At 33.2% G+C, this 72,089-nt stretch overlaps 4 protein-coding genes and 2 long non-coding RNA genes across 25 annotated transcripts; 2 read left to right on the top strand and 4 right to left on the bottom strand.

The window, feature by feature from the left end:
* The first annotated feature begins 24,310 nt into the window (after positions 1-24,310).
* LOC108336115 (phosphate transporter PHO1 homolog 1) lies at positions 24,311-31,623 on the top strand. 2 transcript variants are annotated; one of them, XM_052869218.1, is made up of 15 exons: positions 24,311-25,040; positions 25,347-25,894; positions 26,000-26,300; positions 27,033-27,444; positions 27,553-27,601; positions 27,701-27,772; positions 28,081-28,210; positions 28,859-28,979; positions 29,067-29,316; positions 29,424-29,528; positions 29,651-29,695; positions 29,789-29,941; positions 30,214-30,492; positions 30,911-31,047; positions 31,324-31,623. In XM_052869218.1, exons 2-15 carry the CDS (start codon positions 25,679-25,681, stop codon positions 31,412-31,414), a joined length of 2,361 nt encoding a protein of 786 aa, XP_052725178.1. In that variant the 5' UTR covers positions 24,311-25,040; positions 25,347-25,678; the 3' UTR covers positions 31,415-31,623. The 2 variants fall into 2 exon arrangements, with proteins under 2 accessions (XP_052725178.1, XP_017427944.1); XM_017572455.2 differs by having other exon boundaries at positions 24,311-25,894.
* Positions 31,624-34,382: 2,759 nt separating this feature from the next.
* Positions 34,383-35,428, bottom strand: LOC128194221 (uncharacterized). Its single transcript, XR_008245557.1, has 2 exons — positions 35,071-35,428; positions 34,383-34,957 (listed from the first exon to the last, which is right to left on the bottom strand). It is a non-coding gene; the product is annotated as an uncharacterized LOC128194221 (long non-coding RNA).
* A 149-nt stretch (positions 35,429-35,577) lies between these two features.
* On the top strand, positions 35,578-41,551 carry LOC108335804 (uncharacterized). 18 transcript variants are annotated; one of them, XR_001832791.2, is made up of 5 exons: positions 35,578-35,863; positions 35,930-36,050; positions 37,104-37,232; positions 38,719-38,802; positions 41,188-41,551. XR_001832791.2 is itself a non-coding variant. In XM_052869221.1 (5 exons), the coding sequence occupies exons 1-4, from the start codon at positions 35,745-35,747 to the stop codon at positions 40,186-40,188; spliced, it is 402 nt and encodes a 133-aa protein (XP_052725181.1). In that variant the 5' UTR covers positions 35,578-35,744; the 3' UTR covers positions 40,189-40,226; positions 40,329-40,882. The 18 variants fall into 18 exon arrangements, 11 of the variants coding, with proteins under 11 accessions (XP_052725181.1, XP_017427459.1, XP_017427456.1 ...); XR_001832790.2 differs by having other exon boundaries at positions 41,181-41,550; XR_008245555.1 differs by lacking the exons at positions 38,719-38,802; positions 41,188-41,551 and adding exons at positions 40,329-40,518; positions 40,614-40,882.
* A 577-nt stretch (positions 41,552-42,128) lies between these two features.
* On the bottom strand, positions 42,129-43,499 carry LOC108335654 (classical arabinogalactan protein 9). The gene is made up of 2 exons (XM_017571724.2): positions 42,732-43,499; positions 42,129-42,614 (listed from the first exon to the last, which is right to left on the bottom strand). The coding sequence occupies exons 1-2, from the start codon at positions 43,443-43,445 to the stop codon at positions 42,516-42,518; spliced, it is 813 nt and encodes a 270-aa protein (XP_017427213.1). The 5' UTR covers positions 43,446-43,499; the 3' UTR covers positions 42,129-42,515.
* A 665-nt stretch (positions 43,500-44,164) lies between these two features.
* LOC108335653 (tRNA(adenine(34)) deaminase, chloroplastic) lies at positions 44,165-51,723 on the bottom strand. Of its 2 annotated transcripts, none has more exons than XM_052869245.1 (5): positions 50,899-51,723; positions 46,973-50,612; positions 46,804-46,891; positions 45,685-45,812; positions 44,165-44,529 (listed from the first exon to the last, which is right to left on the bottom strand). In XM_052869245.1, the coding sequence occupies exons 2-5, from the start codon at positions 50,368-50,370 to the stop codon at positions 44,262-44,264; spliced, it is 3,882 nt and encodes a 1,293-aa protein (XP_052725205.1). In that variant the 5' UTR covers positions 50,371-50,612; positions 50,899-51,723; the 3' UTR covers positions 44,165-44,261. The 2 variants fall into 2 exon arrangements, with proteins under 2 accessions (XP_052725205.1, XP_017427212.1); XM_017571723.2 differs by having other exon boundaries at positions 51,473-51,723.
* A 2,017-nt stretch (positions 51,724-53,740) lies between these two features.
* Positions 53,741-56,487, bottom strand: LOC108335260 (uncharacterized). The gene is made up of 3 exons (XR_001832715.2): positions 56,297-56,487; positions 56,080-56,152; positions 53,741-54,092 (listed from the first exon to the last, which is right to left on the bottom strand). It is a non-coding gene; the product is annotated as an uncharacterized LOC108335260 (long non-coding RNA).
* Between the last annotated feature and the right edge of the window lie 15,602 nt (positions 56,488-72,089).

Raw genomic sequence — 72,089 nt, 5'->3', positions numbered from 1 at the left:
CAAAAGTTCATTCCTCACAACATAAAATGGCCATGAAAGAAGATGAAGAAACCAAGAGGGAAAAGGGAGTGTTCCCACGAGTCCTAGCAGCCTTCCAAGCTCTCCTCTAAGTGAGATGCATCTCCAAAGAACCAAAGACCGTAAGCCCTTCGTATTTCTGGATTAAATAGACACATCAGTTGCCCCCGTGAAAAAATCGACAACAGACGAGCGTTCACTGAAATTTGGACGAGCGTCCTATTCTCTGGCCTGGACGAACGTCCTAAATCTTGGACGAGCGCCCTCTTATCCCACTGGACGAGCGTCCTCTTCTACTGGCCGATCGTCCATTTCTGCCTGGACGATCGTCCTCTCTAAGAGTCCTGGACGAACGTCCTCTTCTCACGTCATCTGGACGAGCGTCTTCAAAACGAGCGTCCTCTTCTGCTTCAGGACGAGCGTCGTCTTCAAAACGAGCGTCCTCTTCTGCTCCAGGACGAGCGTCGTCTTCAAAACGAGCGTTCTCTTCTGCTCCAGGACGAGCGTCCATTTCTGCCTGGACGATCGTCCTCTCTAAGAGTCCTAGACGAACGTCCTCTTCTCACGTCATCTGGACGAGCGTCTTCAAAACAAGCGTCCTCTTCTGCTTCAGGACGAGCGTCGTCTTCAAAACGAGCGTCCTCTTTTGCTCCAGGACGAGCGTCCATTTCTGCCTGGACGATCGTCCTCTCTAAGAGTCCTGGACGAACGTCCTCTTCTCACGTCATCTGGACGAGCGTCTTCAAAACGAGCGTCCTCTTCTGCTTCAGGACGAGCGTCGTCTTCAAAACGAGCGTCCTCTTCTGCTCCAGGACGAGCGTCGTCTTCAAAACGAGCGTCCTCTTCTGTTCCAGGACGAGCGTCCATTTCTGCCTGGACGATCGTCCTCTCTAAGAGTCCTGGACGAACGTTCACTTGGCGTCACTCTTGCGCCGAGCGTTTCTGCATGTGTGACGAGCGTTTCTGCGTGCCTTGTTTCATCTCTATAATTTGTTGGAGACTCTTCCAAGCTCGTTTTTAGCTCCTACAATGATATATAATCTGCGATCTATGCTGCCAAGGGACACGCCATTTAACTTGTTCTTCGTTTAAACTTGCACAAAGTTGCGCCCATTCATTTGCTCCTTTCACATTCGGTTTACTCTGCAATAACTCGTCTGTGGGGTACGGCAAATTTAAGGCGTCTCGGGAAATGAACCACATATACAACACTGGTAGACAACATAACATCTTTCCCCCCTTAAGTTCGTAACAACGATTAAGGGTCCCATAAACTTCATCCAGGATGGCACTGACTGGATTCTCACAGCGCTCTTTATATCCCACAAATGCATTCGTAGCGGCATAATTGACGAGGTTTTTGACATTTAGGAGAAAGCATGACACCATAGAGGAGAAGAGCTAATACATCCGTAAACATCTCCCAATTTTCCTCTTAAGCCAAACGATGTACGTATTCCCATAAGTATCTTTGAGGAAGGCCCCTCACTTTGCCCTTGATTGTGAACTTGCTTTCCAACTTCATTGGGTATACTTTCCTGATCCTCGTTAACTGCAAGATAGGGATATACTGCTCAAGGTAGTTGTAGGGAATTTTTCCTTCAAGAGGTATATCTAAGATTTGCTCGAATTCTTATACCATAGGCACCAATTGGAAATCCCAGAAAGTGAAACATCTCAATGGTGGTTCATAAGACTGGGCTAAAAGAGTAATGGCCGGTGTTTGAACTTCCACCTCTAACAGGCTCAACAAATTCCCATACTCCTTCCTGAATGCATCCTTTTGGGTTGTCTCCATTTTCTTCAGCAGTTCTCTCAGGCCATCCATATTACCCTTCCTTACTTCAATGGCTATCCTTTCCTTTAAAATGTCTGAACTTGAACCCCCCTTGACTTCAGATCTCATGTTAATTTCCATTTTATCTCAAAGGCTTAGTCACAAATTTATAATTTCCTGACTAGAACCAGTGACAAGACTATAAAAATGCATGAGAAAAAGAAAGAAAGAAAAGAAAAAGGTGTATAAAAACGGTATAAAGATATGTACAAGGTGTTGGATTTTATTAAGAAACAATGAGGATTATAAGGCTGCACACATCTCCCTTTGTGCCCTAGATAAGGTTCAACGCTTCGGATTCGAGGTCAACCATATGCAATCTCACCAGGATGGTTCCCTAAACCTAAAGGTCGACGGTCACTAGAGCTATGGCCCCCTTCATAGCATCTCCACAACAGTCGAGTAATCAACTAGGTGTGAAGACACAAATGAAGAGAACAGACTCTAGTTGGAGTTCTCACGATAGCCAAACAGGAAGTACATCCCAGAGTGACACCGCTACACAACTCCTCTAATTCTAAGCTACGCTCAGACCCGGGTATAGGGCCCTACTCATGATATGCCGAAAGTGTGTGTGAAGGGAGAACATTATGCATACCCAAACCCTCACCTGCAAAACAACCAGAAAAAAAATTCCCAGGCAGATATAAACATATTGTCTACCCTAGGGTTCAATATCCAACAGTTATTGCAGTTATTCCAAATATCAAGCACAAATAGAGAAAAGGGAAAGAAAAACACATAAGCAAAACCACATCGAATTCGCGCATCTAATTAAATGGCTCGACTCTCTAGCAGTCCCCAGTGGAGTCGCCATCTGTCGCAACCGGAATCGCGACGGGACGACGATCCAAAAAAGAAACGGGTTTCGAAAAGAGATTTTGGAGTCGCCACCATAGTTTATTCTGGAAAACTACGGAAAAACCATAAAATAATAAGACACGGTCCACGAAAACCAGATTCTGGGTTCGGGAGTCGGTTACGCGTAGGGAAGGTATTAGCACCCTACAACGCCTGCCCGAAGGCAGTACCTTTAACTAAATGCACGAATATGATGTGGTTTTCAAAATGTTTAACTAGTCCCTAAAATAAAATTCTAAATAAACAAAATATATTTTTTAGTTTTTTGGGCCCGACAAGGATTGACCTTGCTCCTACGTATTCTCATTCAAAATGAGAAATCAGGGTTACGTAGTTCTTTCTGAGAGATTACTTGTAGCTGGGAATATTTTAGTATTTTTAATAAAGAAGGAAAAGGTTTTCTAGCACAAGGCATACGCGAGCGGTCGCACGTGTGCTTAAACCCTTTCAAATATTTTTATTTGATTTTTAACTTTTGTAAAAGAAAAGGAAAAGGTTTTTTAGCACAAGGCCTACGCGAGCGGTCGCACGTGTGCTTGAAACCTTTTCAAACTATTTTTATTTGACCTTTAACTTTTGTAAAAGAGAAGGAAAAGGTTTTTTAGCACAAGGCCTACGCGAGCGGTCGCACGTGTGCTTAAAACCTTTTCAAAATATTTTTATTTGATTTTTAACTTTTGTAAAAGAAAGGGAAAAGATTTTCAGCACAAGGCCTACGCGAGCGGTCGCACGTGTGCTTAAACCTTTTCAAAATATTTTTATTTGATTTTTAACTTTTGTAAAAGAAAGGGAAAAGATTTTCAGCACAAGGCCTACGCGAGCGGTCGCACGTGTGCTTAAACCTTTTCAAAATATTTTTATTTGATTTTAACTTTTGTAAAAGAAAGGGAAAAGATTTTCAGCACAAGGCCTACGCGAGCGGTCGCACGTGTGCTTAAACCTTTTCAAAATATTTTTTGTAATTTTTATGGAGAATAAAACAAACAAGTCTAACCGATATAAATAAAAACAAAAGCGCGTGGACTATCATAAAGGGGTTACATGCAATAAAAAACTAACTAATAAAAAGAAAACAAAAGCATAAAAATAAAGCAAGAGAAAAACCCAACATGAATAGGGGTACAGAAATAAAAACCAGTGTGGAGTGAAATTGAGGCTCTTTTGGTTTGGGTCAAAGTTCTTTTTCTCCAACTTTGAATCTGCCAAGGTGTAAAGATGAAAATGGTGGTGCATCCCGAAATAGTGTGCACAGGCCCAATTCTTCTTTTATTTTTGTTTGCAGAAACAGAATGGGTTTCAGCCCAAATGGAAGGGGGTGCGAATAGAATTGTGCATGTGGCAGGAGGAAAAGGGAAGCAAACCACACCAGGCCCAAAGCCTCTTGACCCCAATCAGAAACCCATTAGGGGTTCCCCAACTTCATCTCGTTTTTCATTCAGAGACCTTGCACACTTAGGGTTTTCCTCTTCCGCATAGGACCAAAGAGGCTCACAGGCGTCACCTCCGCAAGCACACTGCGGCCTCCACCAGACCGGTCGTCGCCAGCCGCAAATCGGGGTGCCACCTGTGCGCTGATCGCCGCCACAGACCCACTGGTTGTCGCGCCAAGCTTCTCCGAACCAGCCACCGCGTCACCTCTTGACTCCTCTCCCGGCCCAGAAATCCGATGAAGGGGCGTCTTCCTTGCGTGCCGCCAAACCGGCCACCACGCCACCACCTTCCACCAGTCTTATTCTCGCACGACCCAGATTCACTACCGGTGCACGCGACCCACACCGGCAACCGCCTCAGCTCCACCACCAAACAACCTAGGATGCCACCACTGCCAGCGCCGATGCTCCCTGCCGGAGGGATTGCTAGCCGCCGTATTGGGTCTTCCTCCCTGCTTCTCCCCTTTACGCGCGAGGAGATGATTATCTTCTTCCCTTCCACTGAAATCAAACACTGCAAGTTGTAGCCCAAGGTGTTGCGAGCGCAGCCGTCCACCGCCGAGACCATCACTAGCTCAACTGCCCACCGTCAAGACCATCGCCGGCCGTCACTGGAGCTCTTTCCCTCTTCATCATCTTTTTTCGTTTGATATTTTGTCTACTGGGAAACAATAAGCCCGTGGTGTGCGCATATGAGGGTGGGGAGGCTGGATTTGTTATGTGTATTGACTGGATGCTTGGATTGATTCTCTTTTCTTTGCAGGAAAAAGGTATTTGGGGGATTTTGGTATTAGAAGTCAGGATTGATGATGATAATGGGATTGGAGGTGATAAGGGGTTCTTTCGGTGTCGACAGAGTATGGAGAAGGGTAGAGAGAGATTTGAAATTAGGCCATGGTTGGGGAATTTCTTGTAGCCGTGAGTGATGAAAAATGAAGATGGATATGGGCTGTGAGCGTGAGTATGGAGGGTGGGTGTTTGGCCGTGGAAGTGTTGATGATGTTGGAGATGGTGTTTTAGATGAAAATGAAGAGGAAATGGATAAAAATGGTAGATTCTGATCCCCGGTGTCCCTATGGCTATGGTAATAGGTGTATATGAGTTGCCATCATTGACAAAGAATGGAGGAGGATTGAGTGTTGTGTGATGCGGAGAGCCCTCCCTGGAGTGAATGGCCTCCCCCTTGGAGGTAATGGAGTTGGGAGTGAAAAAGGAAAAGTTGTTGGGGTGGTTACGGGTGTGTGTGGAGCAGAGGGGTGGTGGAGAGCCAAAAGGGCAGTGCATGTGTCCGTGTGCGTGAGGGAGTAACCGTTTTTTCCTTTTCTCTTTTTTTTTCTTTTTGCTTTCTTTTTAAAATACTTATATGAAAAATCAAATGAAATAAAAAAACAAAATAAAATAATAAAATTCATAAAAAACATAAAATAAAATAAGATGCAATAAAAAAAAGAAAGACCTATATTATTTAGTCATCCGGACGAAATTGGGTGTTGACAATTACTATTTCTATTTTCCTAATAAAGCTATGTTAAAAGCTCTTCTTTAGATTTACACATTTTTTCAACTTATCCAATGTTTCTACAACTATTCCCTAACCCCATACAAATTCCTCTTAATTCTATTAATTTCTTCACTTACGTACGGCATCTTAAAAAGAGATAAGTAAAACAATAATAGGACTATAATAACTTATTTTATAAGTGTGATTCTACCACCAAAAGATAAAAACTTTCCTCTCCATTTAACAAATTTCTTCCTATTCTTATTTATCACACCATTTCTATTATTTTCTCCTACTTGCCTAAATATATGAATGGAATAGATATTTTGCTGTAATTTAATATAACTGATAATATTTTTAATATGTATCAATCTATCCAAACTCTCCCGAGTTTAATTTTGTAAAAGTTTACCTATTTTAATTATTTCAAAGAAACGAAAAATCTTAATATATAGTCATTATATTGAGTTTCAACCTGTCACATAAGCAAAGTATCATATGGGTAAACTTAGCATATTGAAGAGTAATGGCCAATTATAACGTAGGCCTAAAATATGTACATTCATTTTTGCTTAATTAAGCTTTATTTTCAATACATTTTGAGAATTTCCCTATTGGTCCTAAAAGAATTTCACTATTTTCAGAAATGCTCTGTGCCTAACTCTTTCAACATGTGAAGTAACAAATGGTGTGAAATAAAACAAAGAGTCGTGTTCAAAAAGATAAAGTGTAGCTTTTTCTTTTAACATGTTTTTGCTTGTGATCTCCTACTTTAGTTGAAACTAGTAAATACCTATAACTAGGAAAAGGCATACCTTAATTGTGTATCATCACAAAACCTATTTTGAACGTAAATGCAGAAAAACCAAAAAAGGTAAATCCACCAAATTCCTATCGGTATATCTATTTATTATTATTATTATTGATATATCAAAGTGTATCTATTATTATTATATTACTAGAGGAAAAATTCGTGTCTAGCATATTTTTTAATATATTCAAGATAATTCACTGTTAAGCCTAAAGGTGAGACTAAACATTAATGAATGATTCGATAATGGTCCAATAGCGGATGGAACAATATGTTCAATAAACAACTAGTATTACTAAGATAAGCTCTAACCATAGCTCTGATCTCATGTTAAGATGTGAATTTTAAGTTTAAGTCAACCCCACAAAATTGGCTTGTAATGTGAGGTTTACATCCACTTATATATTATAAACTGATAATTGATGTGGAACTTCTAACATTCATATTTGTTGAAAAAAGAATAATTGTTAATAGACTTTTTAGCAGTTTGATTTCAAGTATTTTTAGTCCCTTTGTATTGTTGTCACTCTAAAGTGTTTCTATAATAAGAATAAACTCTATGTAGTGTGTTGTGTATGTGTTTGGTTTAATCTTCATGAATTTGTAATTAATTTTTGTTTTTTACGGTTTATGTGATGATAAATGATTATGATCTTAATTAGAGTGTGAGCCTAATTGAAATAAACATTTTTTATAAGAGAAAAGAATGTAAAAAAAATTATTACTTACTTGACGGAGTATTGTCATGCCTTCGCTCTGAATATACCTTTAAAAGTGTGTTTTTCTTATATTTTTTTTATTTTAAAATTCTAAAAAATACTTTTGTTAAAGGTATATGTGAAAGATATTATAATTTCGTCAAAAACTAACAATGCAATTACAAAAAGAAGAATGATTATGAGAATTGAACTGTTTAGCCTTGAAACTGTCTAAATGTATTATATCATTCGAATAAATTATATCTAAATTTAAAATAAAATATATACAAATTCCAAGTGCTGTCAAAATAGGTTGTAACTCGCGAGCCAATCCGGTTCACCACGGGTTTGAGCCAGGTTGGGTTTGAAAAAAATGTAATTTTTTTATGCGGGCTAGTTTTCAACCCAGCTCACCTAGAACCCGGGGGTTGAACCCATGGTGAGTTGGGTTGATTCACCAACCCACCTAATTTAATTTAATTATTTATTATTTTATGTTTCAATATTATTAGTAAAAAAAATTTATTATATTGTAGATAGTGATAAAGAAGAAGATGTTTCAAGAGGAAAAAATATTATAGATTTATCTATTCAAGACTCTAATATTATAAATGGGCAAGTGATACAAAAATTATCAATATTAAAAACTTATTTGTTCGCCTTTTGTACATGTTTTTGAATTACGCTTGGATTGTATGATACTTTTTTTTTTGAATTGTTTTTGGAGTTTAACATCATTTTAGTCTAACATTTATTTAGATTTGAATTAAAAAAAATTGTAATTTTTTTATTTTAAAAAAAGCTTATAATTAAATGAGGCAGTGAGCCAACTCGTTTAACCCACCAAACTTTCAAGCATTCACTTATAAATTGATTAAGAAAACTTTCAAAATTGCTTAATCTAGAAAACTATCATATTACACAATTTGAAAGGAAATTAAAAACCAAATCAAACATCAAATAGAAAAGAATGAAAACAAAAATTAATGTTTTGTGAAGATTGGTTTAGAACAGTCTTGTCTAATTAATAGATGTCCTTCAACATAAATGAAGACGAAGACTTTTGAGAAAGTTTGATCATATCATTATCCTAACCTTGAACATGTAAGAATCTTTAGTTGTGTTGCCTATGCTTGCATGTGACAAGGAAAACTTGATGCACATGCAATTAACATGTTCTTGGGTTATCCAAAAGGTGTTAAAAGATATCATCTATGGTTTCTCAAGTCAAGATTCCATAAGTGTATCATTAACAAAGATGTCATCTTCAATGAGACTAAAATGGGTTATAAGTCAGAAGTCTCAAAATGTAAGCCAATAAGTTTCAATTTTGACAAAAAACAAAGCATAAAAAGGTGCGGTAGCATTTTTGTAATTCTCGTGAACTTATAAGCCTCGGTTATAAAAATATTGAGGTCATATACCCCTTTTAGCATTAGTTAACAAACAATCGAAGCCTAAAGGTGGGTCACATATGCACAAATTTAAACTTTTCACTTTAGTACACAGTGGTCAGGATCTATAGCCTTGGTTATTCTTAGAACCGACGCCATAGGGTCTTGACATTCCCCCTATAGAGAGATTATGTCAGAAAATGTTGTTTTCTGTTTTTTGGAAAAAAAAAAAATTCAAACTTTGCAAAAATATTTAAAATAGTTAAACTTTGAATTTTGAGCTGAAAATTTTGTGAGGGGTTTTCATGATTTTTTTGTCCTTCATAGAAATTTTAAAGCCATTTGGAGTTCATTTGACCATACTCTTAATTTTACTTATACCTATGGTATGCGAAGAACAAACAACCAAACGAAAACATTAAAAACCTAAAACGAAACTAACCTTGAAGGTGAGTTTGGTGCTAAAATGAAATGAAATAAACATCCAAAGAACACATGTGCACAAAATCAATTGGTAAAAACGAAAGAAAATGGTAGAGAAAATAATTAATCATTGAAAAATGAAAGAAAAATGGAAGTTGATGGTCTAAAAGACATAGAGAGAGCAGCAACGACGCAGCGGAAGGCTATGTTTCAAATGTGCAAGAGACTCTATGTTTGCGAATTTAACCCTAGCAACATGTTATTACCTCATATTTTTTATCTTATATAACATAGTTTTATTTTTAATTTACGAATATAGCATAATGTAGTTAATATTTACATGGATAGCACGGTTTTGTAAAAGCTTAAAATTCAGTTTCTGGAAAACCGAATTCTGACTTTTTATTTAAAAAATTTTCACAAAAAAATATATTAGAATTCGATTTATTAATTTTTTTATTTAAACAATATTAAAATAAATTAATTATTTATTAATTTTAAATTAAAAGCAAAATTTTAAAAATATGTTAAAAGTTAATATATCCTTCAACAGTTTTCAAAAACAATTTAAGTCTTCAAATATTTTCGAAAATAATTTAAGCTTTTAGTGGTTTTTGAAAACCATTAAAGCCTTAAACGATTTTCGAAAACCGTTAAAGATTTTCAATATATATTCTCGAAAGATTTGTTAAAAAACAAAATCAAAATTCGGTTTTTGGGAAACCGAATTCTAACATACTTTTTTGTGAAAATTTTTTAAATAAGAATTCGGAATTCAGTTTCTCAGGAACCGAATTTTAAGCATTTATAAAACCGTGAAAAATAAATTAATTATTTATTAATTTTAAATTAAAAGCAAAATTTTTAAAATATGTTAAAAGTTAATATATCCTTCAACGGTTTTCAAAAACAGTTTAAATCTTCAACAGTTTTCGAAAACCATTTAAGCTTTCAATGGTTTTTGAAAACCATTAAAGCCTTAAACGATTTTCGAAAACTGTTGAAGATTTTAAATATATACTCTCTAAAGATTTGTTAAAAAACAAAATCAAAATTCGGTTTTTGGGAAACCGAATTCTAATATACTTTTTTGTGAAAATTTTTTAAATAAGAAGTCGGAATTCGGTTTCTCAGGAACCAAATTTTGAGCTTTTATAAAATCGTGCTATCCATGTAAATATTAACTATAGTATGCCATCTTTGTAAATTAAAAATAAAATTGTTATATAAGAAAAAAATCTATTACCTCAATTATAATATTTGTGACATCCGGGCACTGACGAGGGCGGGGAGTGACGCCGGTGCAAGAGGCATGGTGCAGGGGGCACAGACAAGGAGCGGCTCCTGGCAGCTTCGGGTGGAAGGGGTACATGGACGAATCGAACATACACCGGAATGAGAGGGATCTGGAGACTGTGTAGGTATGGGACTATACAGTTGAAGGATAGCTTAAAAGAATTGATTTGACTATTCATATCACCAAAATGCATTTGCTTTTCGGTAGCCTGACTCATAAGAACTTCATGGTTAAGCGTGCTTGGCTTGGAGCAATTTGGGATGGGTGACCTTTTGGGAAGTTTTCCCAAAAAGTCTGATGGTGATCTGTGGGGGCAGTCGATGGTCCCTATGCTCCCTTAAAGCCTCTCAAAAATTTTTTAGAAAAAGCTCAACTATTTTATGTCTAAATTCACGGCATAAGCAAGGCATAAGTATTTTATGGCATCGATTCTCTAAAGAATAGAGGCCATAGACCCTTTAGGCTTCAATTCTTTATGAACCAAGGCATATATGTTTGTGATAATTACAAAAATGTTATTGCACCATTTTATGCTTCTGTTGCAATGAAACAGATATCAAATATGCTCAAATATTAAGTATTTAGTGTCAATGTAGAACTTAAACCTTGTTGGCATAAAATCTTACGACTTTCCTATCTTAAATGCAATGATTGTTATCAGTGAAATCTTACGACTTCCATATCTTAAATGCAATAATTATTACCGGTGACTATTAAGAAAATTTTGTCCAAAAATGTTAAATAGACAATAACTCTTTTAAATTCATTTTTCTTATTAATTTGTAATAAAGTCCTCGATCTTGTAAAGTTAAATTTTTGAAGTTATATAGGATAAAAAAAAGCAAAACAAATTGTCAATAACAAAAGTGGAGTTTCTAAAATCCGTTGAGATTTATAAATAATGCATCATATTCACACGATTTATAAACATGTCTATCTTTATGTTCTATACAAATTATTGGTGGGAATATAGAGATTAAACTTACATTAATTTCTATATTACTTTTGAGTAGATCTCGTTGTGATATATGGTTGGTACAAGATGATATAGTAGTGCTCCTAAGAATCCTCTACATTTTGTTTTATCTACCTCCCGATTTGAAATTGGATAAAATTTTATTTTGATTCTTCACACAAATCTTTTCAAAGTAAATAATTTATGAACTGACACCATGTGCTGAAATAACTAATTAATTTTCTTAATGCACAGAAACTTAGTCTTATATTCTCTAATACACATGAATGGCCCTAAGAAGCTCACATTCAATTAAATAACCCCTATAGTTTATTGTAGCTTATGTATTTCATGTTAAACGTCAACATCAACGTGGCCATTTATGTATTCTCTTTAGAATTCAATGGTTTGTAACATCTGTGTGGGAATCAGAACCTCATGGTAGGCAATATTTGAACACTAACAGAAATATTAATATAATAGATAGTCACATGCAGAGAATAGAGCATATACTGGCTAGTAAGCTTCATGGTGGCAAATAATGTAGTGTAGTCATATATGGTAGAACAGAACCTTTGTGGCATTTAAGAATTAGGTATATGCCCAGCTACTTAAGCATCAACGTTCATGTCTGCAGCATGGATAATGAAAAATCATAGCAACTTCACTTCAAATCTTATCCACGTCAAAAGTCACTAAATTTGTATAATTTAATTATCAAATAACACTTTCGCATATAATATTATTAGAGATCAAACAAATTTATAGTTTTTTATTTTCATCATTTGTTAGAATGTTTGTTAGTGGAGATAATTAAACTTACAACTTCTTTCACTTTTTCTATCAAACTACTTTATAACTTCTAAATTTTAGTGAAAAAAAGTTGAATTGACACAGTCTCTCTCGTCCTTTTTCCGACTTTACCATATAGTTATACAAACGTATAATATATAAGTAAATATAATTAATTCTACCTTACAATTTGATTTATAGTGGTGAAATAAGTTTGAAATCAACTTTTAATATAATATCAGAATCATATAAAATCTTTTAATTAGATTTTATATATGTTTGTTGAGTTTATCATATTATTGATATCAAACAATAATTAATATCTAATTTAACATAAATACATATTAAAAAGTGGACTTTAAATCTTGTAAAGTAAGGTTTGCACTCACTTATATATTATAAATTAACGTCCGACAGGGGATAGAACAACATGTTTAAGAAACATTGTTAAGATAGGCTCTAACTATAGCTCATGTTAAGAGGTGGACTTTAAGCTCTCAACCTCACAAAACAGACTTGTAAAGTGAGGTTTGCACCTGCTTATATATTATAAATTAGTCTTATATCTAGTCGATGTGAAACTTCTAACAATACAAGTAAATTTTATAATATTAAATTAGATTTTAGTTAGGTATTTAAGATATATAAATTTTATTATTTGTTTTTATTTAAATGAGACTGCGTATATTCTTCGGAAAAAGATTATATTTTTTAACATAGGTTAAACTGCTACAGCAGCATCTCACTTCAGTGATTGGAATAAAGGGTACGAAATTGAGCTCGGGAAACAGTAACACTGCTGGTTTTACTAGGTTGTGGATATGGTGGGAATCGAATATCAAGATTGGTTTCCGCTAAATTAATTGTTCCGACAACGTGTGTAGTTATACGAAACATTATCGGGTATAAATACTTTTGTATCTAGATGGAAAATTCTATTGGGTATTTAAGAACAAACATATCATAGATTCAATACGAGTAAATTATGAGTAAATTCGGAAAAGAGATTAAAAAGATTATTTTCAATCAAAAATTTGAAGAAAATAGATTTGAGTATAGTTTATGTTATTTATTTTAATTTAATAAGTGATTAATTATACTCCTATTTTATTTTCTAACAATTTTTTTTTCATGCTCAAGCTTTTTATATATTAGCATAGTTCTCTGCGACCACCAACAATTATATAATTACGAGTATTTCAGTAGTGAGTATTGTATTGTCATTTACTTCACCGTGAGATATATGTTGAACATGAGGAATCCATAAACATAAAATTCATCACTCCCCATATATTTTACTTAGTCGAGGCACTTACCCTAATAATTCAACAACGATAATACCACTTGTTAAGTTCTTCCAAAGGAAACACTCAATAAATTTGATTTGATATTGATGAGTCATTTATAAAGTTATCATGAATATCAGGACACTGATCCCTAACACAAAATCCGAAATTAATTAGTAAGTCACACATAAATTTCAATAAAAATTAATGACGATGGGTGGGTTAAAAATATGATTAAGTAAAATTAACATATTTAAAATGTGTATAATTAATTATAAATAGTTAAATTCAGAGGTTATGAGTAGAGTTGTCAAAACGGGTAACCAGACTCGACCGAGTCCGATCAACCACGGGTTGGTCACTTAGTGAGTCAACCGAAGCCGGCTCATTTATTAGTGAGTTAAAAAAATTTGAACCCGACCCGATCCACCACGGGTTGGTAGGTTAAACGGATTGGCTCACTGATCACTTAATTATAAGTTTTTTTAAATAAAAAAATTATAATTTTCTTAATTCAAATTTAAATCAATTTCACTCTAAAATGATAAACGACAATCAAAATAAAAAAAATATCATACAATTCAAACGTAATCAAAACACAAGCACAAAAGGCGGCGAACAAATAAGTTTTTAATATTGATAATTTTTGTATCACTTGTCCATCTATAATATTAGAGTCTTTAATAGATAAATCTATAATGTTTTCTCTCTTGAAACATCTTTTTTTATCTCATCTACAATATAATAAAAAAATATTAACTAATAATATTGAAACACAAAATAATAAATAATTAATTTAAATTAGATGGGCTAATGAGCCAACCCGGCTCACCACGGATTCAACCCGGATGAGCCAGGTTCTAAGTAAGCCGGGTTGAAAACTAACCCGCATAAAAAATGACATTTTTTCCAACCCAACTCGGCTCAAACCTGTTGTGGGCCGGGTTGGCTCGCGGGTTACAACCCATTTGGACAACACTATATGAGAAGATAAATTAAAAACAGTATCCTCAATTCAATCACTCAATAAAATTTTCAAAACAGAATAAGTTTAAGAGGAGAGTAAATTGAATTATGAAAATTTCTCATAATAAGATGATTAATTTTCACTATCAAATTGAATAAAGTTATCAAACAAGTTTTACAAATAATTGAAATGCAAGGACTCTTTAAATTCTAAAACAATTAAAATGTAATGAACAATATATCATTTGGTAAGGTATGAAAGAAATATTACATGTACAATATTAGTAAGTGTACCAAATCACATAACATGCACTCCTTTAAACAATGTCTCACCCTAGAAATGCTTAGGCAATTTTGCTTCAGAAAGCATACACCTAACTCTTTCAATCAATGTCCTATTCATCCTCTCTGCTAAACCATTCAACTGAGAAGTTTTGGGAGGAGTCTTCTCATGTGCAATACCATATTGTCTACAATAAACATCAAATGGTCCACAATATTCACCACCATTGTCAATACGAATGCGTTTCAGCTTCTTGCCTGACTGCCTCTCAACCAAAGCATGAAATTCTTTAAACTTGTCCAACACTTGATCCTTTCTCTGTAGTGCATAAACCCAAAGCTTCCTGGAACAATCACCAATAAAAGTAACAAAGTAAAGTGCACCACTAAAAGACTTTACCTTCGATGGACCACAAACATCAGAATGCACCAATTCAAGCAACTCTGACTTTCTGGAAGGAGGATGCTTCTTGAAGGATACTCTGGTTTGTTTACCAGCCATGCAGTGAGAACATTTCTCCAACTCTACACTCTTCAATCCTGAGAGAACATCCTTTTTAACTAAGCAGTTAAGTCATTTTTCACTGATATGCCCAAGCCTTCTGTGCCACAAAGGTGACTCCATATACACGACATTCACACTATCTTTAGTAACCAAAGCTTTTGTCCAGTAAGCTTAGAGTTTTTCTCCCCTTTAGCCACAATCAAGTTACCTTTGGTGAGCTTCCACTTTCCAGAACCAAAGTGGTTATCAAATCCACTATCATCAAGTACCTACATAGAAATCAAGTTAAAGCGAACATCTGGAGCATGTTTAACTCCTCTAAGCAACAACTGCATCCCCATGTTGGTTTGCAAGTGAACATCACCAACACCAATAACCTTAGACACCCCATCATTACCCATCTTCAATACTCCAAAATTACCAGGTGTATAAGATGTGAAGAACTCCTTCCTGGATGTAACATGCATTGTAGAACCACTATCAATTATCCACATGCTCTCATCAGATACAAGATTAATAGCGTCATAATCACGAAGACAAACAAGGTCACCACATGTAGTAGTAGTAACACGATCACCATCATCGGTATCTTTTTCTCTTTGCTTACCCTTTTTGTCTTTGCACTCTTTCTTCAACAAAAAAACAGTTCTTCTTTATATACCCTGTTTTGTGACAATAGTGACACTCCACATTCTTGTACCGAGACCTAGACTTGCTTCGGTTTTTATCTCTACCACTATTTTGTTTTTTCTTCTGGCTTCTCCCCCTATTCTCTATAATAAGCACTTATGAATGAGATGAAGTACCATGTGCCTTCCTTCTCATCTCCTCATTAAGAGCACCACTCTTTGCCATTTGCAAAGGAATATCACCATTAGGGGTAGCACTTATCATGGAAACCTGAAATGTTTCCCACGAATCCGGTAAAGAGTTTAATAGGAATAAGCCCAATAGATCATCATCAAATTTTATACCCAATCCTGCTAATTGATCATACTGTCCTTGAAATTCAGTCAAGTGATTTGAAACAAGAGTTCTTTCCTTGTACTTCAACTCCACAAAATTTTTCAACAAGTACAATTTATTAGTCCCTAACTTAGAGGCATACAAGGACTCAAGCTTATCCCATAGGCTTCTCGCATGTGTCTCATTAGCAACAAAATTATAAACATTATCATCAACAAACTGCCTGATAAATCCACATACCTATTGATGTTTAAATCTCATTCTTCATCGGACTTGGATTCCGGCTTATTGGAATAAAAAACAGGAAGATGCAAATTTTTCACAAATAGCAAGTCCTTCATCTTGCATTTCCATAGGTGATAATTTTCTCCATTCAAAGGAATCAATTTTGTATGTGTCTCTATCATTCACGCAAACTAAACAGTCCCTTAACCAAAGAGCTCTGATGCCACTCTGATGGGGAAAGGGCCAAAAAATATAACAACTTGGCAAAGAGTAATAATGCAGCGGAAATTCAATCCCCCTTCTTGCGAGAATCTGTGAGGAGCGTCAAACAAATAGAACAAAAATAGAATCCAAAGCACAAGGAGATACCAACAATTTTTAACGTGGAAAACCCCTCAATGTAAGGGTAAAAACCACGAGTCGTCCAGACCAAAGAAAAATCTACTATGCTCAATAATAGGGTACAAAAGAGTCTCCAATAATAACACCAAATGGTGTGTTCAATAAGCCAATTTAAATAAGTACAAATGCTTACAAATGAGAACAAAGAAGATGAAAATTCTCCAAAACAGGACTGCTGGTGCGAGACCGATTTCTCCCAATCTAGACCTTTGATTGACGATCCGAATGGTCAGAATGAAGAACCATATTTTTGGAACCTACTATCCAAAAATCAGCTCGATCCAACGGTGGACGACGTCACAGCAACGAAAACACCAATGCAATTTTAGGGTTATGCGGGAATAACTTTCTCTCTTCCTTTTTCTCTCACTTAGCTTTTGCCTCTCTTCAAATGACTCTAATGTGCTATACTAATATGATCCATCTCTATTTAACCTAGTGAGACATAAAGGACCACATTATTTGGGTCTATTCTTCACATAGGAAGGGAGCCCAATAACCCAACAAATACGCTAAACAAAATACCTTCAATTTTTACTTTAGCATTTACACTTTAAGCTAACAAGTTCTAATTCATTAGAGAAAAGTATAAACTTTACTAATAAAAACATAATCTCTTAGATATTTTTAACACAAGTTTGCATTACATTATGTTTATAATGACTAATTGATTAGACTATTATATCTTAATCAAGGTTCAATCATTTTCCAATAATCAAATACCATAAAACAAGTAATAAATAATCATGCAATTAAGAACAAGAATAAAACACAAGAGTAATGGAAAAGAAGTATATTTAATATAAAAAATCACAAAAAGTGAAGATATTACATATAACTCCAATGAATAAAGGAGTTACTTACTTCTAGATATTGAGTACTAGAAAAATGATAGATAATGAAAATAACGACGATGATGAGTGTCTCCAACCTCTAGAATGTGCATTTGTTGTTTCTCCCTTAGGACTAGTTCCATATTTCTTAAATGATTGTTTTTTTAGTCTGCGGCACATTCTCTTTATTGATTTTTGTAAAGTGCAGATCATTGGACGAATTAAGTTGGCTCATTGGGCGAATTAAGTTGGCTCATTGGGCAAACTGGGCCAAATTGACTAGACCTAGAAATTTATACTTGAATGTATTGTAATTGATAATCTTTGATATATTCTTCCATCTTCTGATATTTTCACTTATCTACACAATATTTCACAAATAAAATCTAAATAATTATCTTTTTCAAAATTGTCTAATGAATCCTTAGTTATTTTAAAAAATAATAATAAAAATACCAAATGATAAAAATAAATAAGAAGACATACATATAAATATTTATACGGGTTCACTTTCCCACAAGAATCACCCTTTATTTTACTAAATATTATGTTAAACATCATTACTTAAGAAATTTGACATCTAAGTTGGACGAACACCCCAAAGTTCAACAATTATACGTCGTGACATTAAGCAATCCATTAAAGAAAGAAAAACAAGCATAAAAATAGGGGAAGACCAAAAACTAAACTCATGCACAAAAACATACATTAAAAAACTCCCTTAAAAAGTACTATACAAAACAAATTAAAGGGAGTTGGTACTTATTATGAAGAAAAAGAAACTCTAACCTAATAAAAGAGGGAAAAAATTAACCTACTTAAAATGTAATCTATTATCAATTCCATGTTGACAAGCTTATGATAGAACTGATGATATAAGATCTTATAAGATTCAAGATATTGTGTTTTATTGATAGATTATTGCAAAACAAAAAAAAAATAACCAATGGGTCTAATAAAATGCACTCAAAATTAACAATGAGTAAAAGTGAATTAATTAATAGAATATTCTTTCAGGTGATCTTTTTTTCTCAAGAATTCTAGGTTTATTGAACAGTAACCTTTTTAACTTAATTGAACCATAATGAGGAGAATCATATTCTAAGAAATTTATAGCATAATTGGTTATGTTCATGTATGAGGTAAGTTTGTACATCTAATGCATAAACTATTGTTTTGAGAGGAAATAGAAAATGCACGTATACATAATGGAGGAAAGGGGCATCATATTCTAAAATACCATTCGGGATTTATTTCAGAGGTGACGAAATATAGGTCATGCAAGCATCGAATATATGGACAATTCATTGAATAGGTGGAAGTCATAAATTTACATAATCTCCTCACTTTTTTTCTTTACGAATTTTATGTCATATAAACTAACTTTGATTTACTAGGTATTAGAAAACGAATATTGGTCAATATTAATTTACTGTGAAGTTTAAGGGAAGATGTCGAAATAAATAAATTAATTCAATTTTTCGATAAATATATTGAATTCAATCGTTATTAATTTATATTTGTGTTTTTTCCAACTTTTTAATTGCAATACACAAGTGTATTTGGATAAAACATGTTAATTTGTTTTTTTTAGAAAATTTGAAATGCTTTGTGACAAAATATATTTTTAAAATAAGAAATTTTTAAAGAAATTGAAACTTTACTTTGCTCAAAATTAAATAATTCAAATTTTACATAAAAAGTAAAACATTGAAATTTTTAACATTCTCAAATTTATGGTTTTTGTAGTTTGGATTGATATGAGTTTAGGACGATTAAGCACCTAGACATGCATAGACATGATTGACTTGATGTGAAATTGACCTAACATAATTTGATATAATTTATAAGAATTTTTAATTGTTTAGTAATAATCAATAATTAAAAAAATTTCAAAGATTTTTAATTGTCGTTGTATCTTAACATATGACGGTAGTTCTAATTTTAACTCTCTGTGTGAAATACAATAACATTTTTTTTGTAATAGTCATTGCCATTGAAATTTCTAATTTTTTTTTTATTAGAGTCACATATAGTAACAATTATAGTAAGAATTGTCATCATCATATATATGTGTCACTTTGTTTCAATGATTGTTCTATTTTATGGCTACCTCTAACCTTAGCTCTTTCAATTATTAAACACATTGTCACAAACTTAATCTTAATTAATCAGGATTTATTCTACTTCACAGAATATGAAAAACATAATTATAAACAAATGGTCCAACATTAAAGTCCTAAATCATTTTTATTAAACATATCAATAACTAAAAGTGTAAATAAAGTGTAAAGCATATTTAAAAGTGTTGTACAAACTAAGTAATACAAAAACTACACTGTTTTTCCAACTTTCCTAAATTATAATATATATATATATATATATATAAACATTTGCAAATGTTTTCTAATGTGCTTCTGACACACTAAAATATTTTAAGTTTAACAATAATTTTTTGTTGAAAAACTACAACATATTTATCTACCACAACATTTAATAGCAACAATTACAACGTGATAAAGGACTATCCATAGATTAAATCCAATATGAATTTGAAGATGAACGTTTATAATTTAAAAGACTTATTACAAGGGCAAAGAGAGAAGAACAAATATATTCAAGTATCATGATACTACAAACAAGTGAAAAATAAAAAATAAAAGGATATGAAAACCATGGCGTGAAGAATCTTTGTAGATTAAAATTTTAAGCATTTAAGTGTCTATAATTTATTTTAATTTTGTAAGTTTGTTGGGCGAACAATTCATTTATGTTTTTAATTTTCAAGTTATTTTGGACTCAATATCTATGGACTTTCTTTTAGAGTTTCTTAGGTTGCTTAAACATTTGTGCTTATATATAGGGGCACCAAATACATTTGTACACATTTTTGAGTGCATTATTTGAGAGACAATTCTCTTGGTTCTTGGATTAGAAATTTGATTCTTATCAAAGATTAACATCTTTGTGATAAATCTGCACTTGACTTATCAATTTGCTAGATTGTGGCATCTCTCATCCCTGTCTTATTTCGCATTCTTCTTTGATTTATTTTTGTTGTGTTTCTTGAGGATTCAAATTCAAAAGTGATTGTACTCTTTCTTGAATAGGATCATATCATCTAGAATCAGAGTGTGAATATCATCTAATATCCAGATTGTATCACAAAGTTAATTAATATTGTCACATTTAATTTTAACACTAATTTGTATCACAAAGTTAATTAATATTGTTACATTTAATTTTAACACTAATTGACATTAAGTGAAGTTATCCAATCAAATGGATATGTTAATAGGAAATTACAAAGATAACTTACACACAATTGATATTATGTCACCTTTCATCATAAAATTAATGTTCATTAAGTACAAGTGTTCCATAAATTCATAAGCTACACTCTACAAATAGACATGTGATATCTTTAATAGATATAATAAAAAGATTATCCAAAAATAATTTTGTGATGGTTTGAATATTAGTTTTATATTCATGAAACACCAATGCAAAAAAGATTTTTAGTAATGATGAAAATATTTTTTACAATGATTTTGGAACTGTTGTTAAATAAATAGATTCACGAGGACCCTTAACTACCATTGTATATTCACATAAGTTTTAACCTTCATTGTTTGTGTGAGAAACAACAATAATTATTGCAATAGTTATATGCATTTTAATTATCTTTAATTAAAATTTTGGCTAACTTTCAACATAGGTTTTTTATTAAACCATAGTTAAAGGCCAAGCACAACAACAACTATATTAAGAATTGTCATCATTTTTGTAGCTTAGTGGTGTAATAGTTAAAAGGGTGTCAGAATCTTAATAAACTCAAGAAGTATTGGGGGATTCAAAATCCATGAAAAATGAGATAGCAATGTTGAGCGCAAAGAAAATATCATGATTTTATTCAAGTGTAATTAAAGTTTCAAAGTGTATTTAACACAAACAAAATGACGTGCAATGTAATAGATTATGGAAGAATTACTCCATATTTTTATATTAGTTTGTCTTATATTGTAGACTACTGTTCTTGACAAACTAACTAGGCAAATTACTATCACAAAATATAAATGAGTATTGTATTAGAACATAGTCACTCTTGACTAACTCCTTACGAGTATTATTTCAAAATATAGCTTTTTCTAATTAACTCATAAATTATTCTTTGACACTTAATCACTCCTAACTAAAAAAATTTGAGTATTGTTTCAACAACAAGCCTCTCCTAACTTAACATGAATATTCTTTAAACAAATCAATATTGACTCATAACATATGACGGACATTGTCTATATTCCTAGACAAAGGCAAGGTCACCTCAACAAGGGTAAGACTTCAAGTATTAACTCGATTGGATTTCTTGCCTTGTGCCAATTAAAAATCTTTACACATTGAAAGACTTCAATATAACCTATTAAGCATATTAGTTATGAGATAGTGGTTATATGATCTCTTTAACCAATAACTAATGTATTTCATCATCTAATAGACATACCATCGTTACGACTTGACGATAGAACAATATACATAAGATTGATTTAGTTGATCTCAATAAGAAAAAGGTAAACTTCTTGCTTTCCAAAGAAGATTAGAGTTGGATATGGCATCTAAAGATTTCCCATTCTTTCTTAGTTTGTCTTCTTTGCAAAGCAAAGCAATTAAAAATTTCAAATATAAAAATTGTATTTCTACTACTAGACCTTTGCAATTTGCACATGGATCTTTTGAATTACTAGTTAGACAATTGAGTTTGGGTGGTAAAAGACATTATTTAAACCAACTTTTGAACTCAGGGTTTAGTCAAAAGTGGTTTCATTCCATATAACACTTGGGTTTCTAGTCAAAAGTGATTGGTTTTTCAAATAATACTTAGGTTGTTTTAGTCAAGATTGCTTGTGGTTCAAACAATATTTGCTTGTATCTTTGTAGTGTTAATTTGTTTAGTAAAACTTGATTAAGTTGATAAAAAACTGGACACAATCTACCTTTTGTAGATGAACTAATATAAATATTTACTCTGTAAATTCTCTTTGCTTAAACTTATTTAAATTGCATGTTATAAAACATGCACTAATAAAAGAATGAGAGTTTTCAAAATAATAAGTATTTTGTAAACATTTTTTTATAGATTACCTGTAACATTAAAAACTTGTGTCTATTATCACTATATCATAAGTAACTCTATGAAAAATTCTAAAACCTTTTAATACACAATTCAAGCTTTTCTTTTCTTGTGTATTCAACATAATTGAAAAAACATATAAAGGAGGAGTGTTAGGATTTGAGAAGTTTCTTTGGATAGGATTTTTGTTATCATTTATTGTCTTTTCAAAATTAAAATAAATTGATTGTAATAACAAGAGGAGAGAAGATTAATAGTTTAGTACCTTTTGATGAGCAAATTGTGAATTTGTTGATTGTGAAACATTTTCTTCTTATAATACACAATACCTCTCTTATCCAATTTTATCTTACAACTATTCAACTAAAATTTATTTCACATTTACTGTGATAATCTCCATTATTAACACTTTGAAACTCCATAACTGCGTGTGTAGAACTATTCAATTGACACAGGAACAATAGCACTATTTGGTAGACATGCTTTGGTGACTGGCCCACGTAGTTGAAATAAAGGTCAAGATCAAAAGGTATGTAGGGTCAAATGCATGGTGTTTTGTGTAAAAAAACGTGGTATGTGGTAACACGATAATGTAAATAATGATGTATATGAATGAAAACACTGATGCACCAAACGTTATGCTATCCTAATCAGACCATCATTTTCATGGCTTGTCATTGGTGCCACACGCCTGAGCCCTCGCATGTCTTTATCTTTTCCACGTGGAAATACATGTTTCTCTTATTTGCATCAGACCATTTTCCTATAATAATGTGGTTAACATTTCCTTCTTAATCAACTTTTCCATGCAAATTGATCTTATATAAGGATCAGTATTATAAGCAGGAGTTATATAGTCTTCTAATTTGAGTTACTGTTTTTACTATTGAAGCTGTGATTGTACACCCTATGCTGATATTTCCAGTTTATACAAATTTAAGTTAGATGGTACCAGGTTCTGTTTACATATCAAGATGAGAAAGAATATTTATTGTACATGATGCTTGATTTGTTAGATTTTTCCTTAACTGTGTATGTCAGTGAGTTTGTTCATTTCATCCTTATGAACCTACTTAATCATCCTTTATATTGTTTCTGCAAAGTGTTAAACAATACAAAACTGATAATATTCCTTTCTTTTTCTCTGTATTGTTGTGTCCAAATATCTTTTCATGCATGAGGGTCCCAAATGGAAAAAGAAAAAGAAAACCTAAAAATGGCGTATCTTTGAGCCACCCATCTTAGGGCGCTGTCAGTTCTCCACAATTATAATGGTGATTTTGCAATCCATGTCTAAAAACTGAAAAGATGGCACCTTTGTTTGTTTGTTCCATGAGAAAATATTACATGATCTAAATGCTGAGAAATCCAAGTATTACATTTAATAAAAATAAGAAAAAGTTGAACACCATATAAGAAATAAGACTTATAAATTCATTGTCTTAAGATTTTAGACTAGGGGTTAGGAGTAATATCAATCTTTTATCTATGTTAGACTTATGTCATAGATTAGGGATTAGGAGTAATATCAATCTTTTATCTGTGTTGGACTTATGTCTCATTGATATTGTGTCTTCTCGGTGAATTCTTCCTCGAAAAATCCTTCACTAAAAACTATTAGGTGTTTGTTTTCTGAATGTTCATGTAACATGTAATAACTTATTTTCTGAATTAACACAATCCAAATCAATGAGTCTGAGGAGAGGGCAAGGAGGGAAAAGGGTACATATATGTTACAGTTTTTGTAGCTTTTGCTTGAAGGTCCAATAGTGTTTACAAGTTGGGTAGATAGTGGGTTTAGAACCAAAGAATAGAACACAGAATTCAGTATTGTTATTAGGAAGATACTGGTATGCCAAAGATATTACCAGCCTCATTAGATGTCATGACACTATTATATGCTGCTTATCCAAAGTACATTGGACATGCAGTATGGAGGAATTATTCCATACCAAAACCGCGTATTAAAGTGAGCCTTATCTACTAATTCCCTTGTACAAAGATTCCAACATGAAGTGTTGGAGCTTACCTAATCTACAGCAGTAATAATTTAAAGAAGATTTGGCATTAGAAGTGTGCAAATACGTGTTGGATTTATAAAATTTCAGTATACTACTTTTTCCATATAATATTTTGCAGATATTCTTTTTGGCACGGAAATAGGGAAGCAAGAGGTGGTCATGTTCTCCCCTATGGTTTACTGTGATACAAAATTGACTTGTCATTGCCACTCATCAATCAAGGTCTCTTAGAACTGAATTGCCAAAACTCGACGAAATTGAAATTGTGATGCTTTTGAAGTGATGAATGCAACTTCTTGGTTTAGATGTGAGCAATGGACTCAACTTTATGGTGAAACAAAAGGGGTTGCTTAATGAAAGTGGAGAAGTTGTGAAAAGCTTTTAGTTATCCTGAATAAGTGGAAATCAGGTTGGGCTAATTAGAGAGCACCTTTGTGTGCTAGCAAATAATTTAGCCAATATGTTTCGCTTTTCAACTATTCAACAAATTCTAGACTTAGCATACCAGCAATCACACTAAATACAATCCATATCAAAAATCTGAAATGCCCTTTGATTGTTTGTATATTAATAACAACAGCAACAACATCAACAACAACTCCTCTAATTTTTGCTGGTGAATTATTGTGGGAAACTTTATGAATTGAAAAAGCATGGTCATCCTCTATCTATCTATCTATGTGTATTCTGAATAGTCTAATTTGTCCCTTCTCAGACAGAACCACTTTAAATTGCCACCCTTTTCAAAATCCTCATGAAGACATGTTGGCCGAGGAGTGATCCTAACCCGTGGTGGTTTGGTTACTTTCCGATGAGGCATGCCATTGTACATGCCAAATCCTCAAGTGGAGAAGCATAGGATCTAAGTATATTATAGAATGTGCTCAAGAGCATCAGTACCACAACATCAATCAAAATACCTTTTCCAACCCCATATATTATGTCATTTTGGGTTTCCCTTAATCACTCACAAGGCGACAACACTCATCATCTAGAGCTACACACTCTACTTCTTCCTTCTGAGGTTTCAAACAACAAACAAAGAAGATGGTGAAGTTCTCAAAGCAGTTCGAGGGGCAACTCATTCCAGAATGGAAAGAGGCCTTTGTGGATTATTGGCAACTCAAGAAGGACCTCAAAAAACTCCATCTTTTTAATAACACACCCAACACTAGTAGTACTTCTCTACCTAAGTACATATTTTCATCACTAAGGAACTACTCTCCATTTGGCCACCAACATAGACAGCATGGACCGATACAAGTAATCCATCTTTCTCTTAAGACACATATAAGAAACAAATTTTTCTCAATACTTTTGTGCTTGTTTGGTTTATCAATTCATGATGTTTCTTTTGGTCTTTTTCAGGTCCGTAGGAAACTTGCCTCATCATCTTTTAATGGGGACATGTATGAGACAGAACTGCTAGATCAGTTTTCTGACACTGATGCCACCAAAGAATTTTTTGCATGTCTGGACCAGCAACTAAACAAGGTCAACAAGTTCTACAGAACCAAGGAGAAAGAGTTCATGGATAGAGGAGATTCCTTGAAAAAACAAATGGAAATCCTCCTTGTGCTCAAATCCACATTCAAGGAGCAGCAGAGCAAAGCAGGCTCTTCCCATGGCTCCAAGGAAGATCAATCTATCTCATGCACATTCTCTAATGGTAAACAACTAACTTTGTTTCTCCCATGTTACATAATTCAATGTCCTTCATATGAATGAATATTTGTTCGCAAGTTTATTTCATTGCAATTGTTTTCTTTTCTTTCAACTAGCATATTGGATAGTATTTTCTTCATGTTAGCACACATGTAAACCTTGATATGGATTAACATGAAATCTTTATCCCAAGTCAATCACCTAACTTTTATAGTTAAGGAAAATGCTAACTATTTGTTGTTAAACTCATATTTTTCTAAGTTTTCAATCAATATTTGTTTAAAAAAACCCATCCACCCATGTCACCTTTTACGTATAACAACTAGCAACACTGGATGATAAGACAACATATTCATTTTTCTGTGCTACTATTCAGTACGAATAACATGTGCACGAATTTCTCCAAAGTAAAGCGAAATTTAGAAATATAAAATGATATTACACAGAAATAAATAAATAAACACAGTTCATGTGAGTTTTGTGAAACCCTTTGTGAACAATTAGTGTTTTTTTTCTTTAGTTGCTTTATATAATCAAGTAAGGAAGGAAAAGAAAAACTTGTAGGCTATAAAAAACTTTTATAATTATCCAAACTAAATGAGCATGAAACGCAGACAAAAAAGATTATCATGACAATGACTGGTTAAACATTTTTTTTGAGTGTTTTATGAATGAAACGTGATATGAGAAGTGATGAGTAATTATGTGTATCTAAAACTCTGGTCATTGGAAACAGAGGAGGACTCTGTTAGGAGCAGACCACAGCAAGAAGAACTACAGGACACAACAAGCACAGATGAATTGGAGAGAGTTGAAGCTCCATTTTCTGATTCCCCTAGTGCAGAAGAACTTGTCAAGTCTTTGCAAATGAAAAGAGAAGATGGTAAATTCAGAACTCTTTCTGGCCGTGTCATCAACTGCCAAGGGAAAAATCTGAGGATAAACATTCCCTTGACCACACCATCCAGAACCTTTTCAGCCATAAGCTACCTTCTCAGGGAAGATTTGCTTAATCAGTCTTCAAGGAAATGTGGTCCAGAAGGTGGAAACATCCACCTGAACAAAACTAATTTGCACCATGCTGAAAAGATGATCAAAGGAGGTTTCATTGAGCTCTACAAAGGCCTAGGATATCTCAAAGTTTACAGGTAAAGAAAAAAAAAAGAAAAATTTCTTTTTCAGGCATGTTTGTATAATAAACCTAACAGATGTATAGCCTTTAATATGAAAAATCTTATGTTTTGTCCAATTTTCAGGAACTTGAACATGCTTGCATTTATAAAGATTCTGAAGAAGTTTGATAAGGTAAAGTGAATTACAGGCTTCAAAGTTGATGTCACAAATGGGGTTTCAACTATGTTGTACCAAACAAACAGTACAAAACATTTCTTTGTGGTTTTTCAGGTCACAGAAAAACAAATTCTTCCCATTTATCTCAAAGTGGTTGAGAGTTCTTATTTCAATAGCTCAGATAAGGTAAATCTCAGGCACACACTAAAACTGCTTCCTAGTAAAATATATGTGTTCCATCAAATAGACTGATAAAAATGTGTGATACCATATCAAATCATGTCAAGAGTTTGCCCATAAGTTATGCTTGCACCTGAATGGTCACCGACAATCTCAAGTGGCCAATAATCTTTATGTTTCATTTGTGCACCACTAGATGACCATGAGTCATGCAAAATAAAATTTAGATATGGCTGTCTGTCACTCGCACAAGGGTTTCTTTAACTTTTTGAACTGGCTTTTCTTTGTTTGCTTATTACTCTGAGAAATGACAGGTGGTGAAGTTAGCAGACGAAGTTGAGGAACTGTTCATTAAAAATTTTGCTGAAGATAACCGAAGAAAGGCCATGAAATACCTTAGACCAAGCCAACGTAAAGAATCACATGCTGTAACTTTTTTCATTGGTGAGTTGCTCTCAGCCAAGTATTGGTCTTTTTTACTTGCTCTTCGTTTTTGTGTCTTTTGCTTGTCAATCATTTTGGTATAAATCTTTAGTCTTGTTTGCTTTTGTGACCATTGATATCAAAAGAAAGCACAATATGGAAACTTTTAAGGCACTAGGTTCACAAAAGGAATGGCAGTAACTAGTCCACTCTTTGGTGGATGGGAAGTACAGGTCCCATGCTACTCTATATATCATATTTAAACCATGCATAACCTTATGAAGGATGAAACCTAAAAAGCCCATATAAACATATAAGGGAAGCATCCCAATGGTTCTTTGGCAATGTTGCCTATGTGGGTTTCACTAACAAGATTATGCCCATGTGTGTTCCTTTAGTGCAATTACAGTACACCAGCACCATAACATATGTTTCATCGTTTCCTTGTTTTTGCAAACCAAAACCTACTTTTATCGTGCTTGCAAGCTAAAACCAAGAAAATAGAGTCAAATTCAAAGTTGCATGTTCTTAATAATTAAAGTAGGTGAATTTAAGGGATGAATAGATACAACATTGTCAAACATTTTTTACCCTAAAGAATGAAGATTGTATAGAAAGTTACTTACTTCCAACATAACTTATTAGAGATTATGTTTCAAACAAAATCAGGACTATTTACTGGATGCTTCTTGGCACTTCTTGCGGGATATGCTATAATGGCTCATGTGACTGGTTTGTATAGACCACATCAAAATTCTGTCTACATGGAAACTGTCTACCCTGTGCTTAGGTAAGTAAAAGTGGTTCTTACATCAGAAGATATAATTCAAATTTGCATAGTATTTGCACATCAATAAGTTCTGTCATGTCTTTGCAGCATGTTCAGCCTTGTGTTCCTACATTTCTTTCTTTATGGTTGCAACATTCTTGCATGGAGAAAAACTCGTATAAACTACAGCTTCATTTTTGAGCTGGCCCCTACCAAGGAACTCAAGTATAGAGATATATTCTTAATTTGCACGATGGCAATGAGTACTGTGGTTGGTGTTACGTTTCTTCATTTGACTCTACTGACAAAAGGGTATTCATATGCCAAAGTACAAGACATTCCCGGACTTCTTCTTCTGGTAAATATGTTTATCATGTATTATATCACATTCACTTTTACATCTTTTTTGGCCTAATACTTTAGTAAGCTCAGCTGAAAAATTTAACACTGTTAGTGCACTTGCAGGGCTTCTTATTAATACTAGTGTGCCCCTTCAACATTATATACCGGTCAAGCCGTTACCGCTTCCTTTGTGTGATAAGAAACATAATTTTGTCACCCCTTTACAAGGTAGTGTTTCCCACTATCATCATTGTAGAATCATGTCATCAGGCACAACACACAGTAGCACTAATTGTCCAAAAAGTGAAAAGATGTTCAATGAAACAATTTGGCTTCTCTCTTCTTTTTAGGTTGTCATGCTGGATTTTTTCATGGCTGATCAACTTTGTAGTCAGGTAGTGAAGATTTTTCATTACCATTAATGAATATCTTTTTACTCTAAGGGGAAAATGTAATATTTATTCAACAGTTGTATCATTATTTTTCAGGTACCAATGCTCAGGAGCCTTGAGTACGTGGCATGTTACTATATAACCGGTAGCTATAAAACTCAGGACTATGGATACTGCATGAGGACAAAGCACTATAGAGATCTAGCTTATGCAGTGTCATTTCTCCCCTACTATTGGAGAGCTATGCAGGTAAAACAAAATATTGAGTAAATTACATCAACACTTCTTAAGGTTCAGCAAAGTTTCTCATGATACTGCTCACTCTTTGACTCCTACATTACCCTTTTCATTATCCTGCAATAACCACTAAAAAAACAAGGTTCATGGTAATCTCAAAAGCCCTTAAGGAATGAAACTGCAATTTACTTTAAAAAGATTTGTGTTTTTCTTCCTTTGAAGCATATCATGGTATCCAATCCAAAAGGGTAGAACTGATGTGTCCTATAACTGATGTTTTGCAGTGTACTAGGAGATGGGTTGATGAAGGGCAGACAAGCCACCTTGTGAATCTGGGAAAATATGTATCAGCAATGTTAGCAGCTGGTGCCAAAGTGGCTTATGAGAAAGATGGGAGTGTAGTATGGCTCTGTGTTCTGGTGATAATGTCAAGTGCAGCAACTATGTACCAATTGTACTGGGACTTTGTAAAAGACTGGGGTTTGCTTCAAATGAATTCCAAGAATCCATGGTTAAGGAATGAATTAATGCTTCACAGAAAAGCCATTTACTACTTCTCAATGGTACATGTCAGGCCCCTCTCTATCTGTTCACCTAGGAGCCTGTAGTGTGGGCCATTTGCATGCAATTGGCACCCAAAACCTACCTTCACTCATCAAAATTTTAGACAAACATGCTAATTGTCGTAATCTAACCAAAGAACACATCAACCATACTATTTGGTGTTCATGATAATAAAAAGTCACAAAGTGGAGAATAAACATATTCTCAAAAGAAATGCTGATAGGGCCATTACAAAAATTAAAGTGAGATTCCAAATCTAGATCAAAAAAGGACAAAAGATAACAACAGAAGGTTAAATTTTTGCCTGATGCTAAAACCACACATTATAGGAGCAAATTATTATTTCCTTTCAGATTTATAAATATGGGCCCTCCATTTTCACACGTTGACCATGAAAAACTTTTGCAATTTATGCAGGGGTTAAATCTTGTTCTGAGGCTTGCTTGGTTGCAAACTGTTCTTCATTCAAGTTTTGAAAATGTTGATTATCGAGTTACATGCTTATTTTTAGCATCTCTTGAAGTAATTAGACGAGGGCTATGGAATTTCTTCAGGTAAATGAGTTAAAGTGCAATTATTTTCACTCATGGAACACAACATACATGCATAATCTTTGTCTGATATGAACCAGGTTTCTCAAATTTTCTGTCAAAATTAGTCCCTGTCTTTGAAAAACAAGATTTTAGTCCTCATATTTTATAATTTATACATTTGTCTTTCATTGTGAGACTAAGTTTAACTCAAGATTCGTTTTACCATTACAAACTGTCTATCAGTCACGTGAAGTTTACACAAAAACACATCATAAAAATAGTATTTTTCTGGTGCAGATTGGAGAATGAGCATCTAAATAATGCTGGCAAGTTTAGAGCAGTGAAGATAGTACCACTTCCTTTTCATGAAGTTGATGAAGAAGACTAATAATAAAGCCATTGGGTGATTTATTCGAGGGTAGGGGATGCTTCAAGACAAGTATTTCACGGAAAAGATTTTATGTCTTCCTTCAAGTTGATGTAATATTGATCAACTTGATTATTTCATTTGGTTTATTTGCCTGATATCATCCTCAATTCTATTACACAATTTTTCATTAACAAGAAATAGAAAATTAATGAAAAAGTGTTGTTCCACTTTTTTGTCATCTACTTTTTAGATCCCTCATCCACCACATTATGTATAATTTACTATTAAAGAAGATGGGAAAGCAAAATAGCATGTTCTCCAATAAAATTGTTAGGGTTAATATGCTTTAGGATAATTGAGTTATTCCTCTTGCAATTGGTCCGAAATATTTTACATGAAGATTTGAGAAATGCATTCGGTGAAGCATATCATTTTGTTATATATCAATGTTTCATTGTTGTCATCATCGTGTCACTGAAATCGTCCACAATGTAATCAAGAACCCACCAAAGTTATCATAAGGTGAAATGGAACCTATCTAGTATTCCACATTTTATTTTAAGTACTTGAAAGACATCTTTATCTTTGATAATTAATTGGATTTTGCTTTTGATTCCTACTACTTTTTCTTTTTCTTTAAATATCCCTAATACTTTTTAAAATTATCTTACATTGTTGTTTTTTTTTTCAAAACACTATTCAAACGGCTAGTGGAATAAGAAAAAATATAATAAATTTATTAAAAAGAAATTATTAAAGAAAAAATTATATTAAAGTTGTTAATAGTAATCCGTCTAATCAAGACACAATGCATGTGATCTAATGGAAAATTATCTCCACTATTGTATCTTTGCTTTTTGAAATGTTTTCCATATACATACCAAAAAAACTAGCGTGTAAAAATCTTATTTAAATTATATGTCTCTTACAATCCATTAGATGCTACTTTGTGAAAGAATTTTAAAAACACTATCAACTCCTCTTTCTAGTGTTTTTTTGTGATTTCATAATAGTGATAACATACCTCCTAGCCATGGTCTAAGCATATTCAAAAAGAATTAAAGTCATTTATGCAAGGTGAAAGAAAGCTCTTTCTCTTAGGTCATCATGGAACACCTCTAGTAGATTAAAAGTATATAAGTCTTGTATTAAGGACCAAGTGAAGGGTTTTTTAACAATCTTGCTTAAGTTATAGAGCAATATTTGAGTCTAGCTTAAGCTAATCTTGGGTGATTAGTTTTATAACCCTAGCTTAGGGTGTCCCATACGAGTCATGGTAACCATATAGCAAGCTCTTAGTGGAGAGTGTTCTTACAAAGGTAGTGATCATATGTCATTTTCTTAGTTGGAAACTTTTGCTAAAGTAACTTTCCACATGGCAAGCTCTTAGTGGAGAGTTTTCTTACAAAGGTGATGGCTATGTGCCATTTTCCTACTGGGGAACTTTTGCTAAAGTGACTTTCCACATGACAAGCTCTTAGTAGAGAGTTTTCCTACAAAGGTAGTGATCATGTGTCATTTTTCTAGTGAAGAACTTTTGCTAAAGTGACTTTTCTTATGGTTCTAGAGTGAAATTTTTTTCTAAAAGTTAGAGTGCCACATGTCAAACTCTCCTTCACTAAGATAGGATTTTTAGGGTTTGGTGCAAGATAACATTTTAGGATTTCGGTCTACTTTGATCAAGACTAGAGTATCCCATGTGGTCTCCTTTAGCCACTATTCTTTAAAGTTGACTCAACCTCTCAAGAGAACTATCAAACACCTTTATCCCACTAAACACTCATAAATCGAGAACATCATCTCCATTCATCCATTGTTTCCGCGTTAATCTCACTTTCATGGTCTCATCTTTATGCTTTGGCTCAACCTAGCTTGAAGGGGAGCCTATCAAACAGTGGTCCGATAACAAGTGAAACAATAAACCAAATAAATAACAAACCGTGTTAGAATAGGGTTTAACTTATATCTTTAATACCATATTAAGAAATGAACTTTAAACTTAATTAATCTTACAAAACTTGTGTAAAGTGAGATTTAAACTTACTTATATCATAAAAATTGATCTTATTTGTAATTAATTTATAATTATAACATTTATACTTTTGAAAATGTACTTTTAATATAGTAATTTACAATTTAAAACAATAAAAGTATACATAAAGAAATTGAAATAAATGTGAGGTTAAAAATAACTTTTCCTTTTTAAAACTACAACATAAAATTAAAGATTAAGCTAATCATATTATAATTATTACTTTTGAAAGTATTAATACGTAGAATATATTATTTTTTAAGTAAATAATAGATTCATCACTAAATAATAATTTTGGTTCAATAAATATTGATGTATTTTATTTTCATATAATAAGAAAAATTACAATATTAATAAAAAGTTTTATTTGAATGATTAAGATAATTGCCACATGTTTAAGCCTTGGTATGTGTCATATATTATATATAAACGTTTTCTAATCACACGTGGAACAACAATCAAGATCAAACATGTTCAATTATCTTTGATTATTATCAAAGTTAGAATAAAATTAAGATAATTAAAGCGTTTGTATTAAAACTTAATTTTTTATTTTTTATTAAATAAAAAATAAAAAATATCAATATTTATTGTATTGAATCAATTATTTATTTTTAATTTCTTTTATAAAATTCCAAACTTCTCAATTTCCAAGGAGTTTTTATTTAATAGTATTTAAAACAAACATACTTTTATATATTTCGTTTTTTTTTAATTTGAAAATATTATTTCCCTTTAAAAGTATGTGAACAATAAGTTTCAATTTAAAATATAAATGTTTACTATTATATAATTAAAATTTATAACGAGTTTTTTAAACACATAATTATATTTACAATTAATAATTTTAATTATAATATAAATTAATTTCAAGATTAATATTTTTTTAAAGAAATAGTAAAGTCGAATTTTAAATTTCAAATAAAAGACAAAATGAAAACACTAGGGTTCAAATCTGAGAAAAAAAAGGCATAATACTCAATTTTGTCCCCACTTTGGTTCGGAAATCTCAAGTTAGTCCCTTTCTAGAAATGTGAGTGCAATGGATCCTTACTTGTAATTTTTTTAGTCTAATGAATCCCTTCCGTTAAATAGAAAGAAACGGAGTTAGTAGGCTGATGATGTGACAGTACTTATTGATTACGTGTCAAAAGTCCAAACTGTCTTCCTCCGAATGCGTGTGTTTCTCTAAAGTTTCGTGTTTCTGAGTCTGTTTCTCCACTTTCCTTCCACCCATCTTCCTTTCCTTTAAGATTCTCAATATCTTGAAATCATAACAATCCAAAACCATCTTCCTCTTACTCCCTTCACTTCCACACTCTCCTCTGTTCCTTCTTCCACCATCTCAATGGCCTCTCACCCAAACCAAACAGGTTCTCCCTCTCTCTCTCTCTTTCTATATTTCTTCACTCTTCTAAATTTTTCATTTTTCGATCACCCTTTTGCTTGTATCAGGAACGGGAGCTGACGGGCAAGGAGAAAAGGACCCCCATCGCCGATCCCAGCATCAGCCTTTCAGAATCCACTTTCTGAGATACAAACTGTTGATTTTTAGAACTGTTGATTTTTAATTAAAAAAATACAAACTGGTAAAATAAAATCATTATGTTCAAGAGATAATATGGTTGCAGTAATATCATACCACTGTCATGAAGAATATATCTCTTGGATATATCTTTCAAGGTGTCATATACAGTTAGATCAATCCCTGCATAGGGAATTATACCCAGAAGAGATGGAACAAGCCCTCTGTAGAAAGCCCGAGGTCCCTCATGGACCCATATATCCTTTGTAAGAGTACTAATTTTAGGAACCCTTCCACCATCAGAAGCACAAGTCTGTAACCTAGTTTTGACAAGATCCATTGGATAGATAGCAATCTGTGCAATCGGAGTCGCGGGAGGGGTACTGGCGGCGGTGGAAATCGACTGGAGTGGGTGGCGGTGGAGGAAGGAAAGAGTCCTTGGGTTGGCGTCGCGCGGTAGGTCTCATCCTCCCCCAATTTCTGAATAAAATCTTTTCTTCCCTAATTTATTTCCTAATTAACCAACACACGTAAGCACATTTTTTGACACGTAATCAATAAGTACTGTCACATCATCAGCCCACTAACTCCGGAAGAGACTCATTAGACTCAAAAAATTACAAGTAAGAATCCATTGCACTCACATTTCTAGAAAGGGACTAACTTGAGATTTCCGAACCAAAATGGGGACAAAATTGGGTATTATGCCGAAAAAAAATATATAAAATCACTGTACCGTCTCTTATTTCCCACAAACTCACTCTGAGTTTTTTCATACAAACTAATTATCAATGGCGGCAAGCGCACTGTACAGTGGAACTGTGTTTGTTCCTCCTCTCTACCATAAAACCCCTAAACATGTTCGCTATGTTCGCTCTATCTGCTTCAATCCTTCTATTAGCCTCCCTAGGTTAGTTTTCCATTCAAAACCCCCTTTTCTTTCTTTTCAGATTGAACCCTAACATTTTTCTTTCAGGTCAAGATTTTGTGCAATAGTGGCAGCACCGTCGCTTTCTCGTCGGGTGTTTAGAGTACATGGGTTGATGGATGATGAATCTGGGACTGCCCCAAAACCAGAATCACCAAATTCTGAAGCGGTCAGGGAGTTATTTTGTTATCATTGATATCAGTATCAATATTATTATTAATTTGTTCTCAAATAAATTACACTACCGGTTATATATCACTATCTTGGCGAAGTTATTTTTAAAAATAATGGTTTAAGTGATACTTTCTGTTTTTCTTAATTCCAGGAAGAGAAACCTTAGATTACAATCATTTTGAGAGAAAGGGAGCATTATTATATGCACTGTGAACTAGAAATTATTGTAAGTATCACTTTTAAAATGCTTATCGTAAAATCAGCAAACTCACTACTTCCATGTATGTAATTGGAAGATAGTGTAAAAAGCTTTTGCAATGTAAGTACGTAACAGTTTTTTTTTTCTACAGTAAATCAACAACGAATTTAATATAAATCCGTAGTAAGTATAAAACTTGCTTCATATATGTATATATATATATATATATAATAATAATAATAATAACATTTCCACATTTTACTATGTTATCCTATTCTTGAATATAGTATAACGATTGGATGGACTCTTATTTAATGTCTGTGTAAAAATGTTACCTTGAAGTATATATAAATTAAACTCATAAAATAGGAAGAAAAAACGAGTTATTGTATGGTTTTTAGTTTTTTTTTTTTCTGACTGATTGAATTTTGACTACTTTTGGTTATATTTTGTTAAATTTTTGTTTAATAATTATTACAAAAATGTTATGTTGTTTTAACTCTGTTTTGTAAGCTCAAATATTGTCTCCACTATGGCTTGTCAGTTTTTTTTTTTTTTATTTGTCTCGATTCATTTTTCCCATCCATCAGGGTATGATTCATTCTTGTTATTAACTGGCTATCACTTCATTATGTAGTTGTAAATCTAAAATAAGAAGAGTTGATTTTAGTTTACTCCATAATGATATTCTGGAGGCAAACGCATTTTTTGATTAGTTGTTATGGACGTACAGTCTTGATTGTATCTTTCACTTGGTGGTAGAAATCATGTTGCATGATCTTCGTCACAAATAATAGTTTTGTCTATAGTTATTTGATATTGATATATACTTACGCTTTGCATTTGCAGAGTGCTAGTATTGACTTGAATCTTCCAAGACGAAGTTTGCTTGTACAGTTTACATGTTGTGAGTGTGGTGAAAGAACAAAGAGGCTAGTGAACCGGCTAGCTTATGAAAGGGGTGCTGTTTTTGTTCAGGTATCTATTATTTCTTGTCTCTTTGTGATCATTTATGATGATTTGTATATTTAACGGTTTTGTCTAAAAGGTGTTGGCATTCTCTTTTTTCTTTGAATAATGTTTTCATGGTTGCCCATTGTCCAATATTTGATTAAACTTTTTTATATGTTTATGACTCATGATTGGTGTTCTCTAGATGATTAAGTGTGGGATTGAGGACAGGGATCTCCCCACAAGGGCGGGCAAAATACATTTTGTACAAGATCTGCTGGAACCTTAGTTTGATATCATGTGTTTTGGGTGTAGGGTCGAATATTTCCACAAAACACACTTTCACAATTTACTTCAAGTTAGCTTAGGTAATTCTGAATGTCTTTGGTCAAAATCCTTCCTTGCTTGTATTCCAAACTGTCCAAGTGTACCTGCAAAGGAATTTCGATGCTTAAGTCAATAATCAGTCCGATCGGGAGTCACAGCAAAATCTTAAATTCGCAATAAATGCAATCACCTAACTTCTTACCTATGACCTCTATTTATAGGTTTCAAGATGGGCTCGAAATTAGCAAAACCCTAATCACAGCCCAATCATGGTCCATCACTCACTAAGTAATGCTTATCAGTAATCTTGATTTGAAGTGATGTTTTAGGGATGGTCATTGTTGGAGGGTTTTCCATTCTTCCATGACTGTTTGGTTGGTGCACCGCTCACTCTGATTTCGTGACGTGTGGTGGATTCTGGCCTCTTCGGCCAATCATTCCTTCCCGGTGTCCTCTTTCGGGCAGTCGCATCATACGGTCGGCTGGCAATACGATACAATATGTATTGCCCCAGGCATTATCCCAAACATAACTTTTTGAAGAAGAGTTGTTTCATTCTGTTTTCAGTGCCTATTGCAAAATAAGAAATAGTTTTAAGATTCAAAAAGTGAAACATAATGCTTTTGGTTGATGAATTTACTATTGTTTTATTCTGAGATGACGGTTTCTGCATTTAGAACAAATTTGGCAAAAAATAAATAAATTGGTAGATTGAGGATATCTGTATTCTTGCAGAGTTGCAGTTTTGGAAATATAATTATAGGTGGAAATGAAGCTAATACTTTGGGAAAAGACCAAGGGTTAAATACAATATATGATGTTTTGGACAAAGTTCATACAACCACATATAAGGAACTGTGAAAATTAGGTCAAATACAAAAAAAGGGAGGGTTGAGTTAGCTTAGGTAATTCTGAATGTCTTTGGTCAAAATCCAAAGACAACTTTTGCAATAATTAGGTCTAATAATTTGCAAGAACAACTTTTGACATGGTGAAAAAGAATCTCCTTCTTTGACACGTTAGACAATAGTGTGATAATATGTAATTTAAAATAGTTAAAAGATGAGATATATTTACTCTTTAGGTTTTTATATTAGTTTGTATAGTTAATACTACAATTGTTTATCAACTCGTTCAAGTTTCACTATGCAACCACTCTTGGCTAAACTGAGTATTGTGTGGACAGGGAGGCACCATTGACTAAAACATGATTACAAAGAAAGTGATCAAAAGATCAGAATGATGCGAACTAAAAAAGGATGAATACAGGGTTAGTGTTCTATCTAAAGGAATTTCATAGGCTAGAGCACAAGATTGTTGCAAGCGTATTCACTTAAAAGATTCTTATGTGGCATCAATCTTTCTTCTTGAATTTATAGAAGTCTTGAGAATTATAACCATTGCAAATCCTTTCTTGTCGTTGTGTAGTCTTGAAGTGTTCTTTGTACTTCAAGAGTTGCAATAAATGCTCTTTATGCAACAGTTAATGCAAGTTTCTTCTTCAAGATATCTTTGGTATAAAACATGACTTATCAAACCTAGGTCAAATAAATTTTATCTAATTGAGTAAAACTCAAGACAGTTCACGGTGGATGATCTATGCAAAGGTCTCATACAGTCTTTTTAGAGTTGTTGATTTTTGACAACTTTGACACACTATGAGAGATCTTAAATGTTGATGTTTCTTGTGAGATCTTCTTGTTGGTCAGATGAAAGAATATTCTTTGCAAAAATGTAGTATAAGCATTTATAAGTTGATTTACATGGAGCAACTTCTCAAATTTGTTACTTAGGAGGAGTTTTTTGGATTGGTATTTGGTCTTCTATGTCTTTTTCACAAATCATTAACAATTTGGTGTCACTCGAGTGCAGAAGTAGATATTTTTACTAAGCTTTATTGATTATATTAGTAATAAGCTTGATACATACGATTTGTATGCACAAGCTTGAGGGAGAGTGTTAGATATATTATCTTTATCTTTTTTTTATCTTTTATCTTTAGTTAGTTATTATTTCTTATTTGTATTTTGGGCTTAGTTCATATTTAATAGAAGAACCCTATGTGTATATTACACACAAAGGAGATTAATCCTATACATAGTTTTTACTATATTCAATAGATTGCAAAAGAAATGTCACAACGAGTAAGTGTAAGATAGTTTAATTTTTCAACTAATCTTTTACACTTCTCAAGATCTAAAAGGGGCTTCCCCTGATTAGTTAGGAGTTTGGCATTGGGATTCCTGTATCTATCAATAGGCTTTGAATTCTTTAATCCAAAATATCCAATACATACTTCTTTTGCACTTATGAACAATGGGTTCATGGTAGAGGCAAGGATTAAACTTAGCTCTAGATACCATGTTAAAATATAAGAGAAAGAAGCATAGATTGAATCCCTAATGTGTATTAAGCACATAGGGTTTATGTATTTATAAATATGAAAATACAAAGAGATGGGTTTAAGCCTGTTACATCTAACACTATTAATTAGTTTGATCTTGATCTTTTATGTTGTTCGAAAGCATGGCAATGGAATTGTCGATATCTATCTCTATCTCTTCCTATCTGTTAGTTCTTTCCTTCACTCCTTTAGATGATGGTTGGTTTAACTCCCTTGAAGTCAGGCATCTTGATAACTTTCATGCATCAGTAGTCTGACCGAGTAAGCAACTCTCTTTGTAGTGACTCCAGGTAGGAATCTTACCTGCTGATACTCTTATGGAATTGGGAATCTGTTTTGAGATATGGACATTGAGAGCAACTAACTGCCATTATTTCAAAGCTTATTTATAGATGGAGACCTGGTTCCTGGTAAAGCATCATTCTCTGGGCAAGACTAAGAGGTTGAAAGAAAGAATTAGATAGCTCACCATCTACTGAAGTTGATTCCTTGTCTTTGATTATGGAGATTGAGTTTCACAACCCAGCTCCCCCGCTTGAAAGCTTCCTCTTTATGACATACCTGCCTTTCCCACCATTACAAGCAAGCCCTCTTTTTGGTTATTTCTAAAAAAAAGAATTGATTGACAAATCTCCATGTTAACTCCTCTAATGGATTTCTTGGCTTGAAACTTTCAGTTCTCTTACTCCACTACAGAGCTTTCCCTCATATGGTACGCTTTATAGAAGGTTCTTTCTGTCCAATACGGGCCAGCAACTCTCTCAGCTGGAAGAAGATTAACTGCATTGCCAAATTCCAACTCTGCTTTTAGCTCCGTGCCATATGAAACGCCACGTTTATGTGTATTTGGCATATTAATACGCAACATATCTTTATTCTGTAAATTATTAGCATGGAATACCAAATTTTCTCTCACAACAAAATAAAATTCCCAGCCATTTACCCTCTCCTAGAATGTGTTTGGTGCTGAAAATTTAACTGGATTTCATGCTTGTTCTGAAAATTTAATAACTTATGGAATGGCTAGTGAATTTGATCTTGAATGCAAGTGTTAAAAAAGTTAATTTGTGTCCATGGTGTTGCGGCCAGTTATGTGGTTACCTTTTATAATCTTGTGTTGCTGAGTATGCCTTTTTGTTTTTCAAACCGTATCTTATTTTCTCACTTTCCATATAGATACTTTGTAAAATTAATATTATGCGAACACGTATTCTATGTAAATAATTTGAATTTCATCTTGCTAGTGTGCAGGATGTCAACGGTATCACAAATTAGTTGATAATCTTGGGCTTATCACAGAGTATGACTTTCGGGAGAAAAGAAACATCGACTCAGAAACTGATCGAGTTTGATGTAATAACTTGTAAAAGTAGAGACATTTGGGCTTATTATTTTCAAAATTAAAAAATTTAGATCCATTACTATTTCTGAGAAAAAGAAAAATCATAATCATAGATTCTCATTATTCAGTTCTATGCACCTGAAATAATTCTATAGTTTGCAAAACAAGATACCTCATTAAAACGAATCCGTGGTTACCATGAGATTGCTAGCAGCTGTAGCCAGTCACAGCCAGCAAAACAGTAATATCTAATCTGATATATTTCTCCCTTTCTGGGGTTTGATGGTGCCGCATTCTGAGAGGTGAAAAAAATTATCAAAACAGTGTGATACTGAGATCATATTTTAGAATTTGTTTAATAAGAATTCATTTTTTACCTAAAATAGTTTCTTTTAATTAAAATATTGTTTTAACAAATTTATACATAAATACTTTTAAAAAACGGAAATAAATAGATTAAAGTAAAATAAGTTTGTTCACAAATTAAAACCAAATTATAAGTTAAAAATATATATTTCTTTACGTTAACGTGAAAAAAAATTTGACAAATTAGCTTATGAACGAGTTAATTTTAATTTATGAATAAACTAATTTGATCTTATAAATTTATTTTATTTAAAATAAAATTCTTTAGAAATGCTTATTGAAATGTTGGGTTAAATACTTTTAGTCAATTAACTAGTGAAATTAAAATTCATTCATATTGAAACTTTGATATATTTGAATTTTTAAATTTAAAGAAAATATATATATAATTTTTTTAATTTAATGTTAAAATATTTTAACATGATAAACAAGTTTTTCGATTATTATTAAAACAAAAATATATCAAACAGTATTAAGTAAAACGTGGTTGTGATGTCTTGCTTTATTCTTTTATTCTTTATAGCAAAAGTAATCTTTTACATTTCACCTTCCTGTTCTGCAGGATATGTCTATATTAGTTAAAAATCTTGAACTTACCATGGAGTTACATTAGAGACAAAATAAAAATAAACATACAGAAACTGATCATGTTTGATGTAACAAGACTAGAGGCATTTTGTTTGACATTTCCTGATTATTTCAATAATTCAAAAATGCATATCCATTAATACTTCTGAGCAAAGATCACAAAAAAAATAAAATAAGAATCATAGGTATAGATTCTCATTATTTAGATCTATGCACATTAAAATTTTGATATTTTGCAAACCAAATAACTCATTAAAGTGAATCCTTGGTCACCATGAAACTGCTAGCAGCTGTAGCCGGTCACAGCCAGAAAAACAGCAACTGCAAGCCCAGCTGTTGCCCATATATTTCTCCCTTGCTGGTGATTTGGTGGAGAAGCATTCTGTGAAAGGAGAAAAAAAAATGATCAAAACTGTGATACCTGATGAGACAAATTGGTAAATATGGCAAATATCCATATATGATTGTAATTTGGTATTTCACTAGACAAAGATATTACCAAATTCAGACTTGGTGATGGTGCTGGTGTTGTGTCTGATTCTGCTGTGGAATCAGGTGGTGCAGGTGGGCTTTTGCGGATAATGGTTGGTGCTGGAGCAGGTGCTTGATGTCTCCGGTGCCTGTGCCTGTGCCTTCTATGTTTATGTGATGATGGTGCCGGTGCTGGTACCTCTACTACTGGTGTTGGTGCCAGTGTTGGTGGTGGAGGAACAGGAGATGGAGTTGGAGCTGGCTTTGCTGGTGCAGGTGCTGGTGCTGGTGTTGCCTTTACTGGTGCAGGAGTTGGGGGTGTTATGGCTGGTGTTGGGGCTATCTTTGGTGGTGGCAATGGTGGTGGTGTAGCAACTGGTGGTGGCGGTAGTGGGGGTGGTGATGTGGGAGGTGGGACAGGAGATGGTTTTGGTGGTTGTGGTGGAGTTTGGGGTGGTGGGGCTTTGGGGCTTGAAGCTGGTGCAATCTTGGGAGAAGGTGGTGTCACAGGAGCTACACTTGTAGGAGGTGGTGATGTTGTTGGTGGTGTGGTTGTGGTGGGAGGGGATGCCACCACTGTTGGTGGCTGTGTTGCCACCGGTGGTGTGGTAGAAGAGGGAGATGTTGCAGCTGGGGTTGTAGGTGGCAACTGCACTGGGGGCACAGTTGCAGGTGCTTGGGCATTGGAAGGTAGCTGGAAGCAGAGGCACACTAAAACCAATGACCAGAACACCACAGCCATTGTATGTTGAATGTTTGTGATGTGGTTGGAATGAAGAGAGTTTGCTTGTCTTATATATGACCTATTGAAAAGCACGAGGTTGAAACGTATGGAGTGAACTATCTGTGGAAGGAAGGATGTAGCCTTCATGTGATTGTGACATCATTTACACATTAATCATCTAACAAGTTAGCTTCCCTTGGATCAAGGGGGACCCTTGAAATCCCAGGTCCTAGTCGTTTAGACTTCTGTCACACCCTCACCATTCAAAGTTAATATCATGGTCATGACCTAACCTAACTTTCTTCTTATTTCTCCTTTTACTAGACAAAAGGTTGGGTAGCAAGGAGGGATGGAATGAATAAAAAGTTTCATGTTAATGAGAACACGATTTCACCTACTCTTTTCTACACATACCTATATCTAAGTACGAGGTCTCAATCACTTTCTGTTAGTACTTGATGGTTAGAATTTCACATTGATGGTGATGTTTTATCAGCAGTTTAATCGTTGTACATACTCTATCTCTATGTTTCTTGCAAGTGATCTCAAATATTCACCCCCTTTCAAAATAAATGAAATGGGACAGTGACAGACAGACTTTACTATATCATTCATTACATTCTAGTCATCATCTTAAGCGTTTGAAGTCATTACTTGAAATTAAAGATGACAACAGTGGCTTGGCAACGTCTGAGATTATTGTTCTTGACAGCTTAACTGATTGAAGACTCCAGATAAATCGAACATTGTACTTTTCACAAATGACCATATTCATTCAAGTTCAAAAAAATTTTACAGCTCGTTTAAAACATGGAAAAAATGTGTCAGGTTGTTTTATAAACAGAACATTATGTGGAAAACGTCATGTATCTTGTTGAGTATTTTGGAAGGGTGGTGGTGAGAAACAGGGAGACAAGAAGGGTCCTTTGGGGTTTCCTCTTTCTTCGTTTTCCTTCTTAGCTGAAAGAATTGCTGCATTGCATCTGCACACTCTGTGGCTAAGACCCCTCTTCTTATTTTCATCTTTGGATGGAATGGATGAATTGGGGCAGGTGGCACATCTCTTGCTTCTGATGCATTTTCTCCTCCGTCCGGGAAAAGCCTGCAAAAAAAAGGTTCAACAAGGAGCTGTAAGTAATATTTGACGTACTGTGCTTTCAAGATCATTTCATGTGCAGAGCTTTCAAGAAAAATTTCAAAAGAGAACTCAATTTCAGATTGAAGAAATGTAACTCAGCTGAGTTTCTGGAAAAGTAAATTAGAAGAAAATTCACATAAAATGTTGAGAACGGGACTGATACAGAAATGGCCTCTTTATAACACAAGTAAAAGTGTTTAATAAACATACACTATCATCATGAAATTTGTACTTGATACAAATTTTAACATAATTACTATAAAAGTCAATAAACTAATCCACACATGGTAATTTAGGATTAAATAAAAGTTCAAAAAAACCTTTACACACTATTTGTCTATGTTTTAAAAACCATGCTGCGGGTTTGAACAGAAATCAGTGAACCAGTCATGTAAACAGTTCAAATAAACCAGAAAAATGACGTGAAGAAGTATCAGTAAAAGAACCAGAAAATCAATCAAAAACTGGTTTGAACCAGGTAAATATTAAACACTAAATACTACACCATTTTAACTCATGATAGCATGTTTTATTTTATATCGATTTGAAATTTTAAGAACATAGAATTTGTTTTATTTTAGTTTTTAGCATCACAAAATTATGATATTATATTTTTATATTATTTTTGTTTAAATATTTAATGATTATGATAATTTTATGAAGAGCAATTAAATCACAGTTGAGCCATGGAATCAGAATCAGTGCCTTGACTGGTTCAATGAACTGTCTGATTTTAAAAATATAGCTATCATTGCATTTACTTTTTCTGTTGGTAAAACTCATCTTTCTTACTCATTAATGATGTCTAGATAAATAAAGGAATTTGACACAAAATTAAAAGTTAACAGTATATCTAGTTGTTGAAAACCAAATATATGATATGCATTATGATTGAGAGTGCTGTGGTCCTCCTCATTTTCCAGTAAGTTTTCTTTTCTTTTGTTTTTTTTTTGTCTCGGCCAGTTTAACTTAAGTTAACAAACTAAAGGTAAACTAATGGTAAAATAAATGTGGGTAAGACCAATTCAGCCAAATTTAGGTAAAATTAATGAAACATTATTACATCATAAAGCCTTCTATGTAACATAAGCAATAAAAAAAAGCAGTTTGGCTTCATACCTAATCCAGCTACCATCAGCTCCAAGAAGCTTATTGGGAGCACCCCACACAAGAGTGTCTATTCTTGCCTGAAGGATAGCACCAGCACACATAGGACATGGTTCAAGCGTTACATAAAGTGTGGTGCCCTGAAAATGAGAAATTTTTTTACTTAAACCAATTTATCAGGTTGTATAAATACCAGAACTAATAGACATCAAGCATTGCTCAAGGAAGACTAAATTACTTTCAAGCAATGTCTGATCGGGAAGAATTGAAAGGAGGGAAATGATTCATCTATTAGGACCACAGGTAAGTCTAAAAGAATAAATAAATCACTTTTTTTCACTTCAATTCCCTGTACTAAATATTGCTTTGGTGATTAAACATGGAATTACAGTCACAATCTCTCCCTCTATCGGTACAGGAGCATTACTTTTGGTGACATTATTTATTAATATTGATTAAATTAAATAGCAATAGATATGAAGCAACCAAAATTGGACTTTTCTTTGGTGTTTGGCTCACTGGCACTTTTAAGGGGGGTTGGTATTTCAGATTTCCATACAGATTGGCACACCACTGTGCACTGATTTTCTTTAGCTCTGTTTTGTTGGTTCTTTTTAATTTTTGTGCTGTTGTAGTTTTCATATGGAGGATATCTTAACCTTCCATCTTTGTACTCCTCATTTTTATTAATGAATTTCTTCCTTTTTAATAAAAAAAAATCACCATTGCATGTGTGCAAATAAACCATGCTTTTGAACTATGTTAAATTTTCTTGATAGATCTCCCATGTCTTCATCAATTTTAAAAATCTCATCTCTTCCATTTATTCTTATTTTTATATGATAAAATAATTATCATTAATAATAAAACATGTAAGGTTTAATTTTTTTTTCCCTTATAAACTTAATTCAAATTTATAAATATCTGTGCACTGGCAACTTGCTTGTTCAGTGAAAGTAAATATCAGAGATCTTCTGCTGCCTGCAATAGATATCTGTAACATAAAAGTGGTGGAATATTTTCACATGACAAAATAATCATGAGATTAAAATTTATACCGAAACAAAAATGATTACGAAACTTTGGGTGTAATATCACAATAACTCTAAATATACTACAAGGAAAACTTACAGATAGTCTCCATGTCCGAAGAAGGTTTGAAGCTTCTCGTATACAAATCATTTCTGCATGAGCAGTGGAGTCCCGTAATTCTTCCACTCTGAAACAGATATTTAGATATAGAATAAAAACTAAGGCAATTACAGAAAAGATGAAGTAATTTTGATATCACAACACTTACAAGTTGCACCCTCGAGCAATAATTTTCCCATGCTGCACTAGAACAGCACCAACAGGGACCTCCCATGTATCACCAGCCTTCTTAGCTTCCAAAAGTGCTTCATTCATGAACATTTCATCTATTCTCCGCTGTTCATGTTCACGTTGATAGGCTTCTTCCCAGTCATCAAACCTATCTCTTAAGACTTGCTTGTTCCGTTGAAGCATCCTTTGCTTTAACTCTCTATCCTTTCTCTCTGAGCCAGACAACTCAGACTGCAAAGGAGCTACAAAATCCTTGACTGGCCCCACTAACTGAGCTCCTCCAGACATGTCAGATCCACCAATGCTTACAGTTTCTCCAGCAATAGAAGGCCCTCTTGCAGGTATTGAAATCGGTAATTCCATGTTTTGTGTGCCAGAATTAGTGGCTTTCAAATCTTTATTATCTTCAGTCCAATTAGCATTTTCCTCTCCAGAAGTATAAGAGGCACCTACCGACACTGATCCACTTTCCAATATGTTCAGTGATGACGATCCAATTTCAAGATGTTTTCCTTTGTCCTTCAGTTTATTGTGAGAATCACTACCTAGTTTTAACTTATCAGAAATCATGGCTTGAGGCAGTACACTTGTTTCGTCTATGACATTAGTTTTAGTGGTTTCCTCGTGCTCCTGCCCAGAAAACCATGTGTCACTTTCGGACTTGTTTGGTGAGTTTCTCTCAGCAGATTTTCCAGCTGATGTTGAGGAACCAGCACGTGAACCCCAACGTAATCGAACAATATCAGAAATTATACCCCATAAAGACCTCCCAGTTCTACCAATGACCGTTTTCCCGGTTTCTTTGCTGGTCTCTGTTTCTTTGGCTACTAGACCTTGTTCAATAGATGGTTCAGTGACATCCCAAATCTCATCAGAAGGACCTTTGGTCCCAGGAAACCCAGAGGAACGACTAGAATCATGCTCCTTTGACTGAACATCTGTTTTAGTTCCTTGTTGTCTCGAGCTGTAGATCTGATTACCACCAACTTCAAGTGTCAACCTTGGTCCTGTAACTTCCATCTCTTGTGCTTTGGAAGTTGTTATTTCATGCCTGATCCTCTCAGCAAACTCATCGACAAACTGCCTAGATGATTTCTCTGAAAGATCAGCTGAACCAAGAGCATCCGGATGCAAAGCAGAACTTCTTCCTGAATTATCAGAAAAAGCAGAAGATCCACTTTTCGAAGTTTCAAGGAAGACATTTGGGTTTGTAATTCCTGCAGTGAGTTCAACATGTGCTGAGCCTCCACCCACTTCTGAAGAGGAAGGGATCAACATTGTTGCAGAGCCCCCTTCTTCACCTGCTGCTAACATAACATGTTTTCCATACCCAGAAACCAAATTCAATGATCCCTGCAAACTGGATTCCTCTCTTGAGGTGGTTTCATCAGAAATTGATAGATTTGCAATCCATTTATCAGTTTGGCTAGAACTTTCTCTTGTTTTAACAACTGATGTTGGTTTACTTTTTGGAATGAATTTCATCTTCTCATGAGCTTTTTGAGGACTTGAAACTTGCTTTTCATCACTGGCATAGCCTTCTGATAAAATGCTGACAAGTTCAGATCCTTTCCTGTGCTGGAAACTCTGACTTGTCCTTTTATCTGTTTGAAGCCATGTACCCCTTGAATCTGAGCTTATGTTCAAATTTTCTTCCATGTTCTTTAATCTGGTTCTAGACTTCAGGATAGATGTATCTTCAACATTAGCTTGTGTAATGATCTTCTCTCCTTTTTGGTGTTGCTGCTCCTCTGCTCCCTGAACAGAACTCAAAACATTTTTCACTTCCATGCCCTTCATCTTGGTACTTGAAGTCCGTTCACTGTCTTCAATTCTTAAATTCCCAGTATATTTAAGGGAACTTCTATCTATCAAATCCTTGTGAGAGGTAGAACTAGAACCAACACTTTTTTTATAAGTATCATTTGTTTCTTGTAATAGCGTTTCTGATATTGCAAGGCTCCCTTCCTGGCCACTGAATGCCTTCTTTGATTTCAAAATTTCGTTTCCAGTGGTAGAAGTGGAACCAACAATCTTTTCACGTTCATCAGTTGTTTTCTTCAATGATATTTCTGATATCTCAAGCTTCCCTTCCCTGCCACTCAACACCTTTTGTGATAACGAACTTTTCTCAACTTCATTACAATCAGACTCTTGTATATCTATAGATTGATGTTTTCTTCTATTGACTGTTTGAAGATATGACTTGTTTGTTTTCTTATCCAAATAGTCAACAAAAGATGATTTATCTTCCTCACTATTGACTTGGTTTTGTGAAACAGACAATCTTTTATGACCAGATTCATGTGTTTTAAATCCTCCCAAATACATATCATGTTGTTCCTTTGTGGATTCTGTGTTTTGCAGAGTTCCCTGAGTCAGCTTCTTTTCAGTCTTCTTCCTTATGCTCCAATCAATATCCTCACCAGACGCAAATCTTTCCTTATTTGAAACACCCAACAGCTTCTTTGAGTCATCCCTTTGCCCCTTGAATTCTTCCTTAACTTGTTCCTTCACTTGTTCCTCCACACCATTTCCTTTGCCCTTCTCAATTTCCAGTGACAATTCTTCCAAACCAATCTCATCCTGAGCTTCCAGCTCACTCCCAAAATCTCCTGATGAGAGAGAATAATAAGATGAACCACTAGATACATTTCTTCGTTTCCTATGGTTTTCATTGTTTGCAAAGGCTTCCCTTTCTTTGTTAGGTTTTTCATATTCTCTTCTCAATTCTATGGTGGATGACTGATGTTGCTTCAAATCTCCCGCTTTCTCTGATTTTACTTTCTCACCTGAATTCAAATGTCCCTCTCTCCTAACACTTTTTCTTGCTTTCTCAGCTTCCATTCTTTTGGATGAAAACACATCCTTACATTTGCTACAAATGGTAGCTTCCCTATCTGCCTCCTCATTCAACAAGCTCAGAACAGCTTCAAAATCATCAGGACCAAATGAATGAGAAAATTTTCTCCCTTTTTGTGTGGTAACACGAATACATCTTCCCTTTATGCTCCGCCTACTACTATTGCAAATAGTTTTCTCATTGACAGAAGAGTTAAGCTCCTGACAATCTCTGAGGAAACCATAAGCTGGCAGCCGGGAAAGGTAATGATCTCCCCCACCCAGTATCAACCTTCTAGTTGCTGACAATTGAAGAAGAGCAGATTGCCTCAACCCATTTACAAGACAAGACTTTACAGGTACTCTGTAAGTGGAAGCTGAACAACAATCACAACAACCACAACATGACAAACAGTATGAGGGGGTTCCATCAAATCTTTCGGGACAGAAGTTTGAGTAGCCATTGAAAGATAATGAGAATGTTTCTCTACACCTAACAGCATATACTGTTGGGCTAACATATGCGTTGTACATAGTTGCACACGTCTTCCCACAAGGGTGGGAGAGTGTACCTCGATGAGAGTAGGTTCTTTCAATTACAATTGAGCTCAAACAAGTAGACAAATCATGTAAGATGCCATAGATTCGAATGCCAAAACGCAGTACGACATGATCTGTTAAGTGCTGGTATAGCAGTAGGCTATGACAAGAATAATCAACATAGTGAATAGCTTCTGGAAAAGACAAGACCTAATATCCACACTCCGCTATCACACCTGTACCAATAGATAGTTCAGTGAAATCAGAATGACCGACACGAATCAAAATTCAACAACTAAACCAACTAATCTCAGTATACACGATAATTTAACCTCAGAACAGATGTAACAGAAAACAACACAGCAGTATTTTCAAAAAGGGATGCCTTTATCACACTTCTGATTGTCTCACTCTCATCTGACAACTGTCCCAAAATACATAAAGTGTAACATAACAATATTCCGTAATATAAATATTTTTATGTAGAAAACAAGATGAAATGAGCCAAAAGAATGCACTAACTTTGTCGAAAGATTACTGATGCAAATCATGTCAATCCACGACGTGATGTCCCAACAGTTTTAGGTCAAGCAAACAAGAAGGATCGGCACTAAGTTTCATTCTACAACAAGGAAGTTTCTATAGGTACTAGAATCCCAAAAAGTCAAATTTGCAGTTCATGCTCACAGATTCATGCTCCACTTTCACACAAGTTCATTCATTAGCTAAATCCCCAGAAAACCCATCCTTTTGACACTCAGATTCCTCAAAAGCTTCAACCCAACACACTGATACCCCTCTATACTTCACACAATTCCACGGCAGTTGAGTACCCCAGTTTCACACAACGAACAATATGCTCAAATCTAGAAATCACAACCTTCTGTCCATGTAATTAAACCATCATCAACACAGAAGAATCGTGTTGCACTTCAAAATTTAGAATCTTTTTTTCACTGTAATGGGACCAACCATGGCCTTTTCCATCACCCCCTCTACAATTTAACTGTTTACTGAGGTCAATGCACAACAAAAGATAAAAAAGGAAACAACAAAAGTGCAGAAAAGAGGTGTACATAAGAGAGAAATGTGAGACCTTGAACTGTGATGGGGGTGTGTGGTTTTCCTTAGCTCAACCCACGAAGAGAAGATTCACGAGAACTGAGATTTGCACGATGGCCAGTAAGAGAATGACGAAAGAGAGAGAAATTAGATGAGATTGGGAAACCAAGAAAACGGAGTGAGGGAAGTGGTTTGAAGTTTGTTCTGGATTTGGATTGATAGAGCACGCAGAACAGAAACACAGCTAGTTTGGGACAGAACATAATCATTAAACCACGACGTGTTTCCTTCCCGCACACCCAGTTCTTTTTAATTGCACTTCTTTTAATGACAACTTTACCCTTGCAAGTTTTGTTTGAAGCCAGGCTGCACCTTCGTTAACCTTTTTCGAAGTTTTAAGGTACATGTAAGATGTGGTTAAACGATGTTATATGAGTAAGTTAAAAGTATTGATGGTGGGCTTTACTTCCTGAAACCCAACAATATTTTTACATACCCCTTCAAATTTTTAAAATAAACATTTGTCTTCTGGGAAAAGTGATTTTTGGATTATATATTCTATAAATTTTCGAAAACAAGCTTTTCCAAAAGTTTTGAAACAAGATTTTCGAAATAAAGTTTCTAGAATGCAATTTCTAGAATATAATTTTCAAAATGATGAAATATTTTGGAATAAGTTTTCTGCAATGGAATTATTTTAAATATGCATCCAATATTTTATTTTTGAAGGTCTTACAATATACAATTATTTAAAAGAATTTAAAAATTTGATAAGTTTATTTCATTTTATGAAATGCAATTAATAAAAAAGTTTAGCGTATTTGTTAATTGAAATTATTTTTTGAATTTTTATCTATTAGTGACTTTAAAATAATTTTAAATAAAATTTAATGTAAAATATAAATATAAATAAATTTAATCTTATTAAAAATATTTATATAACTTTACATTTCAAAAATAAAAATATAAAGACAAAATTATTGAGACTAAGACCATAATAATATTTAATATGACAATGACACATTATGCTACTATTATATCACCTTGTCACTACATGTAACAAATATATATATATGACAAATATAGTTACACATATAACAAAATTTTATTTTAAAGAAAATAAAATATTTAATTTTCTTTTTAAAAATTATAAACTAACACATATCACAACGTGTTAGTACTATGATTTGATTATATAAAAATTTTCAAACTAAGAATTAAATTATGACATAAAAAAAATTAATTTGAGATTTTTCTAAAAGAAAAGGTTGGGTACAATAAAATTTTTAAATTAAAGAATAAAATCAAAAGATGAGACCAAAAGAATAATGCCAAATCCTAGAACCTAATAATGGAGACAATAGACATTCTAATTTGGATATTTTATTGACATGATCATTGCCATACGCACTACCAATTTTTATATTGTTTTAATCCTTTCAAAACCAACTTTCTCATGAAAATGTAAACAAGAAATGGAGACCCGACAAATATCAATTATATAGGGCATATTAGTTTTCTCTTTCCAAAAAAAAAAATGTGTTTGATGAACTATTTTTTGTTTATGACCACAATTTTTTAAAATAAATTTGACATTAGAAAAAAAGAATAAGTTTAAACAAATAATCAGAAATATTGAGAATAAATTTTAATTGATTTGTGAGAGGGAACAAAAAAATTATTTAAAGATGAAAAAATTTTGATTTTGTAAAATAATTTGGAAAAATATTTTTATTCAAAATTGGTAAGTAAAATAATGTAATTAAAAATAATTAAAAATGTGAATAAAATAATTGAAAAAGTAAATAAATATTTCTCAAAGTGATAAAAAAAACTTATGAATTTTAAACTACGGTAAAACTAACACAAATTGCCTTGGAATAACTCTTAAAACTAAACAAAAAATAATCATTAAAAATCTTTATGTGTGATAAAAAAAATGAGAAAAAAAACATTTTTTTATAACCTAAAAGTACCAAAAATGTAATAATGACCTTAAAATATCATCATCTAATTTTAAAAAATTAGTATAAATTAAATAACTTATAAATAATATTATATTGTTATAGCTATATTCTATAAAATCCTTTAACCATTTAACTTTCTCACCTTTGGGTATTTGACTTATTTATTACATAATTTCAAACCAACAGTGGGGGTAACTAACGCTTACAGAACTATTTATTTTCAATAATTCAAAATACTAGTTTGAGATAACTCCAATACATTTCATAAAAAAACTGAAATTGTCATAATATCATACGATTTTAGTATATTCAACTTTTTCATAAAAAAACCAAAGTTGTTATAACATCATACAAATTAAATATATTTTTTTAAGATGCATAAATTGTGACATCCCAAAATATATAACAAAGTATATACGTAGAATGCATCGATTATAATAATAGAAAGCAGTTAAGAGTACACAATAGATGGAATTAAGGAGTACAGTTATCCAAGTCTGACTGGAAAACTTTAAAACATAAGTACGAGTTCATAATTATTCAAAATACGGATCATGCTAAAGATGAAGGCTAGAAGTCTTTCAAAATGAAAAGCTATTTAACATAAGAGCTGGTAGAAATCCTAAGCACTAGGTGCTGGGTCTTCCTCAACTTCCAAAGCTTGCTCCAAAGGTACATCATCACCTACTGCTCACATCCAAAGGATTGGATGATCATCGCAAGGGGGAAAGCAAACACATACAATGCAAGGGTGAGCTAGGTCTCAAACAATCATACAATTCATTTTCAACCAATCTAACATTTACCAGAATATCCATACACATAAGTCATCATAAACGTAAGCATTTATTTCTTAAAACTCATCAAGACAAGCATACTATCATGTTAAGACTCTAGACACGTCCGGACATAGAATGTATGTAGAGCTGGGGCGGGTTGTGCACTTGTGATGGCCTCTACTGCTTTGCAAAGCCATTGCCGAGGGGTTCCACCCGACCATACACAAGGCTAATCCGTTACCGCGGAATAGACCTCCAGTGATAGCGTCTACCCTAGGACCTCCCACTACTCCCACCACACGCGTCAATCCTCTCTAAGTGAGAATGAAAGACCGTTGGAGTGTTAGGGATAACCCCCCATATGGAAGCCTCTACATTCATTCAATACACTAACTGATCTCACCGAGAGATCTAAATTTCCGATTCAATCCAACCATTTTAAATCTCATAATATTCCTTTTGGATCAACAAAGTACATCATAAACCACTTATAATCATACACTTTCAACCAACCTGGATCACATGAAGATGCATTCATAAATCGTAACCGAAATATTTAATTAACAAAGCTTACTGGAATGAGAGAAAGCATGAAGGAAAATATCACCGCTGGACGAACACTGTTTGGACGAACGTCCTAATCCCTTGGACGAACCCCATTTGGACGAACGCTTCAATATCAAGCCTCATGACCGAACGCTAACACCACTAGGACGAACGCCTCAATATCACTAGGACGAACGCCTCAATATCACTAGGACGAACGCTAACATCACCAGGACGAACGCCTCAATATCACTGGGACGAACGCTGTTAAAGCAAGCGTTCCATGGACGAACGCTGTGAGATCAAACACTAGGCCAAACGTCACCAATATGGACGCTCGCCACTACCTATGGACGCTCGCTATTAATTCCAACCCCTGACCGAACGCTAATTAAACCTTCAGCTGACCGAACGCTACTAAACCTTCAACTAACCGAACGCTACTAAACCAGTGAATGAACGAACGCTACTAATCCAGCGAATGAACGAACGCCACTAAGCAACCGAATGAACGAACGCTACTAACCAACACCTGAGCGATCGTTACTAAACCAATGACCGAACGCCATTAATATCATCCCCTAAGACCGAACGTTCCCTAGACAAGGACGAACGTTAAGTCAAGCCCACATTTGACCGAACGTCACTCCGCACATGGCATGACCGAGCGTTCAACTCCGACATGGACGAACGCTCAGTTTGCGCGTTCGGCAGAATTTCTGCAGAATTCTCAGAATTCTGCAGACTGGTATCAGGACCTCCCTTGACCATTTCTAACCACTTTTCTCAACTTCTTAGACTCTTAATTCTCGTTTTAGACTTAATTAAACTTATCCAAATGATCCTAAACATTTCTACTACCATTTCTAAGTGATTTAAAGTTCACTTCGAGCTCCAAAACACTAACTTCAACAACTTAGGGACCCAAATTCGATTCCACTACTTGGAACCTGTTTTCAACTACTGTTATGCTTCTAACAAGTCACAATGAACTTGTCTAGGCTGCCCAAACAGTCCAGGAACACTGCAGCCTTCATTTACTCAAAATCCCTACCTCACTTCCTCTAAAATGACCAAAAAGTGACCCTAAGACACTTGATTTTCCTTCCTATCAACACCACAACAAATTTTACACACCAAAACAGTTCCAACATACATAATTCATCACTCAAAATCATCCCAAACAGTTCATATCCATCAATCACCACATTCACGTAGCACTCACACTTCCATACATGCATTTCAAGTTAGCAAAATTCAAAATTTTGCTTCCAACAACATACCAATTTGAAAATCATCATGTAATCACGCCATGCAGTAAAACCAAAAAGGGAACTAGCTCCCCTTACCTCTAGTGTAGACAACCAAGCTCAAGTAGGAACCCTAGACCACTTGCTTGCACTTTCCAAATGTTAGAATCACCTATAAATCATCAATTGATGATAGAAAGCGAATCTTAGCACCAAATAGAAGCTAGATTATGGAAGAAAACGAAATGGGTTGCATGCAACAAGTTCAATCACATGCTTACAACCCTAGGGCACATGAGAAAGGGGGTTTTCTTACCGGTTCAAATTAGGGAAAATTGATCGACTAAGAGCAACACCCGCTACTTGGCGATCGTTGGGGCAGCACCTAATCAAGATTTTAATGGTTCAGTGAAGAATGGAAAAGGGAGAAGATGCAGGAGGAGGAGAGAGCTTGCAGGAAGAGGAATGGTTTCTCAGAAAAGAGGAATGAGTTAAAATCCACTGTTTCCAAACTAATGTAATTTTATTTTAAAGTGCTCAACCTCTCATCTTTCGCCACTTGTCATCCCTTTTTGCTGACTCAAATCCAAGTCCTTACATAAATCAACTTAATATGATTTCAATTTTTTTCATAAAATTTGTCTTAACACGATTTTATTTCACTTAAACTAAAATCGTTTTAATATGATATAAATTTTCTTTATGAAATTTAACACGACTTATTTAAATTCCATTTGTTTAAGTTATTTTATATTGTATTTTCATTGATTATGTCAAAAATATAATCTATTTAATATTTTACAATTTTATTGACTCTAAATAATTTTAGTTTGATCATTATACACAAATCAGTTTGTTTCAAGATTAAAAAGCATGATAACTAATAAACATGTATCGATGTTAACTTTAGGTATGACAAATACTAGTATTGTTGAATTTTCTTTATATTAAAGTTTTTAACCAAAACAAAATCTCATCCAAAGTATATTAGAGAAATTTCACTCAATACTTATTGTAAGGATTTAGAAATTCAGAGAAACTGAAAGACAAGTGTATGTAGCTGATTGGACCGATTAGTTTTTGACAGTAGTATATAAGGGAACTTTTCAAAATTTTGTGTCATTCTCTGCATGCAGTTCTTTTCTTTAAGTTTCTGAGTTTCATTTTCTCCTCCTTCTCTCTACAAATTCTCTCTAGAAAATTCTCACTTTTCTTTATCTGATTATCAATCAGGTCGTGCCTGAGCTTTCATGATGTCAAAAGCTTCCTTCTTCACCAATCAAAAACAATCTTTGAATTGGTAAGTTCATCTTCTTCTTAGAAATTCTAGTTTCTGTTACATGCAAGCCAAGTCTCGAGTTGCATGTGCTCATCAAATTTCTTTTCTAGTTTTTTACTTCATTTTTTTGGTTTTATGTTTGGTCTTTTCTCACCAAACAGTGATCTATAGGTGTTCATAGAGTTTCTTTCGATAAAATATTCAAGTTGGGAATTTCGGGATTTAAGCTGTTCATATTTTCTAAGGTAAGAGAAGCTAGTTAATTTATTTGTTTGGTTGATGATGTATGAAAACGTGGTTTGATGGTTTTGCATGTGGGAGAAGTTGAATTTTGAGTGATCGACTTGGTTTGTTTGACATGTTAAATGTTGTGATTGTTGAGTTGTAGATTATATCTATCTTGGAAGGAATTCTGGGTTGAAAAACATTCAGTTTTGGAAAATTCTAGTGTGTATTTCATTCTACGAAAGTTCTACAGAATTATGCAGAATGTCGAGCATTCTTTGTTGACCACTCGGTCAGGTTTAGGTATTCAGTCTTAGCTGTATTCATTTTCATAGTAGTATTCGGTCTTAGGATCGTTCGGTGTCGTACTAACATTCGTTTTCGGCATTGGCAGTATTTGATTGGATAATAGCGTTCGAGTTAGTATTAATAGGTTTTGTACAATGGTTAGGTTTTGTATTTTCGTTCGGTCTTAATAGTGTTTGGTGTTGTATTCGTGTTCTGTTTGTGTAGGACTCATGGTTATATTAATGTTCGGTTTTAGTAGTATTCGGTTTAGTTATAACGTTCGTTTTGTACTAATATATGGTTTATCTATAAAGTTCATTTTCTCACTAGTGTTTGGCCTCACGTTATCGTTCGGTATTGTACCGGTGTTCAGTATTAAATGTGATCGTCCTCCTATGGGCCTTACCTATAAAAGAACGTTCGGTCACGTTTTAGTGATTGATTTTATCTGAGTATTCAGTCTAAGTTCTTAGTTTTCGGTTTAAGTTTATGTGTTCGATCTAAGCTAATAGTGTTCGGTTGTTCTAACTTTTGACTCTTCAATTGTTTTAGGATAGTATTCGAGTATTGCTTGTTAAAGGACTGTTCGGTCATATTCCTTGGTTATGTTGAGTTTTCTGTTTGATCGTACTTAGAGGTTGTATGTTGTCTATTCTGTTCTGTTATATGAAATGTTATTCGGTATTTACTGTTGATTTCATTGTTTGGTTCGGTTCAATTATTGTAGTTGCTTTGATGTATCTTGTATGAGCTATTGTATTGGAATTTAAATAAAGTATGATGTTTAAAATGGTGTGAAAAGAGAATTCCAAGGAGGAATGTCTCAGTGATTGGATAAGCAAGAGTAGTGGTATAGTATGAATATGGATAGTGAAATCTACAGCGTTCATCCTGACATTCTAATGATTACCAAGTCTCAAGTAGAGATGAGTAAGTCATGTCGTGAGAATAGCAGGAGGCCCTAGCCGAGGAGGGGGTCCTACGGTGAGTAATGACGGGTTAACCTCGTGTGGCAGCTGATGGGTTTCCAGTTACTACACCCACGAGTGCACGAACGGTCAAAGCTACATATTCATACTAGTCTAGATGGTCGGTTAAAGTGGTATGCCAATATGTGTTATATGTTTTTCTACTTGTGTTTAATTATTTTATCTGTTTAGTGTGTTTTGAATTGTATGTTAATATGATTTTTTTTGTTACGTCAGCTTACCCTTACTTTCTGTTTTGTTATGTTGTCGTTCGGTATTTTGTTCTATGCAATGATCATCCGGTGGATGTGAGCAGAGGATTGTGAAGTTTTGGTGGAGCAGGCGCTGGACGGAGAGGACCTAGTGGTGTAGATTAGGACCGATCGGTCATGAGAACAATTGATTTTGGACCGATCAGATGTGTTAATAGTTTCTGGTTGTTAGACGTTTTCCGTAAAGTTTTAATTTTATGGTTATTTTGGATAACTGTACTGTTAATACTTTAATTAATTAGTAGCTGACTGATCTATTGTATAATAACTCTATTATATAGTTATACTATATTTTTGGGATGTTACACTTTTCACTGAAAATTTGACTCAAAATAACATTTTATAAAATCAAAAGGCTTAAAAATAATTTTTTTTATAAAAAAAATAATATACCCAATTTGAAACACTAAAAAATATTTAAAGTTTTTATAAACTTTAAAAAAATCATATTACTTAATTAAATTCACATGATAAATACTAAATAAATTACTGGTTATCATATCATTAAAGGTATTAATGTCGTTTAACACCATGAATTCAAAGTAACATCTTACAAAATCTAAGTATTAAAAGAGTTTAATTTTTATTAAAAGACCAAAAGGAATTGTGCTCCATATTTTGAGAATTAAAAGTATAGGCTTAATAGTCAACTATATTATATTGATCTTACTAGAATTAATTGAATTGACAGTCTTGATAGATTTAATTCAATTTAAATTACATTAAAAAAATAAAGTGTAATTAATCTCATTAAAATGGATTTGATGTTAGATATAGATTGGATTTTGAATTATGTAATCTATGACTTACTTACATATGAGAGTCTAAAAAGTTAATATTATTATTAAAAAGGTTAAAATATTCGTCTCTAAATTAAATATATCCATATTTGATCTCTACACTTTAAAGTCATAAAAGTATCATTTTCAAATGATATTTAAATGTTTATCACTTAAGAAAAGAAGATTTATAGTAAATTATAATATAATCTCCACTTATTATTTTGGAAGAAGAATATTTTACATAAATTTTATAAAATTAAAAGAAGTAAGTATTTAATTTGATTTGTAGATGAAACACAATTTTTAATTATTATTAAACAAAAATTATACACGAAAAAATATTTAACCATTATTAAAACATTTATTATTTTTCTTTTTTTCTAAATCATATTATTCATTGTATAGACGTCTTTGTAGAGTACGTCGTATTTTTTTTTTCAATAGTTTTTACCATTTAGAGCTTCGTATCCTTTACGGATCAAATTATTTAAGTCAGCTCTTACTGTTTAGTCAATAAACAAATTTTTATGGTCTTATGATTTATGAATCTCTTTATTAATTGTGTAATTTTTAATAAATTTTAGTCAATAAAGAAGTTTGAAAAAAAAATGAAAATATATAATTGCACAAAATATAAAGTAATTATAAAAAATAAACAATTGAATTTTATGACAATTACAATATATCATATTTTTGTAAATGTTAAGAGGAAAACACTTTAAGAATTTGAGCCTTGATAAATATCAAACAAATTGGATCGTGAATAGAGAATGAAAAAGATTGTACAATGAAACAAGAGTTTTTCAAATAAATTGAAGCTAAAAAGAAAAAAATATAAGTCTTGAAAATTGGTAGTTAAACATTTTCATGTAACAAAAAATAAATAATAAATAAAAAATTATAAAAGAGTAAATAGTTAAATGTGTGTTTTAGAAATGATTTAATTCGAATTGAGGTATATGTTTTTTTACATGTAATATATCTTGTATGTAAAAGAAAAAAATGTGTAATTAAAGTTGTGATAAGAGAAAAAATGTCTTAGTTATATACATGAGGTTAATAAGTTGAACAATTGAGATACAAGAAGAAATTCTTTTGTTGTGAAATAAGGAAATAGTAAAAATAAGTTTTTTTTTTACGTTTTTTAATAAATTAAGAGTATTTCACTAATTTAAATTAAAGATTGGTATGGGAGGTAAATGAGGTAGATATATCCATGCTTATCCTCTCCCAATTTAAACTAGACAGAAACTTGAAATTCTAAAATGTCTTTCAAGGAAAATTAATCAAACTTAGTAAAGATTTACATAATTTAGGTAATTTTTTATTAATTATTTTCTACAGTTTATTTATCGAAACTACACTGAGTATAAGCATTTATGATTTTAGTAAACAATCCAAATAACTGGACTAAAAGTGTACCTGAAATGAAGTCACCATATACATGATTAAGATTTTCCACTTAAAAAAAAAACTTAAATGCTTATTTGTCGAGGCGAATTTTTGTTTAGTACCCGATTTTAAAAATGAAGACATTGGATCCCTATGTTATGAAAAATATATGAATAAGGTCTTGTCCGTTAAGTTGACAACAATGACGTTAAATCCATGTTGATATGGTCATACTTTTTCTTTTATTTCTTCTGTTGTCCAACTTTTTTTTCTCTTGTTTAGTTTTTCCTTTGATGATTTGTTGATCTTATTCTTTCTTTGTGGACCTTATTAAATATATTTTTCATAACATAGGTATCTAATGTCTTCATTTTTAAAACCGAGTACTAAACAGAAATTCACCTCTTAATATGGGAACGAAATAAGCATTTAAGCAAAAAAAAAAATTAGAATTACAAAGTAATGCACACAAGAATATGGGCGAATGAGATTACAAATAAAGAAAAATCAAGAATACTAAAATGTACGAGTATTTCATCCATGTGTAAAAATTGTACAAAACTTCTTATTTAGCTAATAAGTGTAAATGAAATATAATTACATGTACCTATTTATCAATTAATTCAGTTAAGCACCGAAAAATCAACCTAAAAAGGTTATGTATTGTGAGACCCTGGATAATTAGCAAAACTAATTCTGACACCACACCAATTACGCACGCCACGTCACACACCAGTGCATTAAAAACGCACTAAACTCTGCATGCACGCATGCCACTTGTCACGTTGGAAGGTTCTGAAGTCAGGATGGGAGTGCAGGTGTCCGAAAATGAGACGCTCGTTCGTCTGGAAATGGAAGGAACAAAAGAGTTTTTTTTCGAAAACCCTTCCACTCACCTGCACCATTCATCTTCTTCCTCAGAACCCAACCTTTCGTTTTCTCCAACTTCTCTCTAGAAACCCTAAACTTCTCTCTACTGTAATCCTCACGTTTCTCCTCCGATCCTATTTCCAGCACCGTAGGAACGTTTCTGGAGACACGAACGTTAGTTTGGACCGAACAGAATTTGATTTTAAGCTGGTAAGTTCCTTTCTCTAGAAGTCCTTCCATTAGGGTTTTGTTCGAAACCATACTTTCAGATCATGCATGGACTGTATCTGAGAATTTTCTGGTTTTGGTGTTTAGATCAAGTGAGAGTGTTGAGTGAAACTGAGGGTAGAAAGCTGTAAGAGACGAACCCAACTTTTGCATTAGGGCGTACACTGCTATCCAGGTAAGGGAAGCTTACATGTTTAATTTATACTGTATGATTATATGATCTGATGTGCATGTATGAAATGTATGATGTTTGAGCTGTATGGACGACTACTGTTATGGAAAATGATTTCTGATCTTTGCTTGATCTGCATGTTGGTTTGATACATATGAAAATGGGTGTTATGGTGTATGAAATAAATCTGTATGTTGATGTTGAATATGAATTTACTGGGATGAATGTTGTAAAGTTATAAATTGAAAATCATATGAATTATACAAGTATAAGTTTAAATCTGGAAAATTCTGTTAAAGTTGAAAAATCTGAAATTCATATCATTCCCAGTGATAAATGACGCTCGTCACCGTACGGTCTTCGACCGTTCGGTTTTCCTTAAAATAACTTAGAATGGAATTCTTTCATTTGGAAAGAATTCTGCTCGAGAACAAGCGTCTCCATCCTTAAGTCGAGCGTTCATTTTAAATGTCGTTCGGCCTTATGTCGAGCGTTCGTCTTAAATGTCGTTCGGCCTTATGTCGAGCGTTCGTCTTAAATGTCGTTCGGCCTTATGTCGAGCGTTCGTCTTAAATGTCGTTCGGCCTTATGTCGGGCGTTCGTTTTAAATGTCGATCGGCCTTATGTCGAGCGTTCGTCTTAAATGTCGTTCGGCCTCATGTCGAACGTTCGTACGTATTCTCAATTTATTATTGAGTATTCTTCTTATATTGAATCTGGTCCAAGGTATTTATTTTGAAATCCTCTAAGTACCAATACACTTCAAATTTAGTCAGTGCGATTGACTGGTCAAACAGAGAGTCCCGTCTGTCCATCCAGTATTATATTTGAACGTTCGTCCTACTTCTTCAATGGGCTGAACGTTCGTTCTTTTGTACTCTTGAAGTTAAAGATGAGATTGATTATGAATTATGACAAATTACAGTGCGAATGTTATATCAAGTGATTTTATGATTATGGAATTGGAACGAGCGTTCCAAGGAGGAACGTCTCAGATGTATTAAATACTAAATTTGGTAAAGTATGAACATGGATAAGTTAGGCCAAGCTTGGTCCATCCTGATATTCCGTGATACTCATCTTCACGTAGAAGGGGGTAGTCATGCGTGGGAATGGCAGGAGGTTCTTCGTTCATCGCTTAGATATGGGCGAGGGATTAACCTCGAGTGGTAGCTGATTAGGTATATCCCGGCTAGTACACTACTCGGGTGCAAGGATGCTTGTAACTACATGGTTCATACAGTCCGGACGGTCTGTCTTATATGCGTATTTCTATGATTATTATTTGTTTTGATAAGTTTCATGTTGTATGTGTGAATTGAAATGTAAAAGTACGTGTTAATTGTATAAAGTGAATATTATAAGCTTACCTTTGCATTTTCCATTATGTTGTCCCCTGTCCATGTACGTTCGTCTTGTCTTGCAATGATCATCCGTGTGGATGTGAGCAGATGGTGGTGCATCTCTTGAAGAAATGCTGGAAGAAGAAAATTTGGAAGATGCAAATCTGGTCGACGTAGAAGTAAAAGCAGAGCCTTAGAGTACTCGTAGATGTTATGCTGTAAATGCTAGCTCGTTTTGGACGTTCGGTTAATCATTTTGTAAAACCGTTCGTTCCGCTTTATTTCCTATTACTTTGATACGCTCGTTATTTTGTAATGACGCCGTTCGGCTTCGAACCCTTAAGTGCTGTTATATTAAAGACTGATTATTTTACTGTTAATTGTAATTAATCCTGATTCATGGTAATTACTGTATTTGGGATGTTACATGTATCAAAATTATGATTATAATTTTAATAAATAAACTATAAATCTAACAAAAATAAATGTCATTAAATTAAATTTATCAAAGGATAAAATCACTCAACTCACATGAGAAGTTTACACTCAAATCGTAAATTAAAAATAAAAATGATAATTAGTTTCACAATATTTTAACTCGTGTACTAAACTCTATGCAGTCTAAAGGTTAATTAAGAGAAATTTTACTGAACTCTAACACAAAGTTATATATATAAGTTATATATATATATATATATATATATATATATATATATATATATATATATATATATATATATATATATATATATAACACTTTGTGTTGTGTTGAAAGTTAAACAAATTTAATTAAATTCTGACTTATTTGAGTCATGTTGAAAGTAGATTTACTCAATCTATCAACAACAACTCTTTATTAATCTTTTATCAATTTTTCAAAAGTTTTTTATTATAATTATTTATTAATTTTAATTATGAAAGTTGATAACTTAATCTTTTAAATACATATTGTTCTTTAATAATGTTTGAATAATTTAAAATTTTAATTATATGTTCGTCAAGATGTGTAGATTAATATTTTTAATAATTTTGGTGAAATTAATAAGTACTTTAATTGTATTATTATAAAATATGAATAAGAATCAATTTACTTTCATGCTATGCTACTATAAATACATAAAAAAAAAACAACAAAAAAAAACATAACATCTTTATACGAATCAATTCATTAACTCAACAACTTATAATAGATCAAATTGGTTACAAATTTTTACCTTATAAAAACTAAATCAAATTGAGTTACTCTATTTTAACTTAACCATGATAATTTGATCCATACAAACTTGGTTTGCTCAGATCACTCCACGATGTCAACTATATCGTTAAATATTTAACGCCGTGATAAAAAAAGATTTAATTGGACACTTTTTTCACAACTTGGGACCACATTAAACTTTTTAAAAAAGATAGGACGAACTTGAACATTTTCCTTATAAAGAGAGACAAAAAGAGGTATTAAGCCTAATATAAAAGATAGAAATATATATATTATTAGAAAACATGAAAGATAGAAATATATATTATTATTAGAAAGGGATATGAATGAGACTATTGACTTTGTTACACAAGTGCCAACGCAACCAGCCAACTAAGAAGAGAAAAAAACAAACAAGAACTACGTTTGGTGAATATTATGGGTTACGTACAGGCAAATGTTTTTATAAAAATAACTTATACGAAAGAGGTACAAAATATCATTCCATTATGCACTTACACAAGTCAAACACTTCATTATCAAACTATATATAATAATGCAATAATTTCTTCTCAAAATTAATAAACAAATAATCAAAGTTTTGGTTATCATTTTCTTGTGCTCATCAAATTAAAGTAGTTACCAATGAGACAGTGTCGCTTTCTAGGTTAACCAATACGATAGTCACATAAAAGAAAATATTGTTTTCATTTAATGAAATTAAAATATATATTTGAATTAATCTTATTTTTTAACTTTTAGGTTTAATTATGTATTAATGCCAAAAAGGTTGAAATAATTTCTCAAAATTTTAACTTTCAAAATTGAAAATCAAAACGTGATTTTGCTGCTTAAATATTAAGTTTGTGAGACTAAAATGAGTTTTATTGTATTAGACTTCTAGAATTTAACTTTTAAACTTTAATCTTTTAGATTTAAAATAAAACGATTTCTAATCCCAAATTTAATATTTAGGAATTAAAATTATGTATTTTTTATTTTTTAAAACTAAAATCAAAATTAATCCATTGAAAAATAATTAAACCTAATCTTTATATCATAACTAGGAAAGAAACATATTGTAATATCTTACTTAGTATGGTCTACTCCATTAGCAATACTATGCTGTGGGATGGGATCCTTAGATAAATCACATTATTTAACAATATAAAATAAAATATTTATATTTTATTATCTTATACGTATGATTTAACTATATTTTAAGTGAGATCCTCAATCTTCTTATTTTATTTCTTGTAACTTTTTCTCTTTCTACAGAGGTTTCTTTTTTGTGTTCTTCTACTTTCTTTTTTAATTTTTAGAGCAGTTTTTCATCATGTTTGTAAACAGGTTTTATCTAATAGAAGTTGGTTGAATAAATACAGTCACGGCAGAAATCTTTATTCTCTGGATCAAAACAAAATCTGCCAATAATATATACAATATCAAATTAAAAAAATTATAATCGATTGAAATAATAGTATTATGTAATGAAAATTTCTATAAAATGAAAAATCTTAGAAAATGAAATTTGTTTAACTATATAAATTCCTAATGAAAACTCTTAATAATTAAGGTTTTGATAACTTCAAAACTCCTCCTAATTAATATAGAGGAACTTATTACTATTTATATTTTAATACTATCTAAGACTTTACTTTAAATGTGTCTGAGATTGGTACAGGGTCCTCTTTGCATGTCATTAAAGCATGAGATTGTTTTAGTTTAAAAATAGGAAAACCAATTGCATCTAATAATGGAAATTTATAACCATAAGGAAGAATTTCATCTCTTAACATCTTAAACTCAATAAGAATGATATATCAAGTTGACGGTGTGTACTTTATTAAATGTTTTCACATTTATCTGCAATGCTTTCGACCTTTCGCTTCTAAGCATGTCCTAAGTGACTTTGAAGTCAATGGAAATAAATGATAACAAAATTAGTAATTGAGATTATACCAAAGTAAAGAGACTACTCTACCAATCTCAAACACTCATAATGCAATTGACTTTTCTATTTTAAACTTGAAGAATAGAGTTCATACTTGTATAAAACATATACAAAGTGAATTGTACTATATATGATCAAGAACATCTCCAACAATAATGTTACACCATCTCAATCAAGACTAATAGGTATTAGACACCTTGGCCAAGGCTAATAAAGATCAAACATAATTCACAAGAAGATTTAGGCACAAGTAAGATTGATGAAACCTTAAAAAATTTAAGAAAGGTAATCACCTAAACAAACCAAGGTTCAACCAAGTAAAAGCCCACAAATCCATTATAAATAACATTATTCATGAGGTAAATACCACGCATTCATTACAATACCTATTATCATTTGGTGCACATACCTGACTTGAATGTCAAAATGTCAAAATCTGGTGCACATCTCATGCTAACTGGAAACGAAGTGGGAACATCTCGGCTTGAAGATTGAATAATGTTGAGAAGTCTCTTATAGAGGGTATTTCGCCTTTATAAGAACATTTGATGACCACCGTGAGATTGATGTATTTTTTTTGAAGAGAGAAGCTTATAATGTATACAAAAAGCAAGATAAAATAACAGAAGGAAACTCGGAAAATGCTCAAATGCGATGGTCGTCATGTTATTGAAGTTGCAAAAGTCTTAAGAGGATGTCATCAGAGTTGGCCACAAAGTTTCAGCTAAAGCAATCTAGTCAGAATTGGCCAAGGCACATGATAATCTCAATTAACACACCACACGTAATACATTACAAGCTCATGGCAAATACCAAGAAACATGATTATCAAATCCTTCGAGAAGAAATCAAAGAGAAAAATACTTTGAGAGCTTAGAGACAAATCCAACTTTGTCGAGTGAGATTAGATTGTGTGATAACCATTGTAAAATTCTTTACATTGTGAAGTATACCCTATGAGCTTTATCATACTATCTTGTTTTGAGATTTTGTTATTTTTTATTTCAATTAAGAGTTTTTTTTTTATCTCAGGAAGAGAATGAGAAGATACCTATAGAGTTTTATACCTATAACGTGGATATGTTTGTATTTGTTGTAACCTGAAAATGTTGATACTCATTTTAACCTATAGAGATTGATATTCGTGCTAGTTAATGGATTTATTTAGTAAAATTTCTTAAAATAAGGTTGTTTAAGAGACTAAATATAACCTTAATGTTTAGGGTGAACAAATATAAATTTTTGTGTGTATTTTATTCTCTTTATTTTTACTTTGTTAATATGATTACTGTGCAAAACGATATCAAAATATCTATTGGTTCTATTTTTATCCCTTATAGCACCGACATTTATATCATGCAAGTTCTACTTAAATCTATGTATATGTTTCGATTTTGAGTGAGTATCTTGAATTGTTCATGATAAGCTTTCAACTTAATAGTTGAAATTTAAAATTTATCAAAATGATAAAATTCATAAATTCATTTAAAAAACATAAATAAATAATACCTGTGGTAAGTAAATTTATAAATTTATTAATAACAAAAGATATATTAATTATTTAATACTTTATAAATATTTATAAAAAATCATAATTAAAAACTATAAAGTTTTCATAATTTTAATTTAAAAAATATAAAAAAGTCGGTCTGTGAAAAATTAATTTCTGAGCAATTTTTTTATAATGATAAATGAATGTGAGAGTTTGGTTTCTAATAAAATTCTCATAATGAGCAATAAATAGTATTAAAAACGTACTATTTATAAAAACAAATCACCAAATTCTGATCATGAAAAATAAGCAATACTATTTAAATGAATATTATAAATAATATCTCATTTTAGGAAAATTTCAATAAAAGTCATGCTATTTTCAAAAGTAGAATCCAATTTTTTCATATCGAAATCCTTAAAATATATTGTAGAACTCAGTTAGTTAAATGATGTCAACATTATATAGTATCATCTCGATAATGATAATTAATTAGGGTTAGCAACTACTCCCTTAATAAATTAGTGTTATTATAATGTAATTCAGATAAAAAAAATGACAGAATAGATATTTTTTTCGTTGAAATTATTCTTTTATAATTAAACTAATTATTTTTCTGTAATTAAGAATCCAATTGTTCCAGGAACAAGATTGTCAAAATTTCATGCAGGTTCCAAGGTTGATGCAACTTTGTTCAAACAAGTAGTTGGCAGTCTTATGTATTTGACTGCAACTCGGCCAGATTTAATGTATGGAGTAAGCTTGATCAGCAGATTTATGTCTAACCCCACTGAATCTCACTGGTGTGCAGCCAAAAGAATATTAAGGTACTTGAAGGGAACAACTGAGCTAGGTGTCACGTCTCATTAATTCTGTGCTGAATCATCACTCTGCTTCCATAAATGCACCTCGCCACACGTGCACCTCCATTAAAACGCACTCACACTCACACTGCATGCAAACTGCCAAGTGTCGTTTTGGAACATTCGAAAACGTGAGTGGAATCCAAGTGGCAGTAGGCGAATGGACGTTCGTCCTACGTGGGGAGAGAAATTAATTTTTCTGGAAAACTCTTCCCATTCTTCTGCACGCTTCAACTTCTTCCTCAAACTTTTGATTTCCAGATTCTCTGCCTTCTCTCTAGAACCTCCATCTTCTCTCTACGATAACTCACGTTCTTCTTCTCCGATCAAATTTCAGAGACCGTAGAAGAGATCCAGACGTCCTGAGCTTTCCATCAAACCGAACAGTTTTGGATTCTGAAACGGGTAAGTTTCACGTCCTTAACTGCTCTTCATTATCATCATGCAAGCCTCATTCTGAATTGCATGCACCTTCTCTGAACCAATATTGGTTTTCTGTAATTTTAGTTTAAGGAGTTTTGGGTTGAACGTTAAGGATAGAAGAGTGTACTGGGATCTGGTTTTCCTTTTGAAGAACGAACGCACAATCCGAGTAAGGGAAGCTTATTAGATTTAATTCATGTGATTTCTGTACTGCATGCGCGTTATGTGATGCTTGAAAATATGATTTATGATATTGGACTTTTGAGTATATGAATATGATTCTGAAATGATGTGTGAAAGTGATGAAATGTTCTATGGTTTGATTAAATTGAAAAATGAGTTGTATGATGAGATGATGTATGAAGAAGTATGGATTTTGTGCTATGATATGAGCAATTAAATGTATGAAAGTTTATACTGAAAAATGTAATTTTTGTAAGATGAATCTGAATATGAAATTCTGTGTTAAAGAACGCTCGTTATCGAAACGGTCTTTGACCGTTCGGTATTATCAGTGTCATTTATGAAATAGCTGAACCCTTTCATTTGGAAAGGATTCCATTTGAGGACGAACGCCCTCTTATACATAATTTACGTTTGAGCGTTCGGCCAAACGTAGACCTCATAAGTGTGGTGTGAGGAATTGAGAAGCTTGAAAAATCTACCTTTGTACACTTAGTCAAATTGTTAAAGCATGAACTTTAAGTATCTCATCATATATAAATCCCAAACTTCAATGATTTTGAATCAGCAAATAAGTTTAGACTCAAAAGCGTACGTCCTAAGAAGCGCTCGATCTTATACCGAACGCTCGTCCAAATGTGTATGTGGAAAAAGAACGCTCGGTTATATACCGAACGTTCGTTCCTTCTTTAATTATCAACGAACGGTAATAGCGTTCGTCCTGAATTGAAATAACGTTCGTCCATAAATCTAAATAGCGTTCGTCCAATAAATGTAGTAACGTTCGTCCAAGACTTCTGTGACGTTCGTTCAAAAATTTCATTAAATGTCTATTTTCGCGCTCGGTCATTGACTGGCGGTCTGTCTCCTGAATTAAATCTTGTTCAGTTTAATTATCTAAACAACTGGTGATTGTATCTATCCATTTGATTTGCTCTAGTGTCACTTAACTTAGATTTTTCTAAGTATTATTTGGATCGTACTAGAATCAGTTCATTTAACTGATTCAAAGGAGTCTTTCTTGATCTCACTCTTGACGTTCGTCCTCGTTATGAAGGGGAGTGAACGTTCGTCTTTTTATGCAAGAGAAACATAGAATGAAAATGTATTTAAGAGGATGAATTAAGATGTGCGAACACTATGAGAACTGAAATTGTGATTGTGGAATTTGAACGAGCGTTCCAGGGAGGAACGACTCTTGGTTGGAAATTGAGATTTGTAAGTATGAACGTGGTAAGCTTAGATGGTGGTTCATCCTGATATTCCGTGAGTGCTCGTTCTCAAGTAGAGAGGAGTATGTCATGCGTGGGAATGGCAGGAGGTCTAGTCCATAACTGTAACTTGGACAGAACAGACTAACCTCAGGTGGCTACTGATGAGCATTCCAGTTACCCACCTGGGTGCACGGACGCCTTAGCTACACAGGATTCATACAGTCCGGACGGTCGGTCTAGTATCAGGATTTGGATGGAATTAATGTATGAATTGAATGTATATGTTATGAAATATATGTTTGACTTGAATTAAATTCAATAAGCTTACCCTTGCATTTCCATTGTGTTGTCTGTTTATGTATATTCGTCTTGTCAAATGCAATGATCATCCGTGTGGATGTGAGCAGAGGGAGATGCGTCTTTGGACCAAACACTTGAAGAGGAAATTATTGCTGAAGATAACTTAGTAGAAGTTGAGGTGAAGGCCGAACAGTAAAGGTGTTCGGTTATTTTAGTTAGTGTAGTTAGGAGAGCGAGCGGCTGTGAGCGAGCGCTCTTTTTGATTATGTAAATATTTGGACGTTCGGTAATTTTTGTAAACCGTTCGTCCTCATTTGTTTTGTGAAAGCTCGTTGAATTATGTACATGAAAGGCTGTTCGGCCACTTTCGAATTTTCGTTCCCTTTGCTTTAAAACTGTTTTGCCATATTAATATATGTGATTATTCTAAGTATATAGTTGATGAATGTATAATTTTGGGATGTTACATTATTGGTATCAGAGCAGTTTTGTTCTCTTAAGGACGCTGTAGGTTATGAGTGCATTGCGTTTTTGCTGTGTGCTTATTGTGTGTTTAATGAGTTATTGTTTTAACTCTTAGACATGACTAATATAAAGAAGAAACATGTTAAACGCTAAAGTTCTAAATGGAAATATTCCAAAAAGCATTTACATTAGCCTAGACAA

Source organism: Vigna angularis, chromosome 10, assembly GCF_016808095.1.
Source record: "Vigna angularis cultivar LongXiaoDou No.4 chromosome 10, ASM1680809v1, whole genome shotgun sequence".
Lineage (NCBI taxonomy): Eukaryota > Viridiplantae > Streptophyta > Magnoliopsida > Fabales > Fabaceae > Vigna > Vigna angularis.
Note: the sequence above shows the minus strand (reverse complement) of the source record. Positions and strands in the feature narration are given on the sequence as shown.

Bases quoted from the DNA above. Each gene is read 5' to 3' on its own strand.
- LOC108336115 (XM_052869218.1), top strand. From the start codon at position 25,679: ATGGTGAAGTTCTCAAAGCAGTTCGAGGGGCAACTCATTCCAGAATGG. The intron at 28,211-28,858 runs GTGAGTTGCTCT...AAACAAAATCAG, and splicing joins TGCTGTAACTTTTTTCATTG to GACTATTTACTGGATGCTTC. The intron at 29,529-29,650 runs GTAGTGTTTCCC...TCTTCTTTTTAG, and splicing joins TTTTGTCACCCCTTTACAAG to GTTGTCATGCTGGATTTTTT.
- LOC108335804 (XM_017571964.2), top strand. From the start codon at position 35,745: ATGGCGGCAAGCGCACTGTACAGTGGAACTGTGTTTGTTCCTCCTCTC. The intron at 35,864-35,929 runs GTTAGTTTTCCA...TTTTTCTTTCAG, and splicing joins CCTTCTATTAGCCTCCCTAG to GTCAAGATTTTGTGCAATAG. The intron at 37,233-41,180 runs GTATCTATTATT...TCATCTTGCTAG, and splicing joins GGGGTGCTGTTTTTGTTCAG to TGTGCAGGATGTCAACGGTA.
- LOC108335654 (XM_017571724.2), bottom strand. From the start codon at position 43,445: ATGGCTGTGGTGTTCTGGTCATTGGTTTTAGTGTGCCTCTGCTTCCAG. The intron at 42,615-42,731 runs GTAATATCTTTG...CTCCTTTCACAG, and splicing joins CATCACCAAGTCTGAATTTG to AATGCTTCTCCACCAAATCA.
- LOC108335653 (XM_052869245.1), bottom strand. From the start codon at position 50,370: ATGTACAACGCATATGTTAGCCCAACAGTATATGCTGTTAGGTGTAGA. The intron at 46,892-46,972 runs GTAAGTGTTGTG...TATCTGTTTCAG, and splicing joins ATTGCTCGAGGGTGCAACTT to AGTGGAAGAATTACGGGACT. The intron at 44,530-45,684 runs GTATGAAGCCAA...TTTTTTTTGCAG, and splicing joins GCTGATGGTAGCTGGATTAG to GCTTTTCCCGGACGGAGGAG.